Source organism: Scomber japonicus, chromosome 14 (assembly GCF_027409825.1).
Source record: "Scomber japonicus isolate fScoJap1 chromosome 14, fScoJap1.pri, whole genome shotgun sequence".
NCBI lineage: Eukaryota > Metazoa > Chordata > Actinopteri > Scombriformes > Scombridae > Scomber > Scomber japonicus.
Genome location: NC_070591.1, coordinates 7602768 through 7674856, shown reverse-complemented (window position 1 = coordinate 7674856; position 72089 = coordinate 7602768). Strand labels below are relative to the sequence as shown.

Sequence of the window (72089 nt, the reverse complement as noted above, 5' to 3'; positions counted from 1 at the left end):
CTATGAACAGACCTTTGCAGCCACTGTTGAGTTTTTTAGCATCCAGAATATGGCACAGGGACGTACTAAAGATGGTTAAGCATAATTACTTTACCTCATCCCTTAAGAATGCACCTAGAAGTGATAATACTGCTATAATACAGGACATTGTAATATAAATTCCACTGTTCCTCCATCCCCTCAGGTAAAGAGCTTGGGTGTCATCCTGGACAGCAGACTATCTTTCGTTACTCGGTCTGCATACTTCCATCTACGTAACATCAATCATCTCCGTCCCTCACTTTCACCAACCTGCACCCCTATACTGGTAAACACCCTGATCACATCCCGTCTGGACTACTGTAACTCTCTCCTCTTTGGTCTTCTTTGGTCTTCCACGGAAATCTCTCCACAAACTCCAACTGGTCCAGAACGCAGCCGCTCGTATCATAACCAGAACTCCCTCTATTGAACACATCACTCCTGCCCTGCAGCAACTTCACTGGCTCCCTATCAAATCCCGCATTGACTTTAAGATTCTACTCCTCACGTTCAAGATCCTTCACAACCTGGCACCATCATAATCTCTCTGAACTTAAAGATGGCATAATTACTTTACGTCACCCTTTAAAAATGCACCTAGAAGTGATAATACTGCTATAATACAGGGCACTGTAATATAAATAAATTCTATTTTGACATTATTTTGCTTGTGGGTCTGAGCAGTGTATGCTTTATTAAACAACAAACAAGCTAAGAAACTGTCACACCAAATACTGAAAAATCTTGCTGAACTTTTAACTGCAGAGTAATATGTTTTGTGCATGAGAAAGTGCTGTAAGAAAGAAAAAAAAAACGTTAATCAATATTAATGCGGAAAACTGGAGTAAAAGTTGTCAAATGCCTTACAGGCGAGTGAGTAAAATATTTGACATTTTGTTTCCGGATAGATTTTAAGCTTTGAAAAGGGGAACCTAAATGCGGCTGTACTTAATAAGCTGTAATTAATAGCATCATACTGCTGCTTACACACATGCACCAACTCAATATTACATTACCACACGCACTCATTTAAAGATTCACACATAAATATAGAAGCCTCGGCTTCTTTTTCTGCTCTTACTTTGATTTCACCCTAAATACTCCTGACAAAATAACACATCACAGCATCAAAACACCATAAAGTGAGTCTATTTGTGCGTTTTCTCCCATTCCCCCTTACTTCTCTGTTCTAGATCGATTTGTTTCTTTTGAAGACGGATTGTGAGAAGAAAACAGAACGGCTCAATCCATCATTCTGTCTGCCCGAGGCCCCCGTGCCATAAACAATACATTACTGGTGGTATCTGAAAAAAGCCCGTAGGAGCACCGGCACAGTTCAAAGCTATAACCACAAACAAACAGAATGGAACCACACGACTTATTTCAGATAATTCATACCGCTATCCGCCTCTGTGTGCATACTCCCTCCGCTTCACACCACTTAGGATCACATTGAAGAGGCATTTAGCGCACGCATTTTGTCTGACACTCTTAACGTGGAACAAGGAGAGACTTAGTCAGCATTCATGATTCACTAGGCAGCGCAGCCGAAAAAACAAGCTGCTGCGCCTCGGCTCCATTTACTAGAAGCGACGAGGGGAAGCCTTGCAGAACAAAAAAAAAAAAAAAAAACAGGGCGGAAGATGAAGATTAGGGCTTCACAGATTTTAACACAGGTTTTAAGCCTGTGAAAAAGGAATCTTTGTAGTAAGATGTCTTTATGTGTTTAGGACTCACTAATGCTACATAAATCGTTAATGTTAGGTGTGTGTATCTCTCCCTCTGTGATAGTTCGATATATATAAAACGACAGATGTATTTATAACCATATGCATCTATAAACATATTGAATTGCTGCATTATGAATTTATATTTTCTACTTGTTTAACCTTTGTGTCGTCCTCCTGGGTCAAATTGACCCCGTCTGTTTTGACTGTTCCTTCTTTCCTCCCTTCCTTACTTCCTTCCTTCCTTCATCCCTCCTGTCCTTCCTTCTGTCCTTCCTTCCTCCCTCCCTCCTTTCCTTCCTTCTCCCTCCTTTCTTTCCTCCCTTCCTTCCTTCCTTCCTTCTTCCTCCCTTCCTTCTTCCCTGCCTTCCTTTCTGGATCGGCTGCATACAAATGTTCATAAGAAATTGAAATATTTCTATTTTTGTATATTCTGGGTCATATTAGAAGTGTTCAGGGTGTTTTTAATGCTCTCATGTGTCAAAATGGGTCAAATTTGGCCCTGAACAGTATGTAAGGGTTAACTACTTCAATTAAAACAGCTTCTGTAATAATTTTACCTTCAACCAAGAAGAGTTAGGGGTCAGCTGGAAGTAGCTCCTCTTGTGTTTCCTGCTCTTATCTGCTACTTGTTTGATAGTGCCCACATGGCCTTTATGAATTAGTAGCAGGATCCGTGGTTCACCCGCCATATTTTATGATACCAATATGTGTTTTGAACATCTGGCAGTGTTGAAGATGGAGGTACCAACAGAATTTGAGTTATAGTCTCTACCTCTCACTTCATCTTAAGGCTGTTTGTCTCTATCACTAACATGTATCGATTCACCTCATCCATGTATTTAAAGGGTAAAGACCGACGTTATTCCTTTTTCCACAAATCCCAATTGCAGAGACCAAAGCCAAAGGCGCGTTAGCTTGCCTGTTATACTCAACCCTGAGTCTGTTCGTCTGTTTCATCTGACGACTTGAATCTTTACACTTTAATTTATTAAAAAGGCTAAATAATTTATCAAAACAGCTGAATACTGTATATTCTTAGCAAACTTTACTCAAACAGAAGTAAATAGGGCATTCGTTGGGAGATATTTTATGCAGCGTCTTCGGTGTGCTAGTCAGTATTTTTATCTACAGGATGTGTCCCGTCCTACTTTAAGCACGCCGTTATCCAGCCTACACTAAAGAAAACAAACTTAGAACCTGCTTTGCCCAAGAACTATAGACTTATATCAAAAATACCATTTCTGTCAAAACTTATAGAGAAGGTTGTGGCCAATCAACTCACTGCTGCATTGGAGAGACACAACATTTATGATAAGTTTCAATCAGGGTTTCGGGAGCACCATCTACTGAAATTGCTCTTCTGAGGGATTCAAATGATATCCTTATGTCCTCCGATGCAGGTGAGCGTGGACTGCTTGGAAGCCAATAGTTTCGAATCTAGGCAGCGCCATCTTGAAAATTTCAGGTGCATGGTGGGAAAAAAGAACACGGATTCTATTTATATGGGCAAGAGGCGGAGTCATGGGCGGAAGTATGGGCGGAGCCAACGGCGGAGCGGGGAGGTTGCAATTGGGTGCGAGGGCTGGATCTCAAGGACACTGGTCAATCAACCTGTCAATCAGGACGTAGCCACGCCCTAATGCAAAATATGGGAGGCCAAAATGTCACAATTGAACATCATACTGCATTGAAGAAGGCTTTAAACTAGCGATTGAGACCATAAACACATTTTGAAAACGTTTGCTGAGGTTAGAAATCAAGTGAGAAGTTGGTGAATTCTCCATTGACTTGTATAGAGACGGAAGTCCTTTTGACACCAAAACGGTCGCCCCCTGGCGGCCTTTTGCTAGAATGCAGTTCTAAGTTACTTCCGCATTGGCCTCATTTTCAGAGGACCGGAACTCCCCGCCTGGAAAATACACAATTGTTCATCAAGGGTGAGGATAATCATTCATTTATCGTAATCTCAGGTTAAAAATTCAATTAATCATGATTTTGATTTTTGCTATAATCGCCCAGCACTACCATTGGGACAAATTCCATATTCAGCTTCAATTCTCATTCAAACCTCACAAGACTTTTCAAATATATAGCCTCCTGGAGTATCTCAATGCCATTAGAGAGTGGACTGAAGAAATGTTCCTATTTCAAATTTCCTAAGATCAAAGTCTCAATTTATGAGATTTGGTACAGATATCAGGCCGTCATCTTAGCCCACACGCATCTTTCTATCGTTTCAGTTGATGATTTGCACCCTTACTACGGTTTAAACCAGCATCAGTTTGCAAGACAAGCCTGACATTTATTCAAATGAAGCTACACTGCACAGTTTTTATTCAACAGTACACTCACTGATTTTGTTACAGCACTCACCAGCAGCCCCTAAATCCCAGCTGTCACCCAAAGTTCACTCTTCGTGTCTTAAAAATTCAACTGTGAGCTGAACTGTGATGGGTTTCAAAACTTCAATATTAACTTGGAAACTTGGAGAAACTGGGAAATAAAGGGGGTTTAGAAGCATTGTTGGGTTTAATACTATACAAAATGTTCTTAATGTGACACCCATGGCAATTAATATTATTAGTCATATTTCTATTATTATTATTATTATTGTTCTTTCTTTCCTCTCTCATCTTCCTTCTTTCTTTCTCAATCCAACCCATCGAGGCAGATGGCTGCACATCTTGAACTGTACTTGAGGTTTCTTCCCATTAAAGTGGAGTTTTTCCTTGCTGCTGTCGCCATGTGCTGCTCATGGGGGAACGTTGGGATTCTCTAAATTAAAGAGTACAGTGTAGACCTGCCCTGACTCCAAAAACTCTTACAAACAGAGTTGTGCCTTACAGTCTTTTAATTAATGTGTGAATTAAACCTTACTTCAGGCAAACGCCCAAGACTTTCATTACCTGCTGATAAAGTTTAACAGCTCTCACATTGCACATATTAGAGCTTCATCTGCTGTACAAATATACCTTATGTGTGCATATGTTATATTAATTCTACCGTTTTATGCAGTTAAAGTGCAAATGACACACAAAATAGCAAGTTGTGTGCCCAGGTTAATTATACTGTCACCTAACCTTCTGCCTGTTTCAGTCCTTATTCATAGTTAAATAGAATAGAGCAGAATAATATGCCTTTATTGTCATTGCATGTTAACATACACACAATAAAAACTGTTCATCTTGACCATAAAATAGTGATTGTGAAAGTCTTTTTCTATAAGATTAATTAAGTATTTACTCATGACTGATGGGGAATTTATGAATGTGAATAAGTGTAGAGACAAATAATGAGTTAGAATATGAACAGTATGAAAGGGTTAATATTAATAATTGGTGGTTAATTGGTGTTTACCAGTCAGCCAATAGAAAGAAAAGAGAAATATCAAATATAATAGAATAACCATTCACTTAAGGACATGATGTCACTTGATCAATAAATATCAGTGGTTGAAAATACAACATGGGTGCAAGCTAGAAATAAGACATTAATCATTCTGCCACTTATACATATTAATATAACACACATATAAATTAGCTGTCTCTCTTAAAAAGGAAAACTGTATCCCGTTCACTCACATGCGCACACATTCAAAGAAACTGTGGGTTGAATAAATAAAAAATATAATATATAAAACTCTGTAGAGGTATTGTTCTTGGGTGCAAATCAGTTCACTAAAGTTTAATAATTCAACCCTAAGAAACTTTGTGCGGCTCACTCAAGGACAGAGGAAACGTAAACATATATTAATTCTAAAAACGTTCTAATGCTCGAGAGGATTCAGAAAAACAATGCTTTTTAAAAAATGTCTCTTCTCTTTGGCCTTCTGCAGTGTTGACTCAAACACAAAGCCCAGGTCCTGAAACAAATACTTCTGACACTGGGGGAAAAACATACAATAAAACATATTTTTATGAATTTATAAGGTTGTTTTCACAGAAGCGATGGCTGCTTTTTATTCAGGTGCTGGCTGTTGGAATTACAATGAATGTATACGGGAAGAGTCACATCTTATGTTTCTTTTATTTGTTTGTTTTTCTCCTCTTCTTTTCTTTCTTTTGTGCATTATCAGCACACAAAAACTATTTTTTACATTATAATACCAGCTATATGAAGTCATGTATTTTAATTAATACCAGAAATATGCTTGCTGCGGCTAAATCAATAAGCAACTTCTACCACTTTGAGTCTTTTTTGGTATCAATCTCTAAAATCAAGCCTTCTAATAAATGTACTGGTGGTCATTTTTGGGAATAATTGCTCCATTAATAAGACTTGAGGACTTCTAGTAGCTTTGATGTCTGCCATGTGGGTGCTGATTAACAGTTGACTCTATAACTTGCATTTAATCAGACTAATATGATACCTGCTCTTCTAGCACAATTTAGCTCACATAGGTAATGTTAGCACCGCTTGCTGTTACTAATAAGCTAGCGTTTGCTTCAGTTTGAGATAGCGGGGCATGTTTCCAGAGCGTGAAAGACTCTGGAAAGTGGAAACTCTGCATTCCTTATTTGGAAGGTCTTGGCTTCAAATGAAAAAAGGTGGCTTCAATGGAAACCAATGGGAGACGTCACACTTATCATGTAGTTATCATGTACGTCCTCATTTTAACTTGGGTCCTGCTGCTTTCCACAAAGCAGTAACATCCAAAACTCAATTCACTTAAAGTCCACACACACCCATAATCCATCTAACTGGGCGTTTTTTAATTATCATGCCTGATTAGCCGCTGTGTAGATGGACATCTTCTGTTGAGTCTGTTGCACCCATTAGGGCGGGACAATTTGCATCGTTATCATTCTTATCAGTACATCAATTTTCATGACATCATGCAATCCCCTTCTCCCAACTTCCACCTGACTAGAGGTCTAATTAGCCATGGGAAATTAAAAACACCTGCGTGAGTGTGCAATGCCTTCAGATAACTCAGATAGCATAATTGTCATTATTTAATCCTAACTAGCAAACAACACTACTCTGACTAAAATTGAAACCTGAGGTAAATGTGCAGCGGACTTACCAACACAACTCCTGCTCCTTGCTCCAACTCATGAAATAACTCATATTTACATTAAATTAAAATATTAAAATTAAAAAGCTTTAACCCTCCTGTTGTCCTCAGGTCAAGGAAGGAAGGAATGAGTGTAGGTAGGGAAGAAGGAAGGAAGGAAGGGAGGAAAGGAATAAGGAGGGAGGGAGGGAGGGAGGGAGGAAAAGAGGAAGGAAGGAAGGAAAGGAGTAAGGAGGGAGGGAGGAAAAGAGGAAGGAAGTATGGAAGGAGGAGGGAGCAAAGAAAGACAGAAGGAGGCGAAGAATGAAAGAAAAATTAAAGGAAGAGGGAGGGAAGAAGGAAGGGAGGAAGGAAGGGAGGAGGAAGGAAGGAAAGAAGGAAGGAACAGTCAAAAGTGATGGGGTCAGTTTGACCCGGGAGGACGACAGGAGGGTTAAGTGAAATCTGTGCTTGAGAAGTGAGCCACGCTGTCACTTTCCTCTTCAGTTAGCGTTGGTGAAAACAGAGGACTCTATGGGTAAAGGCAGAGGGTCAGTGCTTGTCCACCGGCTCATTAACCAGCATCTATCCTCCTCTATTGTAATAAAGGAGGTCCCTGAAGGTGGCAGCGCTGTTACCCTCTAATCCACGGGATCAAAAGGCAACCGTTTTCACCCTTGTGCACACACACTGATCCCTTGAGGACTTCCTGACCTGGTAAGTTGGCACAGATGGAGGCTATTAGCGACTAGTGTTTTTAATGGTAACAGGGGGTTAGTAGAATCAGATGCAGTCAGTGAGTGTCACAATGCTCTTCTTTTCATTCCTGCAGACAAAGAAAAAAAAAAAAGGCTGCGTCTGTCACCGAGACGAAAAAAAAAAATATCCAGCTGCGTTCAATGCCCTAAGCAGAGAAATCTGTTATTTGTTCCTGGTACAAAACACCCACGATGTGTTTACCTCCAACTAACAGGCAGCATGGTTTCCAGAGGCAGAAATAGTTTGCAGTTGGTGTTTGTTTTAAGAAAGGCTTTCATCGCCAAAGTGCAGCAGCTGGCAAGTTTAGACCGTCAAGGAAGAGACAAGAGAGAGGGCCTCTAGAAATCACAACACAAATACACACAATACGCTCACACGCAGAGTGCATTCAGTCACTCTCACAGACATACAAATGGCTCCTTGGAAAAAGAAGCACCTCCTTCTTCTTTTCTCTCTCTTTCTCCCACACACAAATGGATACACACATACACTAAGCAACAGGGAGGATGATGTGCAGACTAGGCCTTGCCTCACAGTAAAAAGATATCCTTGTAGCTATGGTAATTTTATGGTAAAGGACTATACTTACGGCACAAAGGAAAACTTGAAATTATAGTATAACAGTTAAAGCATACCTGTAGTTTAGAAGTTGCATGTTTGCAGGAAATGGCCAAATTGCATTTTTCATGCAAAAATGTTGATACTGAACTCAGTGACAATGCAGTACAATATCTACTCATTGTTACTACTACTAGTGTAAGTTAGGGAAATATATCTTTCTCTTGGTTACACAAAAAGAAGACTTGAATCTGGACATGTTTATTAGCATTTAAGTGAAACTACAGTCTTTCACTAACCTTAACCAAAGTGTTTTTATTAGCTAAACTTAACCACACACAGCACTCTGGAGGTCACTCTCAGTCTCCAATGCCAGAGTCCTGCATTGTGTACATCCGCCATCCATCCTCAACACTTCCCAGTATATAGATTTAGCATTTTATTCAGTCAAAAAAAATGTTTCCTGTGTGCATAACCCAGGCAGCGATTATATCTTCCAATGCAACACCAATTGGGAAAATGTCTAAGACAGACTAGCTCTAATGTTACTGGCATTAGACAGGGGCGGCTATAATAACTATCTCAGCCGCTGTGTCATTTGTTTGTTTCAGTGTCACAGTTAATTTTCTGCTCTAGTCTCTTTATGTTTACAAATCAGCTCTCACCAGACAGTAATGTCAATGTTGTTGTGGATGATTCTGCAAAACTCTGGATTGTGTTCATAGACGAAATGTATTTAATTCTTGCTTTCTGCTGTATCTGAGCATAGCGATGATATGATGTTGGTTAGAAATAATGCTGGTTACGGCAAGGTTAAAGACTGTGTAAAGTGAATTCAGACATTTTCTTCTAAACACATTAAATAGGTCATAAATGTATTTCTAAAAAAGGTGTAAAAAGCATTTAAACCATTTAGATTTGAATTGAGGAGCTAGGCTTCACAAACTGTGTTTTAAGATTTCTGTGTTCAGGATTTAGTGATTAGCATAAACCCGCCCCTGCTGCTGTAGAGGTATAAATACATTCAGCACACACTACTACTATTTCTACAGTCTACAGTTAGCCAGTTAGCTGAATTAGCTGCCAAGCTAGCTGCCGAGCTAGCCGCAGAAAGCTCTCAGACGTAGCGTCCATGTTTCTGGTAGAGGTGCTGACTTTGATTGACAGGTGACACTTGGTAGTGGGCGGGACTTCGGAGAACTCGGTGGCCACGCCCACAGCATTTGGGAGCAGAGAAAGAGGCTGATTTTTACACAACTTTGAAGCCTAATTTCATATATTTGGCGATTTTTTTAATCATTCAAATTTGGCAGGGTGGTTAACAATACACTTTTCTGTGGTATGTTAAACTCAGAACACATATTTATTCTTACTTTACACAGACTTTAAGGTATGGTTAGTGGTAGTGATCTAAAACACATGGTTATGGGTTGGGAAAGATCATAATTACTGAAGTAACTCGCTATATATAGGGTACACTATAGTCTTAAAAACTGAAGGTCCAAATCCAATGTGACATAATTTTAATTCCTAGGCTGTAAGAGATACGATACACAGCGGTATGTACTGCACCAGTCACCAGTCTCATTGGTTTCTCATCACCTTGAAAATACAGCTCCAGTGTTTGGGTTTAAAATACTGTGTTGGCGTCGGCAAACATACTGTAAATAGAAACATGTTTTTATTACCAGAAGATAACAGCTCGCAGCAAAGAAATCAATGTAGCAGCACAGCTTAGGATAGCAGACTTTAAATCTCTTCAGCAGCCAAGCAATGCAGAAGGTATTTATTAATATCTTAGTTACACATGTGACAAATCTATATTATAGATCATAAGATACGTGGGTATTTTTCACCCAACATCAACTGAAGCATCAGTGAAAATGGATGAAGAGATTATCTCCAAAATGACAGGAAATTGAAATCATTTTATTATTGTCGCCTTTGATTTGGTTCCTTAGCTTTAACATATACCTCCTCTTTTTATTATATGCTTTGATACCTTATTATAATACTGTGTTTTTAAAAAAATCATGAACACAGACTCACTTCACTGGAGTTCATAATTCACCTTTTAAACTGTACGTGACAACAGAACTCAAGGTCCACTTTCTAACATTTTCAGTGCTTTCAACCGTTCCTAATGATAAAACTGCAATGATGATGATGATGATAAATGACCAAAGCTCTTTAAAAAAATTGTAAATGGACGTTTAAATTGAAATTGCTGTGTCACGAAAATGTGAGCTGTTTCTGAAGTGATGAATGCGTTCATGTAGGAGGTGAGCAGATGTGAATGAACAAGTGGACTCAGTGACTGTCGGACCCTGAATGACCAGACTTCTTTTTATGTGTTTCTTTGTGGCTCACAGGTTCATAGTTTTACTTCATACATTTTTTCTACAGTTTTAAACTACTTTATTTTGGCTTTCAGTGACATTTCTTGGCTTTTGGTCCTCGTTAGATGACTTTAAACAGCATCTATTAAAACACACACAAACATTCCTGAATTTAAAAGATATTGTATTGACTTCTTTTCAAGTCCTTAATCTTACCCCACTCATATGTTTTGCCCAGTGTTATTGTTACGTAGTTTAATTACAAGATAAATGTAACTGTAATTTGTTACATTTACTGATAAATGTTGATGATTACAAAGAAGGTTAGATGTGAAGTCAGACTTTTAAGCAGGGAGGAAGGAAAGGAAGAAGGAAGGAAGGAAAGGAAGGAGGGGGGAGGGACGAAAGAAGGAAGGAAGGAAGGAAAGAAAGGAGGAAGGAAGGGAGGAAGGAAGGAAGAATCAAAAGAGATGCGGTCAATTTGACCCGGGAGGACAACAGGAAGGTTAAAAGGTTAATTCACCCAAATTACAATCTGTCAATAGTTTTCATGGAGTTATAGAAAGTAATTTAAACAAAGGTGTGTAAACTGTTTGACAGGAAAGTATACAGATTATCTGGAGTAACAGAAATCTCAGTTTTTAACTCCTAACATTGTTAGGACAGATATTTGTCTCCAGATGGGAAGTGAGTCCTCTCAATGTGATGAATAAATCAACACATACACTCATGCTATAACTGAATCCATTACATTACAGCTCTTTGCCTCTCATCACTCATTTTACAATAATAGCATAATTCTGACTAAATTGGTGTATTAATTACAGACATTACAGATTAGTCGTAATTAGAAAATGTGATTAGCGTTTTTGATCGCAGCTCATGTGATGATTTTTATAAATCAGCCTATTAGGAAGATTTGGGCTGTGACCTGAGAGGATAACACTTTAATATAGACTTTTTAAAATGTTATTTATTCATGATATTGTCTAACTTCTGTGTACTGTAAAAGCCATTTAATAAACATTTGCTTTGTGATTCAAGGTTCGTAGCGATCGTCCAGGTCACTCCTTCCCTTTATTTTCATCCTGCTGTTGTCAGTACAGTCAGTGCAGGTGGAGAAATGCATTCATTTCTTTTAGTTTCAAAAGAAGTCATTTATTCTCGTAAAGTGTGAAAAACTTCCACCGAATGAAAATTGACTGAGCTCGGTAATCCATTGCACCAAACACGAAGTAGTAATTTATTTTTGTCAGAGTTTCTGTTTCATCATTATTCCAATGTGCCGATGTAGAGTTGGTTCATATCGGTGTGTGGATTAAGTTACGCTCTGCTTAGTGTCAATCACCTGACACCTACAGAGAGAAATGAAAGGATTATCCTGAGAAACCATACAAACTTTGTCACATCCATGTGCTCATAATAAGCTTAGAGTGAGCAAGAGGCTTTTTTTTCCTTTTTAACATGAGTCTATTCTTCCTAAAACTCTTACTCACATTTTTTCATGTTACATTCTTATTTCTTACTTCTTACATGCATTTTTCTTGTTTTAGTTGATTTAGGGTGAAATCCTTGGCTTGTTATTATGCAGAAGCTAAAATATGCAGTTATGGGTTTCCTGAATTATGCACCTCTTCACTGTGAGTGATGAAACCAATTAATAACAATGATGTTGAAGAAAGATCAGTCATAGTTTCATAGCTTTATTCATATCAGCGCTAAAAGCATTATTCTCATTGTAAGAGAAACGTGTGTAAAACTCAAACTGCAAACCAGGTAAATTATGACTCTTTATACTTTGAATTTAAAAATCTATGACATTATAACATCTCAAATGTAGACATCTAAATAAATGGAGAGGTGATAAAGACACCAGCAGCTTCTCCTTCAGGTTGGTTTTCATGAGGAAGTGGAGCCGCTGCTGTGTCCTCTTGACTACTTTGGTGGTTTTGGTAGTCCAGGAGAGATCTTTAGCGACCCAGGAATCTGCAAGCAGGAACCTTTTCCACTCAGTCCATATTGATGTATAGTGAATCAGGGTCTGCGCTGTTCCTCTGTTATGAATTATTCTGTTTTTCAGGAGTTCAGGATAAGATGTACTCTGAACACCACACTGTCAGTCTATGACCTACATCCCTGCCTTGTTCTCTCCTGAGATAAGTCTAACTACAGTTATATTATCTATAAACCTGATGATGCTGTTGGTGAAATAAGTGGGGGCATAGTCATGAGTGTAGAGGGTTTAGAGCTTAGAGCAGGGGTGTCAAACTAATTTTAGTTCATGGGCCACATATAGTCATATTTGATCTCATGTGGACCGGACCATTAAAACCCATTGCATAATGCCCTATAAATAACACATGATGTTTATAATATATACTATGACTTTATTATAATAGCTTAAATAAAAAGACTTAGATAAATCGTGCCAAACATACAACATTGCTGCAGACAGAGCTGTCAGTTTGGGGTTACCCTAGTAAGAGATACTTATAAAATGTGTCCTTCAAATCTGAATCCAGTCAATTACCTCAAGTTTGACGTCCACAGGAAGATCAGAAGACTTGACTGTGAATGGTGACCAAAAATAAGCTAGAAAAGTGGTGTGTGTCTTATTGGAAAATTGGACTTAGTATTCTGCAATTTTCATACTTTGCAAAGATTGAACCCCTTAGCCTGGAGCAGTCGTTGTTGTGGGTGTGCATGCTGGGTTTAAGAGTATATGTAGGTGATCGGACTGGCCTGTGTGTTGTGTTGTTGACCTTAAACTGTTCTTAATGTTTGAATAAATCCTTTCTAGTGTATTTTCCCTTGTTTAGAGTATAGCACATTTGGCATACCATTCAAATTTTAGGAGAACTGCCTTTAAATTTATATGGGCTGCTTCAGGATAGGTGCTCTGTTGTGAATTGATAGCACTATACGCAGATAGCCTAAAGTTATACTAGCTTTAGCATTTGGGATTTGAAACATCTGTGATTTTAACAACAGTAAGCCAACATGGAAGATAAACAGGCCTTTTTATCACTGCAAGGTACTCCAACTCAGAAGAACGATGTCTGTCTATGATAAAAGAGGCTTTGATTCACCATTAAACTTAAATGATCACATACAGCTTCGTCCTAAACTAGAAAATCAACTCTAAATGACAAATTCTCTCAGACTTATTCAATCTTAAGTTCATTTTTGTGAAGCATAAAAGTCCTCCAGCACATATTTTCTTGTCTAGTAAAGATGTTTTTTTTCCAGACAAAGCATTTAATTCAACGTCTGCAAAGAATATCAATCTCATTACAATTATGTTGAGTAACATGTTTACATTTCCCACCCCAAATCTATACAACAGCTAATTAAACATTTCATTTTAGTTCTGCAGTTGTAATCTGGATCCTGTAAAGTGGCAATTGGAGTGAACTAATTGTTGCCTTTTGGGAAATGTAAAAATCTAATTGAATGAGTTTAGCGGGGGCTCATTTCACATATTCAGTTAAAACCAATCTATCCTCACTGCATGAAACTGATGATTTGAAAGAAGCTCTTTTGCTAAGTTGCCACACGCACATTCACACACACACACACACACACACACACACACACAATACAACTAGAACAACTTTATTTCTGCCTGTCTTTCATATTAGGCCATTAGAGTGCAGTAAAAACACAAATTAGTTGAGATGAAGAAACAGACCCGCTGGGGTTCAGAGCTAGTATGCACTCATAAAACACACATACACACACACCCACACACACACACACACACACACACACACACACACACACACACACGCAATCTCAGAAAGTGTGTCAATAAAGATGTTTAACTGAAATGTAACTAAGTCTTTGCACAGACTTGTTAAACATTCAATTTTCTTTTAAAAACAGCTCTGTGTGTGTTAATATGTGTGTGTGTGGGGGGGTCGGGGAGGGGGGGTCACAGGGTATTTCCTGCATGTGCGACGGTATCAGTATGCACAGTTTACATTTGTGTGTCTATCTGTGTGTAAGACGAGGAATAAAGGGCGGTAATAGAAAAATGCAAAATAAGAAAGAAAAATCAACTGTAACAGATTCATCTGGCCTTTCACATCGCTGAGAGACAGAAAGAGACACAGGAGGTGAGGAGAGGACAGAGGCCATAACATTTGTTAATTGCTCTTTTTCCCTCTGAGTAAAAAACAGACAAGATGATTATGCGTCACTTTTTTTAAACACAGGCATCAAGAGGAAAGTAAAGAGCAAAGAAGTGTCATCAGTGTAATTCCGTGTTCAAATTGCAGAGGGCTGGAGGGAAATGAAAAAAAAACTAGTTTGTGCGATCCTTGACATCATCTTGTGAACCTAATATGTTTTTTTGTGTTGTGGACCAACGTAGTTATTACACATTGTGATGTGAGACTGGGGTTGGACAGTCCCGTCAGAGAGCTGCAGCTCACAGAAGACCACAGGGGGGCAGGTTTCAGTGTTACTGCCGGTGTCTCCATGCATACCTGTGTACTGTAACTCTCAGATAATAGCTCCATCTGTAATTGTAGTCTGGTGGCCTGCAGAAGACAGAAATGTCAGCAGGGCACGATGGAAAATTGCCAGAGTAGTTTCTTCCAGATTGTGTGTTGGTTGAGTCAGGATTCTTACATTTGTGGAGGGTGTTTTCATGTTTATTTGGTGGTGTGTGTGTTTGTGTGTGTGTGCTGTGTAAGGTACAAGTGTGGAGTGGGCTCTCAATTGAAGACAGCTGTCTAAATGGCAACACACTTGTTTTCTTGCATTCTTGCATTGGGATTTTTGGGTTGACTATTTTGGGGAATACCTTTGTTTTAAATGTTTTAAACGTCTAAATGTCTTATATGTGGTGTAGTGCCAGAAAAAGAAACCTCTAGCCTCACTCTGCTAAACACCTATCAAGCTGTTTTATTTACATGTGGTGTCTTGTTTTTTCACCGTATATAGAAGTAAAGTGTAGATGAAACATTGTGGAAAAGTTAAAGTTACTGTGTAAGATTTAAATATGTTTGACTTTGGCGCCTCCCAGTGGTAGTCAGACAAATAGTCTCACTCATTTTACCAATTTTTACTGTGATTGACTCATGTTTCTGCTTGGAGACGTTTGTACTACAAGAATGATATATGAGAGATGCTCCACATATTGGCTTCAACTCATTTTTAGTTATTTGAGAATGGCGAAAACATGCTGTAAACACAACACTGATGGAAATAGTTGCTTATTCACACATCCAGCAGACTTGGAGCTACATTATCATTCATTTAAAGTCATATTTTCAGTCACCTGATTAAAGCAATTCCAATATCCATTCAACTTTTAGCTCTCGTTTGCTCTCCGTGCCATAAAACTGTAATATGAGCCAAAAATATGAGCGACTAAGAGACACTATAATGCACCATAAGAGCTGAGGGGGAACTGTAAAGTCTGGCGATAATTCTGTCTGAGTTCATCACTGCAAGCAGCTACTTTCACATTACATACAGTCATTTAATCCATTGTTAATATAAAAATTCTGATTAATGTAGCTTTATTGGAGCTGTTATTATCACCATGCCTCATAAAGAAGATGCCAGGTTTGGCCGCTGTCATAACTGCTCTGTCATCACTTGAATGTGTTGGATAATATAGCTAGCGATACTAATATTGATCAAGGAATACTGCAGAAGCAACACTGACTGACGGACTTTCTCCCTCCAGGCATCACATCTTTTCTTCATCAGACCACCCAGCTCACACCTGTTCCTACACTTCTATTATCAGACTTTGTTCTGGTAGTTTAATCATGTTTGACTGTATTTTCCGTACAATCCCAACACGTCCTTCCAGTATGTTTCCACACACGGTTTGCCACAGCGTAAAAAACAATGAAAAAGAAAAAGGTTTGGCAGCTTAATTTCTCTTTGCAGCAAACAGGTGACAGCTGCCTGCCTGCACCTATCGACCTGTGCTGGTCTCCTGGAGCCATAATTGATTGCTGTGCATTGCAATACTTGTGGGGAGTCATCTTGTACCCATTGCTATAGGATATTGCACTCCACATCTTATTGCATTCAGGAGTTTTATTCAACTATAAAGCCCAGTGGGTGATGAATTAGCACAAACAAACAAACAACAGATTGTTAGTTACAGAAAATTCCAACAAAAACTGGAAGTTAATCATCTTAAAACATGATTATTTTAGTATATTGTGGACATGTAGACTCCAGAAATGTCTTTAATTACATAACGGATATAAAGTCAAAAGATGATAATGAATAAATTTCCTTTTTTGCCATTTTTTCGTCCTTTCGTCTTTGTTTTTCTGCTGTTTTAGTGCTGTGGCCACTAACACTTTAAACTTGAAACTTAAGTCAAGAAAAAGATATATAGTCACTCAGCCGGTTAGCACTATGAAAATCTTAAACTCGAGGTGAGAATGAGATTGAATAGTCGAGTGGTCACGTCTCCAAACAGCTCGGGAAAGAAGCAGAACTTCCAAAACATAGGAATCACTGCTGTGAAAATAATTCAGTTTGACCTTATACGCCAACTTGTCCCCTCCTCTGCACACACATAAGAAATGAAGTCTCTCACCCCGACACCCAGACTAATTCAAAACATGTCGATACTCCTGTTGTGTCACAACCCAGCAGCAGTGACTCACCATCTGCTTGGGGTCCCGAATGCCAGCTGATAAAAACAAAAAAAAAAGTGTTGAAAAATGATCTCTAAATCGCTTTGAATTCGCATCGATTTTTGGGAGAAGATTGCTGTTGACTGATCAAGTGGAGATTAAATGCCTCTCTGAATGGCACCACTTCTCATCATCTGTGCGCCCCATCTCTCTGTGGTGATTGCCAGCTCCCCTCTAGGGCCTTTTGTTTTCTACATCTCTCTCCACGAAGCACCGGTTGGTCATCACAAAGATCAAATCAGTAAGTGTGTGAAGAGGTAGGATGAGAGGAAGAAGCATTGTTTCAATTCCCAGTGTTATGAAGATAATAATAGGGCAGAATTAGGGGACATATCTCTGTCTCTCACTCTGTCTTTATTTCTTTGTCTGCTTCTCTCACAGGGGATGTTTTTGACCTTACCAACAACCCGTTTGACTATCTGTCTCCCTTTTCCTGTGTGTGTGCATGTGTGTGTGTGTCCATCCCTCTCGGCCCTTTGCTATTACCACTAACTACTCCAGGCCACAGTAGTTCAGGTATTGATTTTCCCTCCTTGTTCGCTCTGTCTTTCCTGTCCCCTCCAAACCACTCCCCTGAGAGAGTGTATGAGTGTGTGCTCTCGTACATCTATCTTTGTTTCAGTTTCAGAGCGTTTGCACTTTCATGTTTTAGATGCTCAATCATAATATATTGGATTATATTTAACACACAAAAAGTCACATTTAAGTGTGGTTTAAGTGTAAGCGGACAGTTAATAACATTTGATGAAGTGATGAAGGGAGATAAATAAGAAATATAATGAATGACAGTGTGTGCTGTCTGTCAGCAGTTTATCCTGTTTAAGTGGAAAAGAAGAGCCTGTTCTTTACTGTCAGTTTTTATATTAAGTGCTTATGTCTGTGTGTATATGCAGTCAGTTTCAGATTTATGACAGGTTGATATGGCATAAGAGTTGCAAGTTGAACCATTGGAGGTTTGTGGTGTGTTAAAAGAAAGAAAGGAAGCTTTAAAAAGTGAGAGAGAGAAAGTGAGGATGCAGGTAAAGAAAAAGGGTTAGGGTTTTGAAACCAAAAGCAGAGCATCTGTGTTAGCCTGTGAAGATATTTAAGATTAAAACATGTAATGACATAAAATGTCCAGAAGACGGCAGCAGAGTATAAATGTGTCTTTTTCTGTGAAGGTTCTTGTCATTATGTAGAGAAAAAAGCAAAATAATAGCAAATATTTAAAGATGTTCTTTCATTTAAGGTGGTATCTGTCATTCAAACCTGCAAAGACTCACATCCTCTTCCTCAAAGTTTCTTCTTCCTGACAGATTAATAGTCTGCTGCATTACCTGATGAGTCAAATGACTTTCTAGAGTGGTTTCTTTACAATGTATAATAAATTAGGCACACACAAACATCATAAAAATAAGAGCATAAAAGCAGCAACCAGCAAGGTTAACCATATTTTTATATTATATAGTTTGTTTTTTGTATTTATTTATTTATTTAGAGGTTTCAGGGTTATGTGCTATTTTTACCTGCAGTAACGTCGGATGTCCTCTGGGAGGCGGTGACACTCTTGAGAACCTGATCCGCCTCCTCATATAACAGAAGAAGAAGAAGCTTTGACATCAGTGGAGGGAACTTTGATACGCTGCAAAATAAAAACATCTCTCAGTTCATTAAAGTTTTGTGTTAGTTTTCCACTTTAAATCATCGTCAGACCATTTCTCTCAACGCTGAGTCAACACGAAAGGTTTGTATGACACTAACGTTACTTTAATGTGGTTTAATTTAGTAAAAACGTACTTTAACATTGTAAAACTAACATTAGCAGTCTGACAGCTAAATATTAGTGAAAGGTTTCTATGGTAAAGGTTTCTATGACAACATGTTTAGGCTCTTGTTTAAAGGCTTTAATCCAGTCAGTATTAAAATTAATAGTGACATTAAATTCCTCCCTCTTTTACATGGAGTTAGTAACTTTTACATAAATACTGGAGAAGAGTAAGTAGGTTAATGTTGAAGTGTCTCTCTGCTTTGGTACCTGGCATTGACTGTATAAAGTACCTGGATGAGAAAGAAGTCTTGTATCTAAGGATACCGTATCCATGGATACAGGGTTGGGAAGGTTATTTTGGAAATGCAATAGGTTACAGATTACTAGTTACCCTATCTAAAATGTAATACGTATTGTAACTATTTTAATTACTTAATCAAAGTAATGTAACCTCTTATTTTTTGATTACTTTTCTAACTTTCTAACAAATGTTTTCAGCTGTTAGAGTAAGTGTACCTATTAAGCACCAACTTGTTTTCTGCCAAGTCTGTGATGATAACTTTAATATTACAAAACTAACGTTAACAGTTTGTCAGCTAAATGTTTAATTTTGTCTAAATGTAGTCCTTCTTAGTGAAAGGTTTCTGTGCTGATATGTTTAATATTTGGTTCGTGTTATGGTCTTGTTCAGTACAAATGTTCTAATTAAATTACGTAATGTTGTTACATGTAACTAGTTACTCCCCAACACTGATCTCTGACTGGTAAAATAAAAAATTTTAACTAAAGAGAAATTACGACCAAATTTGTACATGCTCTCTTTTTGTATATGCTCCTTCTCTTACCCATCCTTGCTCTATCCCTTGTCTTTGCTCTGTTTTAGGAAAGGAATGAGTGGAGGGGAATCCAGTAGAGGCTCATGGAGGGGTGGAGGAAGAGGAGGAAGAGGAGGAGGAGGGGGAGGAGGAGGAGGTGGTGGTAGTGGTGGATGGAGAGGAGGCAGTGGTGGTGGATCAAGAGGAGGCAATGGAGGATGGAGAGGAGGAGGAGGAGGAGGAGGTGGTGGATGGAGAGGAAGGGGTGGTGGATGGAGAGGAGGAGGTGGTGGTGGTGGTGGTGGTGGAGGAGGATGGAGAGGAGGAGGAGGAGGTGGTGGTGGTGGAGGAGGAGGAGGGGGAGGAGGATGGAGAGGGGGAGGAGGAGGGTGGAGGAGACCATGGAGAGGAGGATCAGCAGGTGGAGGAGGAGGGAGAGGTGGGGGAGGATTTGTAAGCCAAACCCCCAGCACTCAGAGAGGTTAGTTCAACATGCACAACATTTTTTTTATCCTCTGTTTCAATGGAAAAAAAGAGTGAGAAGATAACCTTTTAACATTTTAAATATTAGAATCTAATGTTCTTCAATTAATCACAGTGAAATACATGAATGTCTGCAACAATATGTGTCACAATTCACAACCCTAACTCCCTCTCTTCCTCTTCAGTCCTTTGTCAGGCCACTCTGGATATATTATGTCCCTACAAAGGATGGATGCTCTACTTTACTGAAGGTATTAATGTCTTTATAAATCTGTTTCACATGATAATGCATAATGTTGACATGATTTACATGTAGGGACCATGGTTATGTGATGTTTCATGTCTTCTTATGTGCAGGCTTTATAGAGAGCTCGCCCTGTCTGGAGAAGATCAAAGTGTTTGAGAAATATTTCACCTCCAAGATTCACCTTTATGATAAGGTCAGTCTGCTTGCTTGTTTAATGTTGGTATTAACATCTTTCATTATGGTACTGTGTTCAAAATACTTTAACCCAGGGTCCCACGGATTCTTAAAAAGTCTAAAAATGTCTTAAAATGTCTGAAATAGTAGGAATTAAGGCATTGAATTTGATTTGAGCTCAGACAGAGTGAATGAGCGTAATTCTATTTGTTTGTATCATTATTGTCATTTTCTGATTATTTTACACAACCAACCAATCAACTAATCAATAAAGTTAAAGTTTATCTATAGTGTCCATCATGTCATCATACTTTTATACTTTTTGACAAAAAGACAATCTGTCTGTTTGTACATATTCAAGGGCTTCATAGAGGTGGAGCAGGTAACAATGCCAGTAAATGCTGTATAATCATTCTGTACACAGGGGAGGGGGGGGGGGGTAATTCCCACCTTGTATTGTTGTACTGATTTAAACTGTTTTCTGACTGATTTATGTAAGTAAAAAGACATATTTCTGTGTTTGTCTGTATACAGGATGAGATTGAGCGTCAGGGAAGTGTGCTGGTGGATTATGCAGACTTAACTCGAGATAACACGGTTTGTAAACGGCTTCCTGAACTAACCACAGAGCTGAATGAGCAACCAGAGCTGATCCTCAACTGTTTGGGAGTGGCCATTCACCAGGTACACAGACGTTTAGCTGTCAGAGTAGTAATTATGTGTGTGTGTGTGTGGAGGGTTTATAAAAATGCACATGATGACTCCCTAAGAATAAATCATGAGTCACAAATCAAAGAGAACTGAAATGTTAATCTGTGATGACACAAAGTAAGAGACTGCTCCACTGAAAAATTACATACATTACCAGAGTGATAATTTGTGTTTTCAGGTGTTGACTGTAGATTTGGAGAAACAAGCTGCTGAGCTGCAAGGGGAAGAGCTTCCTGTAGCCACACCAATCATCAACATCCCTCACATTAGTGCGAGGTAAAGCACACAGCGAAGAGAATCCAGTTATTTTCTCGGCACCTGTACAACTGCTGACTGTGAATGAAGATGACTTTATCTGTGTAACTCCTCCACAGGCTGTATAACTATGAACCGCAGACTCCACTGAGGATGTTGCGTGCCAGTGTGTACGGACGGCTGGTGTGTGTGAGGGGAACGGTGGTCAGAGTGAGCAACATTAGACCTCAGTGTACCCGGCTGGCCTTCAAGTGTCTGTCCTGCTCACACACAATGTCTCTGCCTCTGCAGCATGGGAAATATGCTACACCCACCAAGGTATGCATGCAAATAGACAGATACCACCAACTCAGTTTTTGTCCACCTTTGTATGCAGACTGTACTGATGTCTTTTACATTATCACATATGGGTCAGTGACAAATAAGGGTTGGCAAGATGAGCAATTCAAGAATATCTTTAAAAATGGTTTGTTCAGGTTTGTTAAAATGTACATTTAGTAGTTTTGTTGGTTTTATGTCATTTGAAATGACATTTGCATCATGTTTTTAAACCAAAAGTAAGTGTTACCACAAAAGAATGATAAATATTAAATATTTTATCCACCTACAGTGTATTTATGTGGACTTATACAAATAATGACTAAATGGTTCCTGATCTCCATGGTTACCCAGATTAAATGTAATATTTAGAACAATTGTTTTCCATTAGCTTTATTTAATATAAAAGTTATAATGTAAGATCATGCCAAACTAGTTGATATGGTGTTTTTTTTTTTTTTGAGAATTTCACATTTTTAAGCCAGTTTAATTATTTGGTACAAAGTTTTTATGGTTACACCACTTAGACATTTTTTTCCATAATACTCTAATATATTCTCTCATAATGGATTAAAAGCAGAAATGTTATGCTGTGTGCAAATTATTCAAACATTTATTTTCAGATTTTTACCCCTTTTTAAATTTGACTAAACCACATGGACACTAGAAACTGTCATTGACCTGTATATAAACTGTGTTGAATCTAATGTGTTTTTTCTCATAGTGTCCCCAGCTGGAGTGTCGCAGTCGTTCATTCGCTGCCTCACGGAGTTCTCCCCTAACACAGACCGTGGACTGGCAGATAATCAAGTAAATGCACACACATACATACAAATGAGTTGAGTGTATTTGTGTACTGTTACCCACAATCCTTTAGTTTCTGTGTCAGAGAATTTGAGAGAGATGTGTTGATGTTACTATGAAAACAGAGGATTAATTTTTAATATTCAGTTTAAACTGCCAGTCCTATGTATGAGTAACAGGTTTTACTGGTTTTACAGCTAGAAGTAACTGAACTGAAGTAAACCGTGCTCAGCTAACGGTTTTAATTAAGCACTGGTTGGTTTCAGACATGTTGAATTACACTGTATGAAAATGAATTATTCACAACGCACTTGAAATCTAATTTTTGTGTCCTTTCAGGGTGCAGGAGTTGATGGGCGGAGAGCAGAGGGAGGCTGGAAGAATCCCTCGCACCGTGGAGTGTCACCTGACCTCTGACCTCTGCGACAGCTGCGTCCCTGGTGACACTGTTACTGTGACGGGGATAGTCCGAGTTACCAGTGATGGTATGTATTTAAACATATTCTAACCAGGGTAGGAAATTAAACCAAACAAAGTAAATGTCTCTTCCCTGGTAGTAAGTGAAATATAAAAATATATAAACTATATTCTCACTAAGTCGTAGCTGAGGTCAAAGTATGCCAGCAGAGTGAAAATGGTTGGTGTTACATCTTGCATTTTTAATATAAGAGGGGAGTCAGATTGTGACAGATGTGAAATATAACCGGAAAAAATCAGACTGCCCTCTTTTTTCCCTCTCTGTTACCACTAGTTACAAATAACTTTACACAAAAATACACTAATCCCACTCTTTAAATGTGTGTTTTGTGTGCAGGCACTTACAGGGGGAATAAGGATCAGTGCATGTTCCTCCTCTACATTGACGCCACTTCAGTCAGCAATACTAAAGGTTTTTATTGTCTTTTTATTTCATCAAGTTGGGTTTCAATTACTTAAATGTAACAAGTCAGTAAGGTGTAATTTCCTGAATGATTGAATGAATTTTTAGGTCAGAAGTCGAAGTCAGGAGGTCCGGGGTCGAGAGGGTCACCTGGAGATCGTTCTGGAGGGGAAGAGTTCAGTCTGAAAGAGCTTTACGCCATCCAGGAGATCCAGTCACAGCCTGACCTGCTGAGACTTATAGTGCAGTAAGAAAGTTATTAAATACAAATATACTCTGAAGATGAAATCAGCAAATCATAAGACATTGTTTCATTCAAACACAGTCCTGCTAACACATAACAATGTTAGTAACACCTTCACTCTGCTTGCATCTTTCAGCTCTATGTGTCCTGCCATCTACGGCCATCTGGTGAGTTTGGCGACACACAACAAATGAAGTTTAATTAGTAGCGTTAATGTCTAGGTTAAGTTTTACATCTTGTGCTCTTGTGTGTCCTCCCAGGTGGTGAAAGCTGCTCTGGCTTTGATATTGTTTGGAGGCAGACAGAAACACATAGACAAGAACAGCGTGCCAGTCAGAGGAGACCCTCACATCCTGATGGTGGGAGACCCTGGCATGGGAAAGAGTCAAATGTTACAGGTAACACTCAATGAACACTTAACATAGAGCAGGCAGAGATTATCACATTCAACAGTGTTGCTAATTCATTTACATGTTTTGAAGCTGTGAGATGTTATTCTTGGACTTGCATTACTACTTTCATTTTAACACGTATATTATGTACGTATGTATGTGTGTGTGCTCTGTGTTTGTGTTTTTCTGTGTGTAGGCAGTGTGCAATTTGGCTCCCAGAGGAATCTACGTATGTGGCAACAGTACAAGCACCACGGGTAAATGATCTCACAGTGCTACTCTCTCATATATTATATTTGAGTATGTGCAGATCTGTAGAAGCATATTGAAATGAGGAAATTAATATTTAATGTTTATTTCTTCAGGATTAACCGTGAGTTTATCCAGAGATTCAGGAACAGGGGATTATGCTCTGGAGGCTGGAGCCTTGGTGCTGGCTGACCAAGGTAAGAAAGTGAATTTTAGCCTCTCTTGTGTATGAATATATACAATGTGTATTAATTTATTGGAGAGGTAATTTATGTTAATCTTGGCCCAAAAAACATTAAAATATAGTTCCAACAACCCATTAAATAATGCCTGCTTTGGTATCAATTGAATTGGAGTTTTTTTTTACAGATTTTGTGTTGAGCTACTTTTTACTTTTTAGTTTCAAAGTTAATGTGCCTCTCCTAAAAAACAACAAAAAAAAAGTCTTTCATTACTTTCACTCAGTGCAGCACAGCCTCTTCATGTCTCAGGTTTTCAAAAGGTCCAAATGTGTCAGAAAAACATCTCAACTCACAGAGGAATGAAAAAGACTCGATCTCGATCTGAAACCTGAGAAATCAACAGAATTGGAGATTCATGTTTTCCACACAGTATTAGCAGGCAGTGCCTGTCCGGACTGTGAGTACTCTCACTTCCTCTTTCTCTCCTTTCTCATGTTTTTTTCTCTTTTCATTCTCTTCCTCTGTCTCTTCTTTTTAGGTCTGTGCTGCATTGATGAATTTGATAAGTTGGGCAACCAGCAGCAGGCTCTGTTAGAAGCCATGGAGCAACAGTCTGTGAGTCTGGCCAAAGCTGGAATAGTTTCCTCACTTCCTGCCAGAACTTCAGTCTTAGCTGCCGCAAACCCCGTCGGAGGACATTACAACAGAGGCAAGACTGTCTCTGAAAATCTGAAGTAAGTTAAGTCATCAGTCATTCAGCTGATCCCACAGGCAGATGGTAGGTAGGCAGATTTAAAGTCAGTGTAGTTACTGCATCAGTCAGTTTATCACTCATTTAAAAGTCATAAAATGTCCCAGATTGTTTAATTTGTTAGTCAGATTTGTTGGACAGATACACTCTGTTAGTTTATCTGCAAATATCTGTGAAAATATGTGTTTCACAGTTGTGCGTTCTTGTATTTAGAATGGGCTCAGCTTTGCTCTCTCGCTTCGATGTCGTCTTCCTCCTGCTGGACATCCCAGACGAGTCACATGACCGCCGCCTGTCGGAGCACGTCATGGCAAACAGGGCAGGAAGAGGCAGAGGCAGGGCCAGCAGCGCCGTAGTAACCAGAATCAACAGTGAACTGGAGACGTCCATCCTATTAGAGCACTCGGATATGCCGCTGTCTGAACGTTTGCAGGTAAAAAAGGAAAATGCAAACATGTGCAACAAATTTAGTATAAATGTTATATTTAAAAAAAAATAACTTGTATGGTTGTATTATGTGTGTCTGTTTCAAGATCCCTGCAGGTGAAATTGCTGACCCCATTCCAGCTTGCTTGTTAAGGAAGTACATCAGCTACGCTCGTCAGTACGTTCACCCGACGCTCTCTCCCGAAGCGGCACAAATCCTCCAGGACTTCTACCTGTCGCTGAGATCTCAGGCGCATTCTGCTGACGCTACACCCATCACCACTCGACAACTGGAGTCTTTAATCAGACTAACTGAGGTACGTTTCAGTGTATTCACACGTGACACTGGATAGTAACTCTACTCTTTAACAAAACTTTTGATGAGTATCTAACTAAAGAAACCAATTTCACGCTTACCTACATGCTATATTGTGTTTTTTTATGCAGGCAAGAGCAAGGTTGGATCTCAGAGAAACGGCTACAAAGAGTGATGCTGAGGATGTGGTAGAGATCATGAAACACAGGTAACACTACAGGATTAATTGAGTGTATGTGTGACTTTTTTTTCCCCCTCAAGATTTTTTAATTCAGTTTTTGCAGACAGCACAGAGTAGTATATCAACTTTACATTACATCAGAATGTCTGCATTAAAGATAAAGAAAACCTCAGCAAAAATCCCACTGTCCCTCTCAATATCCCACGTCGGTTGTGAGACTAATTAGTCTGTGTTCCAGAGTCTCTTATCTGATACACATGCATATGAAAATGTATTTTTTTTTCTCAGCCTGTCTCCTCCTTGTTTGTCATATAACTACATAATGTCCTGATATTTCTTTGTTGCATAATCTTAAAATCTTTAATAAAAACATAGCACCCATGTAATAATACTTTCTAAAAAGGTTTGTAAGAGTATGCATAGCTTTGATAGAATTTATAACTGTTCACATATTAGTAACAAAATCTCCCTCTCTCCCTCTGTGTGTTGTTGTGTTTTGCAGTCTGGCTGATACATATTCAGATGGTCTAGGCAATCTGGACTTTGAGCGCTCTCAGCATGGATCAGGCATGAGCCAACGCGGCGCTGCCAAACGACTGGTCAACGCTCTGCACATGCACGCCAACAGGACCAATCAGAGAGAGTTTGACCTGCAGACGATTCGGGCACTGGCCGACAAAGTGAACATAAAGGTGAAAGAGCTCAGATTTACATATACAGCACAAACATATCCATGTAATTTGCACTTAAAGTCTGTGTGAGAGTAAAATCAGCTTCACTAACACAGCAGCTACTTATGCAAGAGTTGACTTTAAAATGAAGAACCACACTTGAGCAGCAGGATTGACAAAAGATGGAGTATAGAGTATATACACATAGAGTATAATACATAGAGTCTCCACATTATACATGGTAGAAGGTCACCTGAGAAAAAAACATTTGGGCCTCTACTACTAATAAACAAAATAAATAGACTCTATTTACGCATTTATGTTATATTGTAATTGTAATTGGTTGTATTTATTTTAACATGGACCCCAGGAAGAGTAACTGTTGCCTGGGTAACAGCTAATGGGGATCCAAATAAACTAAACTACGGTAAATCAAATGGCAGGAAATGATCAGGAAATGACATAGCGATGGAATCTCATAAAAAATGTTAAGTTTAAACATATAGTATATTTACAAACCAGTGCAGCAGACAAGAGAAACTATTAAAGTGAACATTCAGGCTGAAATGTTGCAACAACAATCCATTTACAGCTCTAAATGTCTCCTGAAAATAGTGCAATTGTCTCAGCTGTCTCACCACAGATGGTAAGCGTGTTTGTTCTTATTTGCTGCCACACTTTCATTGTTTACAAGAAGCCTTTTAAGTAATGTGGAGTAGCTTCCCCACAAATGTTCACCTCTTGTCTGTAGAGTCCAGGTCACAGTGTCTCTTCCAACCACAAAGCTGCTTAATAATTCAGGTCTCTTATTAATGCACTAAATCCTGAACACTATCGTCATATGTGTGTGTGATCATTTATTTAGTCATTGATGTATTCCCTCCAGGTGGTGGACTTTCAAGGTCTGGTGAGTTCCCTGAATGAGCAGGGTTTCCTGCTAAAGAGAGGAGCAAAACTGTACCAGCTGCAGACTATCTGACCACTGACAACTAAAAAAGACTCAGAGTACACACCTGTACCTCTACCTGCACAGCTCACAGCAAGGTCAGTGCTGAGGAACAATGCACAGTGGTGTCTCTCTCTATAGACAAGAAATAAAACTGATGCAGAGCCCACTATCCAGACCACTGAGTGACGAAACCAGCAACCAGCAGACTACACTGGGTCCAGCTGAAGAGGTAAAAGACACACAGGCTGCTCAGATTGTGTAACTTAATTTTCATTACATCAGTAAGTAGTTAAGTGAAAAATTGACTGTGAAATTAGATGTTTTTTGAGTAAGAAAGTAAGAATTGTTTTAAGATATTAGCTTACATTAGCACACCAGTCATATATTGTATCAGTGTTGAAACAAAAACTTGCAGTACAGAAATGCCAAATATCTTGATCATAATTCTTTGAGAATGAATCTAAAGGGATCCTATTCAAAAATGTGCCTTTATGTAAAAACATGTATATATTTTGGGGATTTTTAGTTGTTTTTTTAACTCTCTAATATTATTATTTCTCTAAAGAATTCACTGTTGGTCAGGCTTTAGTGTGTTCACCTAAAAAGCTTAAAGTTTATATTATTTGTTTTTCATTTTTGTCTTTGTGCTTTCACAAATGTTCAGTTTTATCTCCTGTTTCTGGCTACTTTTTTGAAGGAATGCACTTTATTAGTTAACACAAAATTGTGTTAATCGAGTAAATAAATATTTTTATTTTCCTAAATTATAGCACTTTGTTGTTGTTTTTTCTCTTTTTTGTGTATGCAAGTAAACAAGAAAATGACAAACTTAAACTTTGGAAAGAAATGTTTTCTTAAAAATGGGTGTGATACTGATTTAAACGTAACTCTTATTTGGAATAAAAACACTGAGGCGAACAGGTAAGATCCTAGCTGACTCCCCTATCTCCCCTCCAACTCACTTTGGATGTATTTCACATATTTCTTTATGATACATTTCTTTATTTTTATGTGATATGTCATCATTTTGTGAATATTATAACACCAAAGTCAATTCTTTGTATGTGTAAACCTGCTAAGCAATGAACCTGATTCTGAAATGCATAAAATAGCTCCTCTTTATTTAACAACAAAATCTAAAAATAGTTGATTATGTCATTTTTACAATATTGAGATGTAAACTATGGTAAAAGAGCACTTCTGATCTGTTCCTTATGGAAACCCATTTCTGTCAATATGATGAAAAAAAATTCTGCAAGTCATTATAATAAGAAACCTTCTCAAAATAATGACATTAATAGCTTATGACTTATTAGTATCATTATTTTGAGTTAACTCATTATTTTGAGATACTAAGTCATTATTTTAAGATACTAAATCACTATTTAAGATACTAAATCACTATTTTGAGTTACTAAGTCATTATTTTGAAAAGTCTCTCATTATTTTGACTTACATTATCTTTTTTATTTCCACCACATTGGCGGAAATGGGTTTTGGATACTTTCTGTTTCTTTTGTTACATGTGGTTTCTCTTAATCTCTTGGTAATCTGTTTTCAGACTGTAGTGAATGTATCACCGGACCGTTTACGACATACCACGTCGGTTTCCGGCAGCATGGCAGCCTGCTGGCTAGTGCTGTGACACCGTCTCATTACCGAAAATTCACCAAAAATGACGAAAGGCACGTGCTGCACGAGCCCAGCAGGTCGGTAACGGGAGGCTCGTGAGCATTATGATGATGTGTTTTAGGAGGGATGTTCGCTGGTTTGTGTCCGCGCGCAGTGCGGGTGCGTTGTGTCTCGAGGGCACGTCATGGCGGCACAGACACACACCTGTCACCGGAGGCTCGAGGACCGTACAGCCGAAGGTGAGCGGCTCGTGGATCTTCAGGCTCAGCGGAACAGACAGCCGGGTCGCGTGCACGTCCGGGATTCTCCAGCAGCTCAAACCGACACCGTGGGACGCGCACGGACATGCACTCCTGTACCGGGGAGGTCACGAGAGGTCGGCGGCTAGTATCCGGTCCCTGCTGTCACCGGGGGCGCGAGGGCTCTGCAGCGGAAAGCCCAAAGAGACACCGGAGAGCCCACGTGAGGAGGACCGGACTGAAGCTGCTCCGGTACCGGGACAAGGACTGTTCAAGTTCAAAGAGCTGGTGAGTCCGGGAGGGGGGAGTACTCTGGTCCTCTGGTACTGTTCTGCAATACAAGTACTAATACTGCATCATTACAGTACAAATACTGCAACATTACAGTACCAATACTGCAACATTACAGTACCAATACTGCATCATTACAGTACAAGTACTGCATCATTACAGTACCAATACTGCATCATAACAGTATTAATACTGCAACATTACAGTACAAGTACTGCAACATTACAGTACCAATACTGCATCATAACAGTATTAATACTGCAACATTACAGTACAAGTACTGCAACATTACAGTACCAATACTGCAACCAATACTACAACATTACAGTATCAATACTGCAACAAATACTGCAACATTACAGTGCTAATACTGCAGCATTACAGTATCAATACTACAACATTACAGTACTAATACTGCAAAATTACAGTATCAATACTACAACATTACAGTACTAATACTGCAACATTACAGTACCAATACTGCAAAATTACAGTATCAATACTGTATGTTAACAGAGTGGACAAAATACTAGGAACACCAGTCAATATAAAACACCCTAATACACCACCATCACCCACTTTATGACCTCAGTAATAAACATAAAGCAGAATTATCACTTTTTTGACAATGTCAACAAACACTGAAAATGTATAAACTTCATAAAAGTAGAATTTATAGCAGAGTTGTTGTTGGAGTGAATTAGATTGCACAGGCAGTCACCTAATGAAGAGGCCAGTTAGTTTATAAACTAAGTCAGAAGAGCTGCTAAAGCGAGCGAGGAGTGTCCAGGAGTAAACAGTGTATGACAAGTGTAATTAATAGTGATATTAAGGTAATTAAAGGCGTGCTGTGCAGGGTTTTCTCCCCTAAAATAAACAATGTATCGACTCATACAAAGATAATCCCTCCCAGTCAGCACTTATGACCCTCTAGAAGTGTGTATTTATCTACAGAGACTCTGCCCTCTCCCTGTATTTTATCATTTCCTGATAATTTTAGTGTGTTCAGGACGTTTCCAGGTGTCAGCCTTTAGACAATAGGTGTGTAGCCCCCAGTTAATGAACAGAGTTCAGGGTGTGAGGTCAAACTCACCCAGTACAGAACATCCTGTACCATAAAGTTGACACCCTGACTCTATATACAGCTAGATTAGTCCAGTGGTTTTCAAGCCTAGGCATCGGGCCCTGCTAAGGGTCAGCAGATAAAGTGGAGGGGCCATGAGATGATTAATGGGAGAGGAAAGAAGAAAAAAACAAATATAGATATACAAATCTGTCTCCAACAATTTCTCTAATCTTAAATTTTTGCTGAAATATTGGCTCATTTGAACACTTATTGAAATGAAAACTTGAGTTTAGAGGGAAAAATCACTATTTGGTGGAGCTGTTCACAACTCTCAGACATCTGAATTGTGAGTCCGAAAACTTCAGTAAATGTACTTAATTACTATTCACCACAACCTGTAACATACTTTTTTAAATGACAGTCAGGTATCCATATAAACAACGAAGTTAGATTTCCTCGTTGTAATCATTCCTCCTGTTCATACTGACTGTTAAAAACATAAATACTGCAATAGTAATATCACAATATGTTTGACCAAATACCTCGATATTGATATTGTGACAATATTGGTGCTTTCACAAAGTATTTACACAATGAAATCTTTGATAAAATAATCATAAGTAATGTGGATATAATGAGGAAGTGGATAAAGGCAGATAATTGAACAGTCTGTTAAGCTCAGAAAGTTACATCTTTACTGTAATGCAGCAGAAAAAGACACTTCCATTCCATATGATGATATTTCAATATTCAAAACCTAAGACAGTATCTATAAAAGATCACAATATCAATATAATAGCAATAGAGCAACTTTTAGTGCATACATGCATTTAAAAGGCAACGTGCAGCTAATATGAGTCTTCAGCAGTCTCAGTTAGTCATATCACATGAATATCTGCCACTAATTTACATCTTGTATCTCACATCTGCCTAATTTACATCTTTTTAGCATCAAATTTCCTCTTAGTGTTTCCCTGTGGAGCTGCAATGGAAGTAAAAAAAAGAGGGACCTTGGCACTAAAAGACTTGGAAAACCTGTTTAAATGTCTCTGTTGATTAATACCTCCTAGAAATGGATGCTGGTGTACATCAGTGTGATTATATGTCTCTGATTTATTAGCTAACTTGTAAACCTCCATGTATCTCATCATCATCATCATCATGTCTCCAGTACGAGAACCCTTGGACAATCCCCAACCTGTTGTGCGTGTGTCGGATTTCTCTGGCTCCGTTCCTGGGTCATCTGATCATCCAGCAGCACTTTCACCTCAGTCTGGCTCTATTTGCCCTGGCAGGAGCGACGGACTTGGTAATACACGTGCAACACACTTTCCATTAAAAACACTTTTTCCAGCTTAGCAGCCACAGACCTGTACAGAGATAAGACTAGTTGTGCTGAGCTCTGTCCATTTTCATCCGTTCAGATTACTTTCCTTCGCCTCCAAATTGCAAATTGAATGATATATCAAACATTATTGCCTCCATTATGCTCCCATTAACAGTTTATGTTCATAATGTTAGATTTTTTTTAAGATGATATTCTATCTAGACATACAATACCCACATTAAGACAATTATTTTAGAAATGGGGGGGTTTTGCACTGGTGTCTGTCTCTTACCCAACATTAATTTACATTTCCTAGCTTTTATTTCTGTCCTGACATTAGTAGGAGTGACAAATCGGCTCATTCACACAAAGCCATATCACAAGTCGGCTTATGAAATGATTTAACAAAAGCCTCCGTAATAATCCCGGTGAGCCTGAAAACTCACCTTACGTGACAAAGTCTGCTTTTCACAAATTAACGTCACAGCTGAGCATGAGGTGACCTTGACTCCGAGCAGATTTTGCTGTCTGATGGGTTATTATTGGCTTGAAATTTGCCACATTTACTTCTCAGGCTTTAAAAAAAACCCCGCATATTAAAGTAAGGTTTTTGTCTCTTTCTCTTTCTGTCTGCCATATTTACTCCTCAGACTTTAAAAAAAGAACATGTATTAAAGGGGTTTTTTGTCTCTTTCTTTGTCTGTCTGTCTTTTTGTCTCACACTCAGTTGGACGGTTACATTGCCAGAACGTGGCCCACTCAGAAGTCCGCACTGGGCAGCGCTCTCGACCCGCTGGCGGATAAAATTCTCATCAGTATTTTATATGTCAGTCTCACCTATGCTGAAATTATACCAGGTAATAACACTGTGTGTGTGTGTGTGTGTGTGTGTGTTTTACTCTTTCTTATAATCTCTCATTTCAGTGAGTTAAGGAAAAAAAGACGAGTAATGATCAGTGACAATAGAAAAGTCGTTCTGTTGCTGCATTTCTTTTAGTGTTTTTTCCTTCTTCTTGTATTTAATGTCACAGTAAAGATGCAAAGTGGAAGAAGAGGCAGCTTGTAGGTCTTTTTTAATCTTCGTGTCGTCCTCCAGGGTCAAATTGACCCCGTCTGTTTTGACTGTTCCTTCTTTCCTTCCTTCTGTCCTGCCGTCTGTCCCTCCTTCCTTCCTTTTTTCCTCCCTCCATCCTTCTTTCCTTCCTTCCTTCTTTCTTCCTCCCTTCTTTCCTTCCCTCCTTCCTTCCTTCCTCCCTCCTTCTTTCCTTCCCTCCTTCCTTCCTTCCTTCCTTCCTTCCTCCCTCCTTCCTTCTTTCCTTCCTTCCCTCCTTTTCATCCTTCCTTCCTTCCCTCCTTCCTTTCCTTCCTTATTCCTTTCCTTCCTTCCCTCCTTTCCTTCCTTCCTCCCTTCTTCCTTGACTCGAGGACAACAGGAGGGTTAAATGATCAATAATCCTCAATATAATTTAACCTACAGTAGAAACTCTCCCCCAGATAGTTATTATTAATGTTCCTCTGCTGTAGGTTTATATTAAGGCAGCTAGTTTAAAATACTTCACCTTTCTCAGAAAGCACATTTTGGCTGTGATATTTGGCAAGGCAGAAGGCTAAAAATATAATAGTACCCTCGAGCCTCAGCTAACCATTGCTGTGGAGAGGATGCCAAGGAGAGGAATAAATCAGAGCTTTAATGAATTTAAAAAACACTTTGTTGTTGAAGTTGTAAACAAAATGTGGCACCATAACTTCTAATTTCACTCATAAATGACAGAAATGAAAAGCTTTTGAGCTTCTGCCCACTTTTGGCAGCGTTAAAGGCAGTGATTGACTGTTTCTTGCTGAAATGCACCCTGGGAATCATAATTAACTTTTACCTCAACTTTTTTTTATGTGCACAGTTTGGTACCTTCAACTTGATGTCAAAGAGTCAGATATTTTCTAACACAGTCGTTCATCTTTTCTACCAATAATTAAACCAGGACAGTTTCATGTTAATACAAACTGCTCCAACTGGGACTCATGTAATGTTGTCTATTGGCTCCAGAAATAGCTCCTCACACTTTGCAACTCTGCTCTAGTGATGATTACACAATGTTACAAGATCATTTACTTTTTTTTTTCTTTCCCTCTGTTTCAGCTCCACTGACAGCTCTAGTGATATTCAGAGACATCGGTTTGATAGCTGCTGTCTTCTGGGTCAGATATAAGACTGTACCTCCACCGGTGAGACACTATTTTTCTTTATTTAATGAAATGTTAACACTGAAACTTTTGTACAAGAGCTGCCAGAGGTAAAAAAAAAAAAAAGTTCTGGATTATCATGAGCATTATAAATCATGAAGGTAAATTCAAATGCATTACAAGCTCTTCCTCTCTTTTATTCCTGCAGGTGACCCTCAGTAAGTTTTTTAACCCCTGCTACACCACAGCGCAGCTCAAGCCCACACTTTTCAGCAAGGTGAGACACAAACCGCCCACGCTCGCTGTGCTCTGGACTTTGAACATTTTGTTCATTGCTGGATTAAAGTAAAGGTGTTTTTTTTTTTTTTGGTTTTTTAATGCCCCTTTACAACCTGCGCTGTGCATGACCAGTCTGCTGATGCTCCACTAGACTGCATTATATAAGATAAACACAAGCATACTTTCTTCTTCAAACTATGCAAATGTCATAATTAAATTCAAAGTTTGATCACTCACAGTAAACTGATTATTTCTGAGCTTGTAGACATATTGGCTTACAAGCACATTAGCCAGGAAATGGCCATATAACTAACAGATTTGAAAGTGGCTGGCGGAAATGATCGTTGCATTTATGTAAAAGTCATTGCTTTCAATGTCAGAGTTCCCACTAGCTACACCCATTACACTGAATCCACAGTGGAGGACAGTCTGCAGCACAAATACACACATCTGTTGGGCAAAAAGAAAAACAGATTGTGTTTCAGAGCGGCCAAAGTGTTTAAGTTTGGGTTTGCTAAAACTTATTTTGATTCATTTGACTGTGGAGAATTCAGTCCTGGGAAAGATGATGGCCAACAGGAACAATTTTAACTGATTTATAAAATAAAACGGTACATTTATTTTGCAAATCAGCCACAACTCTTGTTATATATGTTCAACAGGATTGAATTCACCCAAAAATAGGGAGATGATTTTTATTTATTAGAAATACAGACAAATGAGTGTATTATAAGTCAGTAACAAACAAGGGTTGGCAAGATGAGCGATTCATAAAATATAAAAATGAATTTGAAATGACATTTCCACCATTTTTTACTGAAAGTAAGACTGAATGCTCCTGAAAATGTCAAATGGTGTAACCACAAAAGAATGAGAAGAAGTATTTTATCCACCTACAGTGTATTTAAGTGGACTCATACTAATAATTACTTCATTTAAAGAAAAAAAGAAAAATGGTTGCTGATTGACATTATTCCCCAGATTAATTTAATATTTATTTAATATAAAAAGTTATAATGTAAGATCATGCCAAACTAGTTGATATTGTGTTTAATTGAGAATTTAGTGTTTTTTAAGCAAGTTGAATTATTTGAAGTTTTTATGGTTACACCACTTAGACATTTTTACCATAATCCTCTAATATATTCTCTCTAAATGGATTAAAAGCAGAAATTTGATGCTGGGTCCACAAAAAAGAATGTGTGCAAGTTATTCATTCGTTTATTTTCACATTTTAACCCTTTAAATTTGACTAAACCACATGGACACAAAAAACGTCATTGACTCAAATGTGTATGTTCTATTTATTTATTTTCATGTCTTTGTTTAGGTGAATACAGCCATCCAGCTTCTTCTGGTCGCAGCTTCTCTGGCCGCTCCGGTTTTCCATTTTCCAGACAGTATCCTGCTGCAGTGCTTATGGTAAACCACCTTCAGCACATATTACATCTACATTACATGACACACACACTGGCCTTACCCACTTGATCCTAATATCCATAATGTACTTTTGGTTCTCGGTGCAGTGGTTATAACAAGAGGAGGGAAAAAAACAACCAAAAAAAAAAAAATCCTGTTTATTCTGCAGAGGGTTTCTAAATGCAAATGGTTTCATCAATGTCAAGCACATAAATAGGGTTTGTTCCAGCAGCTTTTTCAGGTTAAGTGCACTGACTCATTTCATTCTACAGCTCTGACTGAGCTCGAGTAAAAAATTCAGACTCAGGAAAAAACATTTTTATTGTTACAGTAACCTACATTTTCATACAAATGAGCTGCAGCAGACTGTTGAACCCGATGACACCGGCTGGTATTGTTCTCTGTCATTGCCTGCTTGTTTGTTGCACATTTATACTGAATTTTCATAACCATTAAAATCAGGATTGTTGGACTTTTATACACATGGAAGATAGATTTGACATCGGAATAATTTCAGTGTTTATTCACTCTTTAATTATACATAACTACATCAAATTATATATATGTATAGAGTCATGCAGTTGACAAGTAATAGCAGTAAACAAGTTGTGATAAAATAATAAAACAGTTATCATTAAATGTGCCAATTAATATTATTCGTATTCTAATTCTTAAATTACAGATAAATTAAACCTTTTTTTTGTTTGTTTAAGAGAAATTTTAAACTTATGGTTCAAAACATCCTTACATTTTTTCATTTATGTTGTGCAATGCTTGATTTGACCACTGCAGGGTGCAAAAGCACATTATATCATTTTAATAATACAGTTTAAAAGCATATTTAATAATTTGTAAATGATGAAAATAAACAATAACTACTGGAGAATAATTGATTGCTCCTCATATGACACAATATTATCAATATGCACTGGAAAGAAGGAAGGAAAGGAACTAATTTTTAAATAAAATAGCTTAAATAATAATAATTCACTTTATTTATATAGCAGCTATCAAAAAAACGTGTTTACAAAGTGCTTCACAAACAAATATACACAATTCAGTTACATATTAAAATAAACAGACTATGAATAGATTAATGTAAATATAATATAATATAAATAATAAAACAGTTATGTATAGATATGTAATATGTATATAAATTGTATTGCAGGTATGTTACAGCAGTGACAACAACAGTGTCGGGCTACAGCTACTGGCACTACGGCCGCAAGACTGTCGAGGTGCTTAACAGGTCACCATGACAACCACGCCAGGAAACACCCAGAAGCGGAACAAAAAAGCAGCGAAACGCCGCTGCGGGGACACTGGGCAGCCGTGGCAGAAACCGGACAGATAGATGGACGATTTCCAGGAGTACTGAAACCAAGTAGCTGTGACAACCATTTATGAGTCGCCATGGCAATGATGCACGGAAACCAACGGAGGTCGCAGGTGGTTTACTGCAACACTACAGAAACGCCTCACAGCAGCTCTGTCACTGGACTGAAGTAGAGACACACGTCTTGAGATGAAAACGGGCAAACTAAGACACACACACACACACACATACACACACAAACTCAAACTCTCACGTCGAGCATACATCAAGTGATCTGGCAAGAGCTTCTATTTTTTCTTAGTTTTTCAATCAAGATTGTTGAAATGTCATCCTAATCATCGTCACACGATTGTCAGTTTTGTAAACCAATGATTTATGATTAAAAAAGAAAATTTGCTTTGATGTTCTGCGAGTGTGTGTGTGTATATATATACGTGTGTGTGTGTGTGTGTGTGTGTGTGTTTGTGTGTGTGTGTGTGTGTGTGTGTGTGTGTTCAGCTGGTTGGAAGTGTGTGTGGGTTTGTTATTGACTTTTAGGGAGAAATTTCAGACTAAAGACCAATTAACTGGGATTGGCTTGCCCAGTTCAGGACTAAAGCCGTGTCCCCAGTGAGAAAAAAGCAGATTTTTGAGGCAGTGGTTAAAGTTAGGGTCTCCAGGAAATGAATGTAAGTATATATAATGTCCCCTGAAGTGACTATGGTTTGATTTTATGTGTGTTTTTAGATGAAGGGCTATTTTTTCTTAGGGGAAAAAAATAACTGTTAAATCTTAATGAGATACAATGAATACTTAGTCTCTTTAAAACTGGCGGCAAATGATTTTAAGTTATTTATTACAGGTTAATAGTGCTGCCCAACCTCTGAAATGTGAAGATTTTCTGGTTTTATATCACAAAAGTTTGGCTTTTTTTGATTGTTAGGAGACATTTTAAAGGACCAGTGTGTACAGTAGGATTTATTGGCATCTGAGGTTAAAGATTGCAACCACAGCTGAATACTCCTCCCCTCCCCCTCCACTTCCAAGTATGTAGGAGAACCTATAATGGCCAGTAAAAAAGGTGAAAAGCCCTTTAGTGTTTGGTTTGTCTGTTCTGGGCTTCTTTAGAAAAGTGGCATCCTGCGTGGAAGACGACCAGCTCTCTATATGGATATAAAGGACTCATTGTAAGGTGAGAAAAACACAATATCTCTTATTTTCAGGGGATTAAACAATAATTAAAACCTACTTATGACTACTATTATACACACTGCACCTTTTTAAACATCTGACTGTCATCTGACATTTTACAGACAAAACCTACAATTACAATATAATGAATGTCACCTCGATTATTGACTTTTCTGGTATTTATTAGTCTTAATAAATAGAAAATATGCTCAGGTGCTGCAAATTAAAATCTCTTATCATCATCAATCACATCTATGTTGAATAATGTCCCTGATAAAGAATACGAGGTCATGTCCTCATCAGCCTGAAGATATACCAACAGGAAAAAAAGCAGTAAAACCTCTTCACTTGAGCAGCTGGAACCAGACAAAGTTCAGCCTTTGTGTCTTAATATAGAAGTTAAACGGAGTAATTAACTATTGTTGATTGACCACGACTCTATTTGCAGGTTGAAGCTCTCTTATCTGAATCTCATTTCGCTGTGCACTTCCTTTTTAAGTCCTTCCAGCCTCATGATCAATAAGCCTAATAAGCTACAGGTTATTTGGAGGCTTGAAGGGAGTAAATCAGCTACTACCCAACCTTTTTATTTTTGGTTTTTGTATCCTTGTTTCCCCTTCCAGAAAACTAGTAAAACATTGCAGCGTAACCTTTTCAACTCTTCCACTTTTTACCCTGTAATTTCCAGCGTCGCCGCGGGTAACGCCGTTTCATTACCCGCAGCGTGCCTGACGACTGCCAGGCTTGTGCGACTTGTTTTTGTGGCCTTGTGTGGGATGTCTGCTCATTATCTCTTCACTGAATAATTTAAAAGAGTCTCATTCTAAAAATGAGATATCCATCACTGGGAACAAATTGATGCCTGCGCTCGTTAAATGACTGTTTACAGAAGTTCTGATGTTTTTAGGGTTGTTGTTTGTTTTTTTTTTTCAGAGGATAGAAACTTTTAGTTTTATATTTGATAACATAAATTGGAAGTGTATAATTTGGAAGTATTGGATGATGTCCCACTGGCTTTTTCATGCTGTGTTAAAGGGAGGATAAAAAACTATATAATTAGAACTGCCACTGAGATAAAAGCTTAAAACAAATCAAACTCTTCTACTTTTCTCCAGCTCCCGGTGGTGAACTTGTACTTTACCACCGACACATGTGACAAATATCAATTATTATTTGCACAGTTTTGGTTCAGTCAGTAAACTATAAAGAGTTGATGTTAAAATTGAAGCTCAAACTGGCGTATTTGAACAGAAGTTTCAGTGTGTTCCCTTCCTCATTACTCTAGAGCAGGGGTGTCAAACATGCGGCCCGCGGGCCAGATACGGCACGCCGAGGGCTGCAATCCGGCCCACTTGCCATCCAGTGCTCTTTTCCTTCCTTCCATCTGTTCTTCCTTCCTTTCACCCTTCCTTCCATCTGTCCTTCCTTCCTTCTGTCCTTCCTTCCTTTCTTCCTTCTATCTGTCCTTCCTTCCTTTCACCCTTCCTTCCATCTGTCCTTCCTTCCTTCCATCTGTCCTTCCTTCCTTCCTTCTGTCCTTCCTTCCATCTGTCCTTCCTTCCTTCTGTCCTTCCTTCCTTTCTTCCTTCTATCTGTCCGTCCTTCCTTTCTCCCTTCCTTCCATTCTCCCTTCCTTCTATCTGTCCTTCCTTGCTTTCTTCCTTCTGTCTTTCATTATCTCTCTTTCCTACCTTTCTTCCTTCCTTCCTTTTGCCTGTCTTTCCTTCCTTCCTTTCTTATTTCCTTATTTCCTTCCTTCACTCCATCTTTTTAATGATCCGGCCCACATGAGATTAAATTGGTCTGTATGTGGCCCTTGAATGAAAATGAGTTTGACTCCTCTGCTCTAGAGACAGAAAATGTTATAAAATTGGGTTTTCTGCTCGTCTGACCATCTTTAAGAAATTCTTGTGTCTTCTAAAATCATCGTAGGCTGTAGTAATCTTAAAATCCAGATTGGTCTGTTTGCATAATCGTCTTCTTTAGTCGTATTTAAATCGAAGCAATGCCCTCATCTCCTGCAAATAACTTCCACTCACCACTCGCCTCTTCCAGTTTGAATTGATTAAAATTCATAGATTTTTATCTGCTGGTCCCTAAGTACAGTTGTTATGTATAAGTCAGCTCAGATCAGGATTTACACCCACGCTACAGTACTTCATGTTATTGTATTTAATCTTGTGAAAAGTTAACTTTATGGATGTTAGATAAATATTGAATATTGGATTTAGTCATACAATATGTTGCATTAGCAGTATTATATAGTGTGATAACTTGCAGCAAGATATTTTCTCGACACTTTTAGCAGGATTGATTGATTGATTGATAGTTTCTTTTATATACAGTAGACAGCAACAAATTAAGCAACATTTTAGTTTTTATTGCTTTTGATTCAAGAGTTTCTGATTTTATGTGTATATTGGATTAAGAGCTGTTTTTTTCTTAGGTAAAAAAACAACAGATGTTAAATTTTAATGAGCTACAATGAATATTTAGTCTCCTTAAAATTGGCTGCATGATTTTTAGTTACTTATTAGTCACTGTGCATGTAGTAATTGCTTTATCCGACCTCTGAAATGCCAATATTTCCTGCTTTATGTTAATGTCTTTTAAGGATTCATTTTAAAGAACCGCTGTGTGTGTATGATTTAGTGGCATCTAATGAGATTAAACAAGCAGCTGAATAACTTTAAGTTAGATAAATATTCAGTATTAGATTTAGTCATACAATATCTCCATTAGCAGTAACCTAACCCTTTAGATCACAGCGGTATGAAAAGCAGCAAGATATTTAAAGTTTTTATTGAAGCTGAGAGATTGGCAGTATTTACAATTATGTGTGAATAAACCTCAAATTCATGTAGTCAAAATTACAGTTTGATTTTTTTAAGAAGCAGCTAACTTCAAACTATTTAATTGGTTTAATTTCATCCAAATGCCACTCAGGAAAAGGAGGGTAAATGAAAAAGTCTCTGTTTGCTTGCTGATCCTGATAATATTCATATTTAACAGCATTGAGTATTTAGTGCAAAAATAAAAGCCACAGGCAGCTTCCGTCTACGTTTTGGTGTCAGTAAATATGGTACAACATGGTTTATTGATTAGTGCGATGCTTCAAAAGTGTAATTTAGTGAGAGAAGCTGCAGGGAAACTGTGTGCTTTCTTTATCACAAATAGGTTGTAGAAAGCCCAAAGTGGAAACTCCAAAAACTGTCTATGTTCAAATGAGGTCTGCAACAAAATCGTGCTGCCATTTCCAACAACAAGACACAACAGAAAAAAAAAGAAAAGATTTTGATCTCAAGAGACAATCCTTCTTTTGAGAAAATGAGGCTAGCTTTTAAAGCAGCAGCGGCGGCGGCGAGAACAAGTACGAGTCTAACAGCGATACAGATGATTTAGTGATGGAGGCGAGAGCAGCTGAGTGTGCCTTCACACTTCACAGGCCGACTCTCCAGAAAACCTCAGACAGGCTGAATCACACTAACAAGGACAAACTTTGGATCTGTATGCTTATGTCAGCACGGCCCTCCGGCTACAGTACAGTTCACTGTTTCAGTAAGTCCTGCATCAAGTGTGAGGATCTCTGAAAGCTGAGCTCTGCTATATACAGCATCTTCATTATCTGGTTTATTTCACTGAGCATAAAACAAGAAGACGAGGGTGAAAGAATGGACACTAATGTTCAAAGGAGTAGATTAGGAAGTCTGCACGTTCACAGTGAAACCTGTCTTAGATTAGTCCCACTTCCAACTCTCTGTCGGGCTTTTTAAAGGAGCTATCTCTCACAATGTCTTTCACTTGTTCTCACCTACAGTTGTGGTCAAAAGTTTACATACACTTGTAAAGAACATAATGTCATGGCTGTCTTGAGTTTCCAATAATTTCTACAACTCTTATTTTTCTGTGATAGAGTGATTGGAACACAAACTTCTTTGTCACAAAAAAGATTCATGAAGTTTGGTTCTTTTATGAATTTATTATAGGTCTACTGAAAATGTGACCAAATCTGCTGGGTCAAAATTATACATACAGCAACTTGAATTATCAATTTTGGTTATGTAGAAACTTGTGTCAATTAAATTAGCTTCATGGCATGGCCTCTTAACTTCTTGTGAGTGATTATGATTGACTACAGATGCTGACTTCTCTGAGACCATTTAAATAGGGCTCATTTGATACAAACATTAAACTTGGTCACAAACGCTACAATGGGAAAGTCAAACGAGCTCAGCACAGATCTGAAAAAGCGAATCATTGAGTTGAACAAATCAGGAAAGTCACTTGCTGCCATTTCAAAGCAGCTACAGGTCCCAAGAGCAACTGTGCAAACAATTGTTTGTAAGTATAAAGTGCATGGCACAGTTGTGTCACTGCCACGATCAGGAAGAAAACGCAAGCTATCACTTGCTTCTGAGAGGAAACTGGTCAGGATGGTCAAGAGTAAACCGAGAACCACCAAAAAGCAGGTCTGCAATGCATTAGAAGCTGCTGGAACACAGGTGTCAGTGTCCACAGTCAAGCGTGTTTTACATCGCCATGGACTGAGAGGCTGCCGTGCAAGAAGGAAGCCCTTGCTCCAGAAGAGGCACCTTAAGGCTCGACTGAAGTTTGCTGCTGATCAGATAAGACCTTCTGGAGGAAAGTTCTGTGGTCAGATGAAAAAAAAATTGAGCTGTTTGGCCACAACACCCAGGAATATGTTTGGAGGAGAAAAGGTGAGGCCTTTAACCCCAAGAACACCATGCCTACCGTCCAGCATGGTGGTGGTAGTGTTATGCTCTGGGCCTGTTCTGCTGCCAATGGAACTGGTGCTTTACAGAGAGTAAATGGGATAATGAAGAAGGAGGATTACCTCCAAATTCTTCAAGATAACCTAAAATCATCAGCCCGAAGGTTGGGTCTTGGGCACAGTTGGGTGTTCCAACAGGACAATGACCTTCAAACACACATCAAAAGTGGTAATGGAATGGCTAAATCAGGCTAGAATTAAGGTTTTAGAATGGCCTTCCCAAAGTCCTGACTTAAACTCCATTGAGAACATGTGGGCAATGCTGAAGAAACAAGTCCACGTCAGAAAGCCACAAAAATGTTGCTGAACTGCACCGATTCTGTCAAGAGGAGTGGTCAAAGATTCAACCAGAAGCTTGCCAGAAGCTTGTGGATGGCTACCAAAAGCGCCTAATTCAAGTGAAAATGGCCAAGGGACATGTAACCAAATATTAGCATTGCTGTATGTATATTTTTGACCCAGCAGATTTGGTCACATTTTCAGTAGACCTATAATAAATTCATAAAAGAACCAAACTTCATGAATCTTTTTTGTAACAAAGAAGTTTGTGTTCCAATCACTCTATCACAGAAAAATAAGAGTTGTAGAAATTATTGGAAACTCAAGACAGCCATGACATTGTGTTCTTTACAAGTGTATGTAAACTTTTGACCACAACTGTATGTTTGCAAGGAAGACTTTAATAGATTAACCTGTTTATTACTTTCTCCATTCATCGTTTAGTCCTTTGGTCTGTAAAATGTTGTCTGTTTAGTCCCATCTAAACAGTCAACAACCCAAATATATTAGTTTAATAACATTTAGGACGAAACAAACCAGTAAGTATTCACATTTGAGAGGATAGAAAAAGAAAATTAGGATATATTTTCTTTTAAAATGGCTCAAAACAATCAATTCATCATCAAAATAGTTAATTTTCTGTCTATCGACTAATCGTTTCCGCTCTAAAAGACTTTTGTCAGTACTCTTTGTCTTTGTCTTTTATCTGATAAAGGTCTTCTGACAAAAATGTTGCAAATAATAGAACAATAGACCAACAGTGTGCAGCATCTCTGCTTCCTTCCTTCCTTCCCACCCACGCGGTTGTTTCTTTTTTACCCAAGGTAAAAATCCAAAAGCGGCTCTGTCATGTCAGTCTTTGATTGATACAATCTGCCAGTGTGATGGAGGTCACTGCAGTCACAAACATCCGGCTCTTTATATACATACACCACACACACACACACACACACACACATACACATAATATCAACCATTATCAGATAGACAGATTAACACTGTCTAAAATACCTCACAGAAAGACAAAAACAAGCATCCTTAAAGGTTTATGTTGAAGTGGTAAAGCCCTTATCGGAGTTATGACTTGTATGTTTGGATTGAAAAGAGGAAGAGCTGTGATGTAGTTATAGAGCCACAAAGGCAGCAGAGAGTGAAGGTTGTGATGGATAGATGGATGGGTCGATAATTTGTTTCTTTTAACCATAACTGCTGCCTCACAAGGTCCCAACAGAAAGGCAAAAACAAGCATCCTTAAACGTTTACAGTATGTTGAAGTGTTAAAGCCCTTATCGGAGTTGAAAAGAGGAAGTACTGTGATGTAGTTTTAGAGCCACAAAAGCAGCAGAGGGTGAAGGTTGTGATGGATGGACGGACGGATGGATGGATGGATGGATGGATGGGTCAACAATTAGTTTCTTTTAACCATGACTGCTGTCTTTCTCTATAACTGGAACAAAAGATGAGCCTAAACTTTAACCTCAACCACAGCATTGTCAGATCAGTTCATGCTTTTGGAAAGATAGTGATGTGTTTTCGCATTTCATTTGAAGGACTTGTTGGTTTTTCTGTATTTTTGAGCCTTTTCTTGTCTTGTTTGACATTGTTTCTGTGTATTGACTTTCCTAGGCTTGAAAGTCTGTCATTCATCTTCTGAGGACCATGAATGTCTGTACAGCATTATATAGCAATGTTGGTTTCAATCTGGGCCAAAAGTGGTTGACTTAGCCATCTCTTGACTCCTTTCTTACCCATATAGATATAAATAGTTATGCAGGTTGTTCTGAGTTAATGCAGTGTGAAGTTATACATCACTCAGATTCTTTACCTGCACCTCAAAATAATAGAGGTGGATAAAATTCAGTTTGTGGTGCTCACACTACTGAACAAAAACTCTCTGTATTTTTCCAGAGACACCCCCCCCCCCCCCTTTTACTCTGACAATCCACAGTATTAATTAAGTATTAATTCTTCAACAGAAAGTAGTGAACAGACCCTTTAAAACCTTTCCCAGAGATTTCCGGAAAGCTGCAATTACAAGAGAGTCTGTGGAAAGGCTCTTATCAGAGCAGTGAGGGAAAGGATGCTGCTGCCACAACATCCGGGTGCACTTGACACGTCTGTGGCTACAACAAGTAAACATGTAGGCACTTTCCAGTTGCTACGCAGCTCTGTGGGATCGCTGCCTTTTTTTAAAAAAAAAAAAAAACGGCAGCTCCCGGGTGTGACTGAACGCGTCGTAGGCTCAGAGACTCTGTGAGCTGCCAGAGGTTCAGAGCCAAACTTCACTTCAAACTTGACTGGTTATGAAACCCACTGAATCAGAGTCCTTATAGTCCTTACAGCAGTCCTACACACATCAGCACACATACAAACCCATATGGGTAGTATAGCCATGCACACACACACACACACACACACACACACACACTTACGTCTTTTTCTAGTCCTGAAATAGCTCTCAGCCTCCCACTCTCCCTTATATAAGCTCCCAGCACAGAGATCTGCTGGTGAAGATTGGGGTGTGTGTGCAAGTATGTGTGTGTGTGTGTGTGTGTGTGTGTGTTCGTGCATGTGCTTGTTTATGTGTGTGCACGTGTGTGTGTGTGTGTGTGCCTGCCTCTGTCTGTGTGAGTGCCAGTGTGTGGGCAGTAGGAGTGTCTTGAGTCGTGTGTGTGTGCATGTGTGGAAACATTTGCGTGTGTTTCTGTCAGAGGGTTTCTGCTGGTGATGCAGCGTGCCGCAAGTAAGAAAACACTTTTTTAACCGCACAGTCTGAGTCTAAATTTTGTAGTTTTGCCCAATCATATGTTACGACGACTGGTGGAACCTGCTGTGATAACTCTGCTACGATATTTGGTGACATCACTAGAAGTCACCAAGTATCAGAGTCTGTTCAGGCGAGCAACACGTTCAGTGAGATGATGATACAGGTTGTAAACACATCATGTTTATTTTAGAAGAAATGACACTCATATGTGAATTATAATGAAACACAACTACAGCAAGTGTCCAAATTCTGTAAAATCCAATTGCAATCTTGCTTATTAAGGATATTGGGTTTATTTTTTTTAGCTTCCGTGTTTCATAAACTCCCAAAAACAACATAAAATGCAGATGAAATTGGATTTTATAAACACTGTTTGCAATCTGCAGTTTAGCTGAGTATTGTTTCTGGTACTTCCATAAAGAGATTCACCTTCCAGAAACATATTGTGAGCCATCTTTGTTGCAGGAGGGCCTTGTTTACTGTTTACTGTGTTCATGCAGCAAGTAACACAACCAATTTTGTGCACATGGAGATTTTTTAAAAAATCCAATTGAGAAGAAGTTTTGAACCCTCCTGTTGTTTTTCTCTGCTGGGATCAAAATTGACACTGTTTGGTTTGACTGTTTATAAATCATAAGGTATAAATTATCATCCAATCCTTTTTAGTCAACTTCATTTCAACTTATTACCACAGATTTTACACAAATTTAACCCTTCTGTTGTCCTCAGGTCAAGGAAGGAAGGAAGGAAGGAAAGAATGAATGAGGAATGAAGGAAGGAAAGGAAGGACAGAATGAGGAAGGAAGGAAAGGAGTAAGGAGGGAGGGAGGGAGGAAAGACGTAAGGTGAGAAGGGAGGGAGGAAAGAAGGAGGGAGGGAGGAAGGTAGGGAGAAAGGGACAGGAGGAAGGAATGAGGAAGGAAAGGAGGGAGGAAAAGAGGAAAGAAGTAAGGAGAGAAGGAAGTAAGGAGGAAGGAAGGGAGGAAAAGAGGAAAGAAGTAAGGAGAGAAGGAAGTAAGGAGGAACGAAGGGAGGGAGGAAAGAAAGAAAGAAGTATGAAAGGAGCAGGGAGCAAAGAAAGAGGAAAGGAGGGGAAGAACGAAGGAAAAATTAAAGAAAGAGGGAGGAAGGAAAGAAGGAACAGTTGAACCAGATGGGGTCAATTTGACCCGGGAGGACGACAGAAGGGTTAAATGAAAATATACCAAATTTGTGAGTTAAAATTTGGTCCAAATGTTTAAACTGGCTAATGATTAATCTTAGTTAGATCATTAAACTGGGGATCTCTGTCCAAATATCCATCAGTGTTAAACTTGACTTCACAGGTTGCGAGCGTAACATTCAGTCTTAAATTATTGATGTAGAGAAGAAACCCATACGAGGAATGTATACCACAAAACTCCCATACAGAGGCAGAACTTATCTACCGCTGCTACCACCGTGTGTCTGCACTGCTCACTGGACTTCTCTGTGTGCACATTCAGCAGGAAACATCCTGAACCGAATCCATCCGAGAGAAACCCTCCCACCCCTGCTGAGAGAGCTCCTCCATGCCTCCATCTCATCTCACCGAGGTGCAACACGCAGCACCTTAACTGCTCTTTTGTGCTGAGAGCCATAAAACTGCTGAGCGCTTCCCTCCGTGTTTACTGGAGCAACGAGCCCGCTGTGCTCATGTGATCTATCCAGGACTAAACCACATTCACCCCTTTTTCTTCTTCTTCTCCCCTTCATTCCTTCCTTCATTCCTTCCTTCCTCCCTTCCATCCTTCCTTCCTTCCTTGCTTTTTTCTTCTTCTCCTGTAAATATTATTTGATGACGACAGATAACAAACCAACAAGAACATTGTCTTTTCTCCCTCCCTCCTTCTTTCTTTCCTCCAGCCTTCCTACCTTCCTTCCTTTCCTTCCTTCTTCCTCCCTTCCTTCCGCCCTTCCATTCTTCCTTCCTTCCTCCATTCCTTCCTTCCTCCTTTTTAACCTTCCTGTCGTCCTCCCGGGTCAAACTGACCCCATCTGTTTTAACTGTTCCTTATTTCCTTCCGCCTGTCCTTCCTCCCTTCCTCCCTTCCTCCCTCCCTCCCTCCTCTCTTTCTTTTCTTCCTTCCTCTTTTCCTTTCTCCCTCCCTACTTCTTTCTTTCCTCCGTCCTTCCTTCCTCCCTTCCTTCCTCTCTCCCTTCCTTCTTTACTTCCTTCCTTCCTTCCTTCCTTCCTTCCTACCTCCATTCCTTCCATCCTTCCTTCTTCCTCCCTTCTTTCCTCCCTTCCATCCTTCCTTCCTTTCTTCCTCTCTTCCATCCTTCCTTCCTTCGTTCCTCCATTCCTTCCATCCTTCCTTCTTCCTCCCTTCTTTCCTTCCTTCCTTCCTTCCTCTCTTCCATCCTTTTTTTCTTCTTCTCCTCTGTAAATATGATTTGATGACGACAGATAACAAACCAACATGAACATTGTCTTTTCTCACACATCCATCTTTTGGTTTTGTGCCAGGTTTGTGTTATACAATATGTTAATTTTGGATAGTTGCAGATAAATTTAACTCGTATATCTGGCACTGACCAGCAGTATTACATTCGAACAAACAGTATCATGGCAACATTAGCCCGCTGCACGTGTCTGTTCATGCAGCGAAGTGTGAGTGTGTAGGAGGCTGCAGGATGGTAAAGTGGGCCTTGAAAGAGTGAACATCAAATATGTGATGTATTAAATCTGTTTGTGAGGTTAAAGGTCGCAGTGTGGCCCTGAGAGAAGATAGCCTGCATCTTCTTGTGTCTGGATGTGTGCAAATCACTGTTTTCCACATGTGTGTTACGGCAATCAGCTGTCTGTTTTTGTGACTTCAGGCTCAAACATGGCATAATGGCACTTGAAAGGAGTTTGGATGAAAAAGAAGAGCTGAGTTGTTCTAGTATCATTTTTATCTATAATAGTCTCTTTCTCCAAACTAAAACTGGGTAACTATTGAGTGAGATAGTTCTGAAAGGCATTCAAATAAATAGTCAACAACCAGTTTATTCATTTAAAAACCATTATCAAGCAAACATAACAAATATTCTTCATTTCCAGCTATTCAGATATGAGGATGTGCATGTTTTTATCTGTTTGGTGTCACTATAAATTGAATATCTCTGGGTTTGGTGAACAAAAGTGGGACTGTGTAGGAGTTTTATTGACATAATTATTAATCAGTAAATGAAAAATGATATTAGATTAGAGCAGCACTTCACTCAGGTTATATTATTTCTCCTTAAACCTCTAGATGTAACAATGCAGTGTTGAGTTTTGGTTTTATTCGTCCCGGTTTTGGATCTGTCTCTGAGCTTTCTGCATCTGCTCTAAAACAAAGAAAAAAAAAAGTGGATGTAAATTTAATTTAATTTGTGGTTTTCCTTAGGATAAAAAGCATCTCTGGAGATTACAGAAGCCCTTTTCAAACAGGAAAACAAGATTAAATGTTATAAATAGCAACAAAAAAACTACTAATGCTAAATCAAGATGATGAGTTGGCAAGTTTGTGACTTACTGTCTCATTGTTTTGACTGCTAGAGTGATTTTAACTTAACCTTTGTGTCGTCCTCCCGGGTCAAATTGACCCCACCTGTTTTGACTGTTCCTTCCTTCCTTCCTTCCTTCCTTCCTCCCTCCTTCTCTCTTTCTTTCCTTCCTCCATCCCTCTTCCTTCCTTCCTTCTGTCCTTCCTGCCTCCCTCCCTCCTTCTTTCCTTCCCTCCCTCCTTCTTTCCTCCCTCCCTCCTTATCTCTTTCTTTCCTCCCCCCTACCTTCCTTTCTTCCTTCCTTCCTTCCCCCCTTCCTTCCTTCCTTCCTTCCTTCCTTCCGTCCTTCCTTCCTTCCTTCCTTCCTTCCTTCCTTCCTTCCTTCCTTCCTTCCTTCCTTCCTCCCTCCCTCCCTTCCATCCTTCCTCCCTCCCTTCCTTCCTTCCTTCCTCCATCCTTTCCTTCCTTCTTCATCCCTTCCATCCTTTCTTCCTCCCTTCCTCCCTTCTTTCCTTGACTCGAGGACAACAGGAGGGTTAAGAAGTAGTGACAATGAGTAATTTTATTCTTCTCATGTCTAACATTAAACCTTATTTTTACGTAGTCTGGTTCACTGATAAACCTCCATGTGTAAAGTTTTTATCAGAACTTATTTCTACCAAATAAATTAATAAATAATCATTTCATTTTGTATTGACGTCGTCTGCTGCTCTGCAAACTCTTACCGACATGTTTTACTGAGATTACTTCACAGAGTCGGACTGAATCCCAAACATATGTTCATTAGTGTAATCCTCATTAAGCTTCGGTGTCAGCTGGTCGGCCGGTCTCTCTTAAATGTGTTTAATCAAAGTATTTTAGCTAGTGTGCTTTTTTTGTGCTGTTGTCTGCTGAAGGTGGGGGATGAAGGCAGAAGACAGAAATAGGATCAACAAGTTAATAATCCTGACTCACTAGTGCTGTTCATGGAGAAGAGAGGAGGCGGAAAGGACCACCCATTGTTTGGTGTTTTAGTGAACGGAAGAGAAAGAGAAGCTCCTTTAGTGCCAGACTAGTGATGCCAAGGTGCTCCTGTCGTCCTCCGGGTCAAACTGACCCTGTCTGTTTTAACTGTTCCTTCTTTCCTTCTGTCTGTCCTTCCTCCCTCCTTCCTTCTTTCCTCCGTTCTTCCTTCCTTCTTTACTTCCTTCCTTCCTCCCTTCCTTCCTTCCTCCCTTCCTTCTTTCCGTCCCTACTTCCTTCCATCTGTCCTTCCTCCCTCCCTCCTTTTCTCTTTCTTTTCTTCCTTCCTCTTTTCCTTTCTCCCTCCCACCTTCCCTCCTTTCCTTCCTTCCTTCCTCCCTTCCATCATTCCTTCCTTCCTTCCTTCTTTCCTCTGTCCTTCCTCCCTTCCTTCCTCCCTCCCTCCTACCTTCCATCATTCCATCCTTCCTTCCTTCGTTGCTCCCTCACTTCCTTCCCTCCTTCCTTCCTTCCCTCCCTCCCTCCCTCCTTCTCTTTCCTACTTCCTCCCTTCCTTTTCCTTTCTCCTTTCCTTCCTTCTTTCTCCCTTCCTCCCTCCCTTCCTTCCATCCTTCCTCCCTCCCTTCCTTCCATCCTTCCTTCCTCCCTTCCTTCCATCCTTCCTTGACTCGAGGACAACAGGAGGGTTAACGAACATTGCTGTTAACTGCTGAGCGTTGTGGATTGTTTGATTGATGTCGATGTGGTGCTTTGCTCTTATCTTACACTGCTTGAGTTTGTTTCCTTTCTGTATGTTGGCTGTTTTTGTGAGAAGGTGACATTCAATTTCTCCTCCAATTAAGCATTTCTTATCTTATCTTAATCTAATCCTTAAATGTCCTTAATGCCTCTTTTTCCTCTGAATTATTTCACACACACACTCGTCACCATTTGCTCTTATTTACAACAAAACTGCTGCTGTCTTATTTATCATTTGGAGACACATTGTCATTTCTCTCTGCCTTTTTTTTAAAATACAATATTATTCCAATATTGAATCTCCTCTGTCTCGCCCACTCTGTTCCCTCCTCTGTTATAATTAGTCGTGTTAGTAAACATAAAAATCAAATGCCAAAATATGTGTTTTTAAATACATTATCTGACCAAAAATGTATGGACACCCTTGTATTTTCCTTTTTGTACTTTTATGTGTTTGTTTTTAAGTTCCAACTCACGATAATCATCATATTTTATTACTTATTATTACTATGTGTAAGGATCAATGACCATGTGTCCATGTGGTTTAGTCAAATTTAAAGGGGTTAATATGTGAAAATAGATGTATGAATAACTTGCACATATTCTTTTTTTTGTGGACCCAGCATCAAATGTCTGCTTTTAATCCATTTTAAGAGAATATATTAGAGGATTGTGGTAAAAATGTCTAAGTGGTGTAACCATAAAAACATAAAACACCATATCAACTAGTTTGGCATGATCTTACATTATAACTTTTTATATTAAATAAAGGTAATGGAATACAATTGATCTAAATATTACATTTAATCTGAGGAAAGTCAACCAGGATTAAACACTTAAATAAGCTGTAGTTGTATAAAATATATTTAATATTCATCATTCTTTTGTGGTTACACCATTTGACATTTTCAGGGGCATTCAGTCTTACTTTTAGTTGCATTTCAAATAACATAAAACCAACAGAAATACAAAATGTACATTTTAACAAACTGCTGCTTTTAAGACTCATATTTAAGATAATTTTGAATTCTTGCCTCATCTTCCCAACCCAATGCTTTCCTGCTTAAAGATGCTAATGCTCTATTCACAGAGCGCAGGTGAAGAAATGTTTTTTTTTTATTGTTCTGACCTCGATCCCATTCATCACCTTTAGGACAGCCACCGCGAGCCTGACCAACATCGTTAATGCTAAGCAGAAGCAAATCACTGCAGCCAGGTTCCCACATCTTGTGTAAAGCCTGTCTAGAAGAGTCATGGCTGTCATAGCAGCAGATTAATGCCAGGTTGTTATTTTTCAAATGGAGCGACACATTCAACAATAACTCATGGGTGTCCGCTTACTTTTGGCCATGTAGTGTTCAAAATTGGCCTCATTTGACCGTAATCCTAGTTTGGTTTTGATTCACCCTGCACTAAATCACCCACTCTCTTTCCTTTCTCTCCCACTACACCTTCTCTTTCTCTTCTTCTCTTTTGATTTCTCTCCATCTCTCCCACTCTCGTCTTTCTTTCTCTCTCTCTCTCTCTCTCTCTCTCTTTCTCTCCCTTTCACTCTCTCTCTCTCTCTATTTATCTCTTTCTCTCTCTCTCTGTCGCTCCTGCTCTCCCTCTCTTATCCCTCCCCCATCTGTGGGAAGCTGCCATTGTGCGCATGTCACCGATGAGTCAATTTGTGGAGGCAGTGCACGCTCGCACACACACCTCATGGACACACACACACACACACACACACACACACATGTATCCTGTCTCCCACGAAGGCATCTGTTTCAGTCTGTCTCTCTGTGAGATGCAGCACCAACAGAGGAGAGAGGGGGAGACAAGGAGAGGGAGGGAGGAAGAAGAGAAGAGGGAGGGATAAGAAAAGAGAGGAGAGAGGAAGGAGACAGAGCAGATAGAAAGAGGAGAGAGAAGAAGAGGGACTGACATTTTTTAAATATAAGAATAAGAACAATAATAATAATAATAATAATAGAGTGAATAGAGAGAGGTGGGGAAAAAAGGAAGACAAGTGAAGCCAAAATAGGAAAAGAAAAAAAATAAATCTGAGGAGGAGAGGATGCTGCTGCAGCCGAGCATCTCTGCCTGACTTCTGAGGAGTTTGGGCTCGGACATGACAGAGATGCAGCATCCCACTGTCTGAGCATCTGTAGTTTGTGTGTGTGTGTGAGAGAGAGAGTGTGTGTGTGTGTGTGTGTGTGTGTTAATGTGTGTGTGAAGCCATGGCGAGTGCTCAGCCGGGGGTCCACGCATTGAAACTCCAGCCTCCCTCCGTCTCTGACACACTGAGGAACGGAAGCAACTTCACTAAATGGGACGAGGTAAGAAGAAGAAGAAGACTGCTTTTTTTAATTCAAGTACTTAAATGCTAAAACTAAACATCTCTATTATTTCTATGCTTTTCTTAAATTTCATTCAATTTTTTTGGGGGGAGCTTATTTATATTTTGTTTTTTTGCACCATATACCGAGCTATTTTGGCAGAGTAAGGAAAAATATCGTTATTGTGCCCAGTTGAATGAAATCCAGTTGAATAGAATCGGAGGAAGAGAAGAGAAAAGGAGGAGGAAGAGGAGGAAATGTGCCATGTTGTCAGATGTGTTTACTATTCATTTGTTGATTGAGCTTTGGCAATAAGTACCTGTGGATTAGACGCCAGCGAGACAGAGAGGAGTGTGTGTGTGTGTGTGTATGAGAGTGTGAGAGTATGAGAAAAGAGAGAGAGAGGGATAGAGAGAGAGATAAAGAAACACAATTGCCACCTGTTGAAATCTATTAATATGCCTTTACTGTGTTATATGTGCATTTAAATGTGTATAAAAAGACACACACATGCACAACTCCTCTGATGCCTCCATGAACACAGTCAAACACATAATTGTAGGTATCTGTGGAGTTATGCCTTTGTGTGTGTGTGTGTGTGTGTGTGTGTGTGTGTGTGCGTGTGTGTGCGCAGGGTGTGTTGTGCTATGTGTGTGTGTTGGTATGCTGAAGTACGGAGCCCTGACAATGAAAAACGTGCTGCTGTCCGGTTGCCATGGTAACTGGCATGGTAACCACCACCTAAACAGATCTGATGTGTGTATATGTGTGTGTGTGTGTGAGAGAGAGAGAAAGAATGGGTGTTTGTTTGGCTGTGTGTGTGTGTGTGTGTGTGTGTGTGTGTGTGTGTGTGTGTGTGTGTGTGTGTGTGTGCATGGATCAATTTATTGGGCCATATGATATCATCAATCATGCTTAAGGATGAGCTAATCCAATGAACCGTTGGATCTACTCACCACGACTGAAGCCTGTTTCTTTTTTTTTTCTTTTTTTTTAATATATAAATATATATTTGAATTTCTTCAACATGTAGAGCAGAGCTTTATGAAAAATAGAATCCGTTGCTATGCCAACGAGTGACAGGGATCTAGTTAACCATCTTCCGAGCTTTTTTTGTTTTTTTCTTCTAGTTTTTATTCTCCTGAATGTAGGCTGCTCTATTATGAGGGGAGCAGCTCAGGAAGCAGAATGCATGACCTTTCCAAATATGCAAAGAAATATACCAAACTTTATACGCACTGACATCTAAAACAAATATTACAGTAGACCGGATTCCACCGAGATGAAACTGGTCATTGGAGCGTCAATATATAGACTCTCACAATATAGAAACATTCACATAAACTCTAGGTCTATTTGTAATCTTAAATAATCGCCACATTAATTGAGCATTTACATTTTCTTCTCTACACAGCACGATAACAGCATTTCATATAGAATAAGAGGCTCCGCGCTAAAAGCTAAAAGCTTTTTAATGACATGGTTGCCTCCAGGAATACGGCAGCGCTGGTCATTTGTTCCTACAGTTTCAAACAATTAACTGTATGTTTATGCTCAGTGTGAAGTGGAGTCTTATCTCACAGTGAAAAGCTGCATTCAGCCTCAGCTCACATCCCTTCTCCCTTCCACAGATAACACTGTTGTCCATTCATTCTGCCTTTCTTTTAACCATTTGTGTTGGTTGCATAACTTTGCCTTCATAGTAATTTAATTGCCATGACAACAATCTTTTCGCTGACCCTTAATTATAGTTTAATTGCCCGAAACTAAACCTTAGAGGATCTGAGCTCATACAGGTGATTTGGAGTCATTAAGGTGTGAATTCTTAATGGTTTTAAGTCATTTATACCATTATTGTATCTATCCATAAATAGAAAAAATGGTTTTAACTGGTTTTTAATCTATCGTGGTGCATTGAGTGTGTTTGTCTGGTCACAACTAACCTCATCAGTTCAGTAAATTATAGATTAACCTCTCAATATGTTCTAGTCTGAGCATTACCTTACCTATCTTTACCTGTTTTTATAGCTGTGGGGAACCTCAGGGCTCCTTCCTGGATCCTCTTTAATTTTTTATCTTTTGCCACAGGCCTAAGATAATACACCATAAAACACTATGTTTATTCTTTACTCTCTACAGTGGCTAAATATTTTTATTTGACCTCTCACATGAAAATATATAACTTTTAAGACTCCAGACATTTAGACCAGTTGGTTGAACCTTAAAAGCTAATTGTGTCTGGCTCAATAAAATACCTTATAACATAATTTATATAGTTGTCTAATCAAGTCCAAAGAGTTTGCACAAAAATCTAATATTTCAAAAGCAAAATCTCCAAAATTTGTGCATTTTTGAGGGAACTACAGTAGATACAGTTAATGCATTTCAACACTCACAATCTGACATTCATATCAAATAGCAAATATAGTGCACTACATAGTAAATAGGGAGTCATTTCGAACAATTTGTGTCCCCTGCTTGATGAGAGTGCAGTAAACACTTATGAATCACCTCCCCAAACGCTATGAACACTGATCAACTGCAATGTGAGATGGGATTTGTAACATAAAGTAGTATTTTCAATAGATACTACAAGCTGTTTGCACTTGTTGTGATTTATAATGGGATTTTTTTTGTCTGTTATTCCTATTAAGGATCTGTCTACTGTGACTCCGTTGACTCTGCACGTGGATCCACATGGATTTTATCTGTACTGGACGGACCAGAACAAGGTTGAGCACACACACATACTTTAAACTGACAAATACTCATTTTACATATTATACTTATAGGTCTACTGTATATCAGAGGTGTCAAACTCATTTTCATTCAAGGGCCACATACAAACCAATTTGATCTTGTGTGGGCCGGTTTATTAAAAAGATGGAGGGAAGGAAGGATGGAAATAAGAAGGGAAGGAAGGAAAGACAGACAAAAGGAAGGAGGGAAGAAAGGAAGGAAGGACAGACAGAAGGAAGGACAGATGGAAGGAAGAAAGGAACGAAGGAACGAAAAAAGGAAGGTAAGAAGGAAGAAGGGAAGGAAGGAACGAAGAAAGGACAAAAGGAAGGTAGGAAGGACAGAAGGAAGAAAGGGAGGAAGGACAGGTGGAAGGAAGAAAGGAAAAAAGGAAGGTAGGAAGGACAGATGGAAAGAAGGACGAAAGGGAGGAAGGACAGATGGAAGGAAGGAAAAGAAGACAGAAAGGAAAGTGGGCCGGACCGGACTCCTCGGCGGGCCGGTTCTGGCCCACGGGCCGCATGTTTGACACCCCTGGCCTATATCATCAACTAGCATCAGTGTTGAGGTCGAGTAAAATTTGAGTAAAAGTAAGTATTTGATATACCATGACCATTCAACATTTGTTTTTTGTTTAGTATGATACTGGTATATATGATGTATGATACTGGTTTAACTGGATATAGATGCTGCATAGTTAATGTGAATGTAAATCTACTGTGAACACACATCAATAAAAACTGCATAAGAAGCTGTAGGAACCATTTGAATAGGAATTACAGAGAGCCAGTACATACACACAGCATGGGATCATTTATTGTCCACACACACACACACACACACACACACACACACACACACACACACTTTCTCTCCAGGTGGGCTTAAATCCTTAGCAGGAAACAGGATGAAGCGCTCACCTTCTAGATAACAGCTGGCTGTGTGTATGTGTGTGTGTGTGTGTGTGTGTGTATTTCCTTTAGGAGACAGAGTTGTTGGACTTGACCCACATAAAAGATGTCAGAACGGGAAGAAGCACCAAAACACCAAAGGTACCATCATCACCTCTGTGCTCCGTTCACCTCCTCCTCACCTCCTCGTCACCTCCTCACCTCTCAGTGAAAAGCTAGATCTCTCTCTTTGGAGAACTCTGTCTACTCACTTTCTGCTTCTAACCCCGTTGTGACCTCTCGCTCAATTACAGCTCCTCTTAGAGAGCAAAGCAACAGATATTTGACTTATTCATTATTCACATTCTTTAACCCTTCTACAGTGACTTTAACCACTTTCATTTATATATTCCACTGTTGTATTAATGTTTTATGTATAAGGCCCTTTTTTGTCCTTTCATTATGTTTTATCTGCATGCAATGTTTGAAAAGTCTTCTTTAAATAGCAAAAGTATTCATATAAACCACATTAACATTGTTCTCCTGACTGGTGGATGTTTTTTATAAATCATGATCACTGAAGCTGCATCACAAATCTTAAATAACCTCCATGCTCTGCTCCTAGTTTTTCCAGGTTTGGCAGAGGAGGGAATTAAAATGACTGTGACCACACACCAGATTATTAAAATTAAATCAAAAACTTAAAGGATGAGGTGAATTAAGAGAGGCTTATTTTAATTCCAATATAAAACAAAGGCCAAAAGTGAAATATCAAATGTATTGGAATTAGGTCCACTAATAAAATTAATCTACCAAACAAGTTAACCCTTTAAACAGGCAGGAGTGGAAAATGAGAGGTGAAAATTATTCTTTTTATTTACTTTTATATTACTAGTTATCTTATTGGCACCTAATTTAACATTTTCACAAATAATTGAAAAAATATTTTATATATTTTGGATTTTATGAGTTGTATCTCCACCAGGATACATTACCTCTATTAACCCTCCTGTTGTCCTCGAGTCAAGGAAGGAAGGGAGGAAGAAGGAAGGAAAGGAGGGAAGGAGGAAGGGAAGAAGGAAGGAAGGAAGGAAAGGAGGGAGGAAGAAGGAAGGAAAGGAGGGAGGGAGGAAGGAAGGTAATGGGGAGGAAAGAAAGAGAGAAGGAGGGAGGAAGGACAGGCAGAAAGAAGGAAGGAAGGGAGGAAAGGAGCAGTCAAAACAGACAGGGTCAATTTGACCCGGGAGGACGACACGAAGGTTAAGATATAAATATATATATATGTATGTATCTCCTGGTGCATGTTGCTTGTTTAAGGGTTAATAGTGCATCAACAGTTGTGCATTATGTTGTTATTTTATGATGAAATTGTATTTGAGATTCACTCCATGTTATTTTATTATGAGCTGTGACTGTTGTTCCATATTACATGAAAAGTGACTGATTTTGTGAAATGTGATTTTACACATTCATGAGTAAATAAATGCACTGTACTGTATAATAACATGTTGTTGTGCATGATGGATAGTCCAGGGCCGATCTCGTGTGTGTGTGTGTGTGTGTGTGGGCTCCAAATCCCAAGACATCACCAGTTTTGCACGGCATCAGCAAAGTTTCCACATGAAATAGCACACGTCACTTGTGCCAACTTACGGACGGCTGATTCAGCCAAGAAACAACATGCCATATTAATCCTCAGCATGGTAAACAACATGGTTACCATGGCGAGTCATGACTGAGTTCAAATGCAAAAAAACAACTGTTGTACTGTCTTTGCCAACTCTTGCAATCTGTCCAAAGAGTGATAGTTACATTCAACCTAACAAACAGCAGATTTAACCTTTTTTTAAATGTTGTACCACCTGATATTTACCTGATTTTTAGTGATTAGTTTAATAAAGCTCATCCTTAAAGAGACGTATTACTGCAATTTAAACCTCACGACCTCACTACCCAATTTAAAGTAGCTTCCCTCTAAATATAACATGCAGCAAATATATATAATAGATATTCCACACTGGATATTAACTTTAAATGTATGTGAGATATATCATGTTCTCACTTTAAGAGCAGGAGACTTTTTCAATAAGCAGATGTTTTTTGTTTTTTTTTTATAAATGAGAGGCAAATTGGTCTCAACTTCCTCTCTGTCAACCTTTGAGTACCTCCAGCGTGCCTCTGTTTAAGCCAACACACTCTGTATCATCCAATAGGAGGCCAAACTGCGGGAGCTGCTGGATGTGGGGAACCTGGTTGGCCGGCTGGAGAACCGCGTGGTTACCGTGGTTACGGCTTCAGACCATGTAAACGTCAACCAGCTTAACTTCATAGCCACACAGGAGGAAGAAGCAAAGGTACTGAGCTCAGTACAATGACGAGGACGAGTAAGATGATGATGATGATGATGATGATGATGATGATGAGTGTCTGATTTCGGTAGGTGTGGTGTGAGGAACTGTTTTCTCTGTCTTCCAACCTGCTCAGCTACAATCTCAACAGAGACCAAAGTCTGCTGAAAGCGTGAGTGAAGACACACACACACAGACACACACACACACACACACACAAACATAATTGCACACGCTTTAAGCACACTTTATCTGCAGCCTAACAAGGATTGTCTGTGTAGCCAAAGCTTAATCTTCATATTCCTCTCACACACAGCGTCCGGCTGCAGTAAATACTCACTAGAGAGCTTCTAATATGTGTTAATCTTCCATTGAAAATCATCCAAAACCAATGTTTGCTCATGCTAAAAACTACAGTGCTGAGCTTTTTTAAACATGTTAAACATTTTTTTAACATTTGTGTGACCCATTTTTAAAGATTTACGTGCACTGTTAGTTATCGTTTAGTTAGTTATCTTAATGGGACCTGCTTTTTTTACTTCATATAAATAAAGTTATTTCAATTTTCAAGTTTGGTTCAAGATTAAAAAACTACATTCAAACTGTATTCAGACTATTAGTTCACTTTAAATTTACATCTGATTACAGCTATGGTAATATTTACTTTATGTCTAATAATTTATGTTGGTAAGCAAGTTATATTTAGCCTCTAAAATCTGGATTTCAAAGTTTAAAGCATAAAATCATACAAGCTTCACATCTCTTATATAAATGGTGCTAAACATGAGCAGGTTACTGTGGTGAAAACTGTTTTTTAATCAAGGCTTCACCAAGTTTTCTCAGCATTAATTGTTACCAGTAATACTTATCATCTAAGGGCGGCTGTGGCTCAGGAGGTAGGTTCGATTCCTGGCTCCTCCAGTCCACATGTCGATGTGTCCTTGGGCAAGACACTTAACCCCAAATTGCTCCCGTTGCTGCGCCAACGGTGTATGAATGAGAATGAATGGTTAAATTCATCCTGATGAGCAGGTTGGCACCCAGCGTGGTAGCTCCTACCCCATCAGTGTATGAATGTGTGTGAATGGGTGCATGAGATAAGTACAGTCCATTTAGTCCATTTACCGTCTAGTCTGATCTGAAGAATTCTGATCTCTAGGATAAATGCTTTTGCAACAAAGAGACCAAACAGGAGGCTTACCCCACAGAAAACCCTTTGATAATACTGATTTTATTTTTACTTCAGACTTCCAACAAATGTTTCTATCTTATGAAACTATACGAGTGGAGAAGTCTACGATCACAATAATTAGTCTCATATTTTCACACTCTTGAGATGTGTGGACGTTGGAAGCATTCAAAGCGTTCAACCCAGCAGAAAAAACAACTTTTGTGTGTCTTTTTGTTTCAGGTACGTCAGGTTAACTCTGCAGCTGAACGCAGAGGGGAAAATTCCCGTCAAAAAGTGAGTCCCTGATCTTTATCATCACCCTCCTAATCTACAATATAAAAATGACTCTACCTGAAATGCTAACTTTGAGACACGTGTTAGAGAGTAGATGTCTGAGAAAGTGAAGAAATAGCTTGAAGAAATCTGCAGAGACATGAGCAAACTTAAACTTTGCTCTTTCCCGTCCCTCGCTTCCAAAAATAAACTTAATTCCTTGTGCACTTGGGAAAGCAAAAACAGGGACATGATTCAGGAAGGTGCTTAATTCAGCACTGACCTGGTAATCAACTACTGCTGGTGCATGAGATGGATAATACAGTTATGAAGGAAAGCTGTATTTTAGAAGGAAACCGAGAGCAGAATTAAGGTCAGATGATATAAACCTGGAAGTCGACAGAAGATTAGACGTTTTAAGGGTTGCTAAGATGGTTTAAACGGTTGAAGGGAACGCTTAAAAAACACGATGAGGGCATCAAATTATTGGGTGAAATTGGGTTTTTCTTAAAGCAAGATTTGAAAACTAAGAGCAGGATTTCAGAGTAGTTACAGGAGTAAGTTCAAGGGTTTTTAAATGGAGGGTTGGGGGTGGAAGTGTGGAGGAGATATTTTAACCCTCCAATTGTCCTCAGGTCAATGAAGGAAGGAAGGAAGGAAAGGAGTAAAGAGGGAGTGAGGAAAAGAGGAAGTATGTAAGGAGAAAAGGAAGGGAGGAAGGAAAGGAAGGAAGGAAGGAAGGAAGGAAGGAAGGAAGGAAGGAAGGAAGGAAAGGAGTAAGAAGGGAGTGAGGAAAAGAGGAAGTAAGTAAGGAGAGAAGGAAGGGAGGAAGGAAGGAAAGGAAGAAAAGAAGGAAGGAAGGAAGGAAAGGAGGAAGGAAGAAAAGATGGAAGGAAGGAATGAGGAAGGAAGGAAGTGAGGAAAGAAGCAAGGAAGTGAGGAAAGAAGGAAGGGAGGAAGGAAAGGAGGAAGGAGGGAGTGAGGAAAAGAGGAAGTAAGTAAGGAGAGTAGGAAGGGAGGAAGGAAAGAAAGAAAAGAAGGAAGGAAGGAATGAGGAAGGAAGGAAGGGAGGAAGGAAAGGAGGAAGGAGGGACAGGGGGAAGGAAGGAACAGTCAAAAGAGACGGGGTCAATTTGACCCGGAGAAGAAGTAAAAAATGTATGTTTTTGGTGTTGGTGTCCAGCTTGTTGTTAAAGGATGAGCTGATAATGAAGTGATGTGTTTCTTGCAGCATCGGTCGGGTGTTTTCATCAGACAGGAAGAGAGTAGAGACTGCCTTGGAGAGCTGCAAACTGCCTTACGGACGGGTAAACACCTCACACATGTTTGTTTTGATATTAGAGTCAGTAAATAGAGATTATAGAAGCTCAAAACCACAGCCAGGTTATATCCTTTTCAATGTTACCCCCCCCCCCCCCCCCCCAATTTTTAAACTCCATTTTCCTATTTACAGTTAAGTTGCTCTTGCTGGTGCCTTTTTTTGTCCAGAATGACTCACAGTGCATGGCGAGGTGAAATGAGCTCAAATATCTGGGTCATCAAGTTTTTAAGCAACCAGTGAAAAAGCGAGTGAGTCTCTGATTCTCTGCGCACGCTGAGTCTCTGAGCAACGGAAAGAGTCCTTTTGATGGAGAAAAGTTGGGTAAATAAATCAAAGATGAGAAGAAGAAGAAGAAGTTGGTGATTCTTCTTCTTTTTAAGGTTTAGAAACTTTTTTTTTTTTTTTACAGTCAAGCAGGGAAAGAATAAAATAGAAGAAAGCTGGATGCAAGAAGCTAACCAAAAGTCATACACACTGCCAATTTCATTCATTATAAACTTAAAATTATCTTAATGTTAAACTCTGTGTCTTATATATTTAACAGGGGGACAGTGTCAAAGTGGAGGACTTCACTCCAGAGGTTTACAGGAGCTTTTTGGAGAGTCTGTGTCCTCGTCCGGAGCTCCCCAACATCTTTAAACTGCAGTAAGTAATGTTTTAACCCTCCTGTTGTCCTCGAGTCAAGGAAGGAAGGGAGGAAGAAGAAAGGAAAAGAGGAAGGAAGAAGGGAAGGTAGGAAGGGAGGAAAGGAAAGAAGGATGGAGAAAATAAGGAAGGAAGGAAGGTAGGAGGGAGGGAAGAAGGAGGGAGGGAAGAAGAAGGGAGGGAGGGAGCGAGGGAGGAAGGAAGGAAAGAAGGACAGAGGAAAGCAGGACAGAGGAAAGTACGAAGGGAGGAAGGTAGAGGGGAGGAAAGAAGGAAGGGCGGAAGGACAGGAAGGAGGGAAGGAAAGAAAGAGGGAGGGAGGAAGGAAGTACAGAAGGTAGGAAGGAGGGAGGAAGGGAAGGAAGGAAGGAAGAAAGAAAGGGGCATGGAAGAAGGAAAGAGAGAAAGAGGGAGGGAGGAAGGACAGAAGGAACAGTCAAAACAGACGGGGTCAATTTGACCCGGGAGGACGACAGGAAGGTTAATGTTTAAATATTTAAATTGGAGGAAGTTGTTTTCTGAAATGAGTCTTTTTTAAAGTCTGTTATTATTATTTGCTTCAGGCTGTGTTCTTGTTCTCTGATTTGGGAAGAAATGATGAATAATGATTCATCTGCTGTCCCACTTGTGCTCAAAGAGGGAGTGAGATAATGACTGAATCGTTAACCTTGGAGTATTAATTGCTTTACTATATTAACCTTTAATTACTGTACAGGGTCAAATTTGACATATTTTTACATTTGACAGCAGTAAAAACATCCCAAACATCTTTCTGTGTGGCTGCAATTTCATGACTCAGAATTTACAAAAATGGAAATATTTCAACTTTTTACTGTATATTGAAAATCAGACTACAACTAATGATTCTTGTCATTTTTGTTTTAATCAATCAATTATTATATTCAAATAACTAGTCTATAAAATGTAAGAAAGTAGTGACAAATATCCCTCACAAGTTCCCAGAGTCTTTCAACTCCTGATGCTGATAATAATAAAATAATAAAATAAAATAATAATAATTTAAACACGTCCAACAATATATCAGATTTCATGTAATTAATTATTTAAGTTCTTAAAAATAGGTTTTCAGAATTGGGTAATGAAATAGATCTATTTATTTGTCAATGTTTTTTTTAGTATAAATTAACCTTTACTACTAACTACTTTAGACAGACGTGGACCATTTCCTTATTTGAGACTTGAGGGAGGAAGGAAGGAAGGAAGGGAGGAAGGGAGGGAAGACGGAAGGATGGGAGGGAAGAAGGAAGGAAGGAAGGAAGGAAGGAAGGAAGGAAGGGAGGGAAGAAGGAAGGAAGGAAGGAAGGAGGAAAGGAGGGAAGGAGGGGAAAGAAGGAACAGTCAAAACAGACAGGGTCAATTTGACCCGAGAGGATGACACAAAGGTTAACACAATGCATCAGTTGTCAAGTAATTAATTATTTCAGCTCTTAAAAGTAGATTTTCATAATTAGGTAAAGGTCATCTAAACTGTTTTTTAGTTTTGGAAACAGAAGGTAAATGAACTTTTAACTACTAACTGAAACTTACTTGGACAAATCTGTCAAGTTTAAATCACTCAAAGCACTAAAGTGTGTCAGTAAAAGTGTTTCTGACTTGTGTCTAGTGTCTGCTGTCACTCATCTCTTTCTATATTTTCCTCTCAAGTAAAAATATGCGAGATGTGATTTAATATATTTTGACACTCCTAAAGGCTTTAAGTGTGGCAGATGTAAACTGTTTTGAGGAGCTAGCTGTACGTTGCCCTCTAAGCTCATCCCCGGCTCGCTGTGCCTCCGCAGAGGGGCGAGTGACGGGTCGTCGCTGTCGGTCGATCAGATGACAGACTTCATCAACAACAAGCAGAGAGACCCGAGGCTCAACGAAATCCTCTACCCGCCTCTCCGCCCCGCGCAGACACTCAGTCTGATTGAGAGGTTTCAACATGACCAGGAGCTGCTGAAACGAGGTACCAAAAAAAAAACACTTGCAGAAGGACAGATGTTGCCCTTTAGCCTCGGGGGTCACACCGAGGATTTTATATTCCTAAATAGATGAGGATGCCATTAGCTAGTCAGCTGCGTTTGTTGATACCAAAATACCCCGACCCACCCACCCTCCCACACACACACACACACCCTCAGAGTTAAAACTGCTAAAACAGACACTCAAGGCGCTCATATTTGTGTTAGAGATCCTGCCAGACAATAATTTGACACCTACTGAGAATCCAGCCTGATGTTGCGTGATTTCTTTATTTATTTCATTCCATCTGCAAAGTTATGTAATCCATTAACTCAATTCTTCTCAGTCTGCTCTCTTCTGATTTATCACTTCTGGAAAGTAACTTAAACTTACTAAAACTCACCTACTTTATACGTCATCCTAACTAATGTCATACAGAGAGTCAATCTAAAACTATTAGTGGATGTTTTCAGAAGACAATTAGCTAGAAATATGATTTAGTGTTTATCATGTAATCCATTCATTCAAGTAAGAGTGATTCTGTCTTCTCTCTTCTGATTTACAACTTCTTAAAAGTGGCTAAAACTTACTAAAACTCACCTACCTTATATTTAGATAATCTATATGTTAGTCCTGGTATTGGTTCATTACTGATTCTTGTTGACAATACAAGAAAAAACTATAGACCTTTTTCAGGAATCATTATTCCTTATTATACGTCATCCTAACAAATGTCTAACATATACATGAAACTAAAACTATATGGTTCAGTGTTCATTTAGATTTTTCCACTTTCTACATTTTTTTGTATATCAAGATACACTATATTAAAAGAAACCCCACAATGTGTTTTAATTGTTAACACATTTTTAAGTATTGATATATTCATACGGTGCTGTGGGAGGAGCCAATAGAGGAGGCCAACAGAGAAAGAGGGGAGTAATATGCAGAACTCATGGGAGGGAGGGGCTTTGTGAGGAAATTACTGTGCAAAGCCGACACTCTCACTGGGGCAAACAGAAGACAAACCATCAGTAAAGCCACCACAGAGGCAGAAAAAGGCCTCAAAGTAGCTGTGGGTCACGAGGGAGAAGCCGTGGTCTAATACTTCTTGGACACAGACTGGGAACTGATCACTCCCACTCAGGTCGCCTGAAATTGAAAGACCTGAAACCCCCAATGACCCCATGTACTATCCAAGTGCATCACTGGATGTATGTAAATATTATATGTTTCTCAACTTTCAGATCAAAAGAGTCAGAAACTGCCTTTTTCCTCAAAAGACATGAAAAAAACAGCTGAGAAGCAAAAATAAGAAGCAGTGTGACCAAACCTGAACTGAGTGGTTTTATTTGCTGAAGGCAGCAGACCTAAAAAGCATGCACAGAGGTCGGAGGCAATGTAATTTAGATTATATGACTTCATGGGTGTGATGGAGCTATTATCAAGTTTATAGTTTATATGTTTCAGATCCAAAATATTAGAAAAACAAGATGTTGATGATGTATAAAACCTTCACAGCCAGGAAATACCATATGGCAGATCATCATTTTAATCACTGATATTTATGTATTCATGTATTTGTGTGTCGTGCAGGTGTCATCTCTCTCCAAGCGTTCGCCAGTTATCTGTCCAGTGATGAGAACGGTGTCATCCCGCCAGAAAAACTGGATCAGTCTGAAGACATGAGCTTCCCGCTGTCTCACTACTTCATCAACTCATCACATAACACATACCTGACAGGTACGCACACACACTGCTGAACGCTTACCTCCAAAGCACTGTCATATATGAGCAAGAGTATAAACCATAGACTCCAGGCTCGTTAAAAGTCTCTGAACATGATGACAGGTTCAAATCTCCTTAAAAAACAGAAGCTCTACTTTGTAAAGTCATTCTTCAGAGTGACGCTGAGCTCTGCCGATTCTCCACTGAACACCTGCTATGCATTTGTAGCGAGAGAGAGAGAGAGGGGGACAGAGAGAGAGAGAGAGACAGAGAGAGAGACAGAGAGAGAGACAGACAGAGAGAGAGAGAGACAGAGGGAGACAGAGGGAGAGAGAGAGACAGAGAGAGAGAGAGAGAGAGAGAGAGAAAAGGAGACAGAGGGAGACACACAGAGAGAGAGACAAAGAGAGAGAGAGGGAGAGAGAGACAGAGGCAGAGAGAGAGAGAGAGGAGAGAGAGAGAGAGAGAGAGAGAGAGAGAGAGAGAGAGAGAGAATACTAACCTCACTAAAATCCAGGCATGGCTATTCAAAGAATAAATCAATTACAAAAGTATGAAAGTATTTATTTAGCACTGACATTACAACAATGCACAATATAAAATAAAATAAAATTCTAAATAAAATGTTTAACTTGACCCCACTCATGTGTACATTAAATACATAATAATGTACAGGCCTATAATTACATATGTTCTCTCATAAAAACAGCTGAAAAAATCTTTGACTTTTTTTTTTTTTTTTTTACCAGAATCAGTTATTTGCTCATCCTTAAAAAATAGAAATGAAAACACATATGTGACCCAAAATGAAGCAACAGCAGCTGGATCTCATCCTTTAATGGACACAATAGGACTCAAAGAAGCAGACAACATCGGTCAAACTCATCATTTTAGCTTCCAATCATTCAATTTCTCTCAGATGTTGGAAGTCGGAGTTGGGAATGACGTCATATCCAAGTTTGAAGTGTTTCAGTTCAAGAAGTCAGATAACCAGCTGTAGCCATAGTTAGCCATTGATAGCAAAACCAGGTGATAAAAACACATTTCACTGGATTTTAAGCATACGATCACCATAGCAACATGTTCACAGATAGACGCTGGACAGTGAATTGATTTAATGAGACACAAATGAGAAATAACTGGTAACAAAAAGGGCTGGTGAGATTATTCCAACCTTCGGAGCTCGAAATCCAAAATGATCTGATCCTTGAATGGACACAATAGGACTCAAAGAAACAGACAACATGGTTCAAACTCATCATTTTTGCTTCCAATCATTCAATTTTTCATCATATCCAAGTTTGAAGTGTTTCAATTCAAGAAGTCAGACAACCAGTTTTAGCCATAGTTACCGTAGCAACATGTTCACAGATAGACGCTGGACAGTGAATTGATTTAATGAGACACAAATGAGACAAAACTGGTAATAAACAGGACTGGTGAGATTATTCCAACCTTCAGAGCTCGAAATCCAACTTCAGGGGGTCATTCCAGTTGAAATAAGACAGCAGCTGGATCTGATCCTTGAATGGACTCAAAGAAACAGACAACATGGTTAAAACTCATAATTTTAGCTTCCAATCATTCAATTTCTCTCAGATGTTGGAAGTCGGAGCTGGGAATGATGTCATACCCAAGTCCGATAACCAGCTGTAGCCATAGTTAGCCATTGATAGCAAAACCAGGTGATAAAAACACATTTCGCTGGATTTTACACATACGATCACCATAGCAACATGTTCACAGATAGACGCTGGACAATGAATTGATTTAATGAGACACAAATGAGAAATAACTGGTAATAAATCCAATCCAATGGGCTCGAAATCCAACTTCAGGGGGTCATTCCAGTTGAAATAAGACTCACACCGAGTACAATTGGATTTTAGAGGAGGGGGTTCATAAACCTACCTAACCATACCTCCCTCTGCTTCCATCTCATATATGTAAGCTCCCTGACTGCAGAGTAGCAGAGAGGAAAACTGAGCATTGAGTTTGTTGTTCATTATTAGTCCGAGCCAACAAAGCTGTCCCTCTCTGCTCAGAACAGAGAAACAAACTCATTAAAATACTCTATCCCTCTATTTTCTTTATCCAACCAGCTAGTTGTAATGGTCCATGCAGCCTTTAGAGAGATAGCTTTGTATTTAAATGTGTCTCTGTGTGTTTTTATATGATTCTCTCTCAGCGGGCCAGCTGGCGGGAAGCTCCTCGGTGGAGATGTACAGACAGGTTCTCCTGGCTGGGTGCCGCTGTGTGGAGTTAGACGTGTGGAAAGGACGGACGGCCGAGGAGGAACCTGTGATCACACACGGGTTCACCATGACTTCAGAAATCCCTTTTAAGGTGTGAACGCATCCTGGAGTCTACATCAGTATCATAAAGAGCAACGGGAAAGTTTTCTTTTAGCTTCATGTTATCGTTACTGTCATTATTCTATTGTGTGCTTTTATTTTATCTTATATTTTTACAGGAAGTGATTGAAGCCATTGCAGAGTGCGCCTTCAAGACTTCACCTTTCCCTGTCATATTGTCTTTTGAGAACCACGTGGACTCGTAAGAATCTCTCTCTCTCTCTCTCTCTCTCTCTTGCTCTCTCTCTCCCTCTCTCCCTCTCTCCCTCTCTCGCTCTCTGTCTCTCTCTCTTTCTCTGTCTCTCTCTGTCTCTCTCTGTCTCTCTCTCTCTCTCTTTCCCTCTCTCTCTCTCTCTCTCTCTTTCTCTCTCTGTCTCTCTCTTGCTCTCTCTCTCCCTCTCTCTCTCTCTCTCTCTCTCTCCCCCCCCCCTCTCTCTCTCTCTCTTTCTCTGTCTCTCTCTCCCTCTCTCCCTCTCCCTCTCCCCTCTCTTTCTCTGTCTCCCTCTCCCTCTCTCTCTCCCTCTCTCCCCCCCTCTCTCTGTCTCTCTCTCTCTCTCTCATTTTTAACGTGTCTGTCTATTTATAGAAAGAAAGACATTACAATGGAAGCTGCTAAACAACCAGCTGTATAATTTAAACATCTATTAGAGCTCGGGCAAAATGGACTATATTTGAACAATAACAATATGCCAATAGTCAAAGTCAAATTTATTTATAGAGCACATTTCATACAGAAAGCAGCACGAACAATGCATGCATAATAACATAAAATACGAGCACGAATATCATACATAAAAGCTAATAAACATACACATGCATACACAGACACAGAGGTAATTAAAGTGCATAAATATTTAGTTAAATCTGGAGCAGACATTGCCTATAAATTATTCAGCTATAAAGCAAAACATTTAGTTCATAATTATGAAGTTTAAAAAGTTTAAAATAATCATCAGATAACAATATGTCCTCCAATATTAGTTTCTTCACACAAACAAATAACATAAAAACATTTCTGATAAGAATTTTGTTATCAAATAATTGTGACTGAGATATGTTGGCAGCGCTCTCCTGCTGATTAACAAATTGCCTCGAGCATATCTTTGGCATTTCATTACAATAATTCCTTGTTACTTATCGGCGGGTGTAAACAATGATACAAAAAGTTTCAGACATGTGTTAAAATATCCGTTATGTCTATATTCTGTCTCATAGTTTGAAGCAGCAGGCAAAGATGGCCGAATATTGTCGATCCATCTTTGGAGACGCGCTGTTGATCGATCCTCTGGACAAATATCCGGTAAGAAACACACACACACACACACACACACACACACACACACACACACACACACAGAGGACAAATGCTATTTTAAAAGATGGCAGTAAATGCTAAATAAATTGTTAATTTCATGTTTATGAGGTAGCTACAGGTAGTATGTATAATGTCTATTGGCCGTGTGTGTGTGTGTGTGTGTGTGTGTGTGTGTGTGTGTGTGTGTGTGTGTGTGTGTGTGTGTGTGTGTGTATAGCTGGAGTCCGGCACCCCCCTGCCAAGTCCTCAGGAGCTGATGGGTAAAATCCTCATCAAGAACAAGAAATCTCACAAACCGGCCCAAAACACCGACACCAAGAGACTGACGGACCAGCCGGCCAATCAGAGCAACGAACCACTATCGCCTAGCAACAACACAGGAGGTAAGACACACACACACACACACACACACTCTCACACACAAAGACTTTTTACAGCCTTGAAATCCATGTGAAATGTGTTCAGCTGTGACTGCTTGATAATCAAATCAATTAAAAAAAAGGACAAGAATCATTCTGTTGTTTCACAGACTGAAGAGTACTCAGGCTTTAAGATTATAGATTATTGGTATTTTTCTGTATCTTTTAAGCTCTTTTCACATATATATATATATATATATATATATATATATATTAGATGTAGATCTTCACAACCATGAGTCACCACCAAATCAATGAAAGCGCTGCAGCTTCAGTGCCGCAGTGAGTCTGGAAACTCAGATAACCGAGATCATTTTTAAACCAGATTTAGAGAAAGAGTTCCAGGTTCTCTCAGCTCTAACCCTCGTATCGTCCTCACGGGTCAAATTGACCCTTTCTTCCTTCCTTCTGTCCTTCCCTCCCCCTCACTCCTTCTTTCCTTCCTTCCCCCTTTCTTTCCTTCCTCCCTCCCTCCTTTCCTTCCTTCTTCCTTCCTTCCTTCCTTCATTCATTCATTCCTCCCTCCTTCTTTCCTTCCTTCCTTCCCTCCCCTCCCTCCTTCCTTCTTTCCTTCCTTCTTCCTCCTTTCCTTCCTTCTTCCTTCCTTCACCCTTTCTTTCCTTCCTCCCTCCCTCCTTTCCTTCTTCCTTCCTTCCTTCCTTCCTCCCTCCTTTCCTTCCTTCCTTCCTTCCTTCCTTCCTTCCTTTACTCCCTTTCTTCCTTCCTTCCTTCCTTCCTTCCTTCCTTCCTTTAC

At 39.3% G+C, this 72089-nt stretch overlaps 3 protein-coding genes across 3 annotated transcripts in view; all 3 read left to right on the top strand.

Moving 5' to 3' along the window:
- Positions 1 to 13403: 13403 nt before the first annotated feature.
- On the top strand, positions 13404 to 28211 carry mcm8 (minichromosome maintenance 8 homologous recombination repair factor). Its single transcript, XM_053333602.1, has 21 exons — positions 13404 to 13437; positions 19848 to 20123; positions 20311 to 20376; positions 20483 to 20565; positions 21081 to 21230; positions 21436 to 21533; positions 21632 to 21830; positions 22555 to 22640; positions 22974 to 23119; positions 23449 to 23523; positions 23623 to 23761; positions 23895 to 23925; positions 24019 to 24156; positions 24347 to 24407; positions 24516 to 24596; positions 25120 to 25315; positions 25546 to 25765; positions 25866 to 26075; positions 26206 to 26282; positions 26758 to 26947; positions 27813 to 28211. The coding sequence occupies exons 1-21, from the start codon at positions 13404 to 13406 to the stop codon at positions 27903 to 27905; spliced, it is 2649 nt and encodes an 882-aa protein (XP_053189577.1). The 3' UTR covers positions 27906 to 28211.
- A 1276-nt stretch (positions 28212 to 29487) lies between these two features.
- Positions 29488 to 38050, top strand: crls1 (cardiolipin synthase 1). Its single transcript, XM_053332784.1, has 7 exons — positions 29488 to 30034; positions 32275 to 32412; positions 33158 to 33287; positions 34568 to 34653; positions 34820 to 34888; positions 36221 to 36312; positions 37481 to 38050. The coding sequence occupies exons 1-7, from the start codon at positions 29612 to 29614 to the stop codon at positions 37569 to 37571; spliced, it is 1029 nt and encodes a 342-aa protein (XP_053188759.1). The 5' UTR covers positions 29488 to 29611; the 3' UTR covers positions 37572 to 38050.
- Positions 38051 to 54014: 15964 nt separating this feature from the next.
- Positions 54015 to 72089, top strand: part of LOC128373389 (1-phosphatidylinositol 4,5-bisphosphate phosphodiesterase beta-1-like) — a 36382-nt gene continuing 18307 nt past the window's right edge. Inside the window, exons 1-14 of the mRNA XM_053333693.1 lie at positions 54015 to 54170; positions 56825 to 56902; positions 57893 to 57961; positions 60013 to 60153; positions 60240 to 60319; positions 61559 to 61612; positions 62823 to 62898; positions 63457 to 63557; positions 65357 to 65523; positions 67116 to 67262; positions 69436 to 69593; positions 69721 to 69803; positions 70817 to 70901; positions 71134 to 71299. Coding sequence (XP_053189668.1) covers positions 54072 to 54170; positions 56825 to 56902; positions 57893 to 57961; positions 60013 to 60153; positions 60240 to 60319; positions 61559 to 61612; positions 62823 to 62898; positions 63457 to 63557; positions 65357 to 65523; positions 67116 to 67262; positions 69436 to 69593; positions 69721 to 69803; positions 70817 to 70901; positions 71134 to 71299 — 1504 coding nt within the window. The 5' untranslated portion in view covers positions 54015 to 54071. The remainder of the gene's footprint in view (positions 54171 to 56824; positions 56903 to 57892; positions 57962 to 60012; positions 60154 to 60239; positions 60320 to 61558; positions 61613 to 62822; positions 62899 to 63456; positions 63558 to 65356; positions 65524 to 67115; positions 67263 to 69435; positions 69594 to 69720; positions 69804 to 70816; positions 70902 to 71133; positions 71300 to 72089) is intronic.

Coding starts and splice junctions, on each gene's coding strand:
- mcm8 (XM_053333602.1), top strand. CDS start 13,404: ATGGAAGATAAACAGGCCTTTTTATCACTGCAAG. Junction 23,120..23,448: donor AGTCCGAGTTACCAGTGATG/GTATGTATTTAA, acceptor TTTTGTGTGCAG/GCACTTACAGGGGGAATAAG. Junction 24,597..25,119: donor CTTGGTGCTGGCTGACCAAG/GTAAGAAAGTGA, acceptor TCTTCTTTTTAG/GTCTGTGCTGCATTGATGAA.
- crls1 (XM_053332784.1), top strand. CDS start 29,612: ATGATGATGTGTTTTAGGAGGGATGTTCGCTGGTTTGTGTCCGCGCGC. Junction 30,035..32,274: donor TGTTCAAGTTCAAAGAGCTG/GTGAGTCCGGGA, acceptor TCATGTCTCCAG/TACGAGAACCCTTGGACAAT. Junction 34,654..34,819: donor ATAAGACTGTACCTCCACCG/GTGAGACACTAT, acceptor TTATTCCTGCAG/GTGACCCTCAGTAAGTTTTT.